Raw genomic sequence first — 68,173 nt, forward strand, 5'->3', positions numbered from 1 at the left:
AGTTCCTACTCCAAGTTCGAAGCATCAATAATGTTCAATTCACCTCTCAACCTGCAAAATACTTTCTCATCAAGAGGTTTAGTAAATATATCCGCTAATTGCTTATCGGTGCGAACATGCTTAAGATCAATGTCACCCTTAGCAACATGGTCTCGAATGAAATGATGACGAACTTCAATATGCTTAGTTCAAGAATGTTGTATAGGATTATGACCAATTTTGATAGCACTTTCATTGTCACAAAGCAGTGGAACATGTTTCACATAGATCCCATAATCTTTAAGAGTTTGGGTCATCCAAAGTAACTGAGCACAACATGAACTAGCGGCAATGTATTCCGCTTCGGCGGTGGATAAGGATACCGAGTTTTGTTTCTAGGAAGACCAAGACACAAGAGATCTACCAAGAAATTGACAAGTACCCGAAGTGGACTTTCTATCAACCTTGTCTCCGGCATAATCCGAGTCGGAATAGCCAACAAGATCAAAAGAAGACCTCTTAGGATACCAAATGCCAAAGTTTGGTGTATGAATTAAGTATCTCACTATCCTTTTCACGGCCTTAAGATGACATTCTTTAGGAGCAGCTTGATAACGTGCACACATGCACACACTTAGCATAATGTCGGGACGTGAAGCACATAGGTATAACAAAGAACCAATCATAGAGCAATAAACCTTTTGATCAACCAGTTCACCATCTTTGGTCAAATCAAGATGTCCACTAGTAGGCATGGGTGTAGGCATACCTTTGCATTCTTGCATATTGAACTTCTTGAATAAGTCCTTGGTGTACTTCGTTTGAGAGACAAATGTACCTTTCTTAGTTTGCTTGATTTGCAAACCGAGAAAGAATTTGAGTTCACTCATCATAGACATCTCAAACTTCTCTGACATTAGCTTTCCAAACTTTTCACTAAAGAGAGGGTTAGTTGAACCAAATATGATTTCATCAACATAAATTTGGCATACAAATAGTTCTGCATTAACCCTTTTAGTAAAAAGAGTAGAATCAATTTTACCAATTTCAAAACCACTTGCAATAAGGAACTTGGTCAAGCATTTATACCATGCTCTAGGAGCTTGTTTAAGGCCATAAAGAGCTTTGTGAAGTTTGTAAACATGATTTGGTTTCTTAGTATTGATAAAGCCGGGAGGTTGTTTGACATAAACTTCCTCCTCTATTTCACCATTTAGAAAAGCACTTTTAATGTCCATTTAGTACAAGGTGATATTATGGTGATTAGCATAGGCAAGTAAGATGCGAATGGACTCAAGTCTAGCAACGGGAGCATATGTCTCACCATAGTCCATACCTTCGACTTGTGTGTACCCTTGGGCGACGAGACGTGCTTTGTTGCGAACCACTTGTCCATCTTCATCTTGCTTGTTGCGAAACACCCATTTGGTACCAATGATGTTGTGGTTGTTGTCGGGCTTCTCAACCAATGTCCAAACTTGGTTTCTCTCAAAGTTGTGTAGCTCTTCATGCATAGCGTTTATCCAATCCGGATCTTCCAATGCTTCTTCAACCTTCATAGGTTCAATGCTAGAGATGAATGAATAGTTTTCACAAAAGTTAGCTAAATGAGTTTTTGAGCGAGTGCTTCTCCCGGTTTGAATATCATTGTAGATTTGCTCGACGGGATGATCTTTGGCAATTCTTGCTCGAACTCGTGAGAGCTTTTGCTTGGGTCTTCGTTGAACATCTTCTTCATCTTGTTCTTCTTCTTGGCCTTCTTCATTGTTGACGTTGTCGTTCTCTTGTCGTGGTGGAGAAGGAGGTTGTTGATGTTCGTCTTGATGCATTTCCTCGTCTTCTTCATCTTGGTGTGTCCCACTTGTGGATGCTTCCGTATCAATTCTTGGTTCACCTTGTCGTGAAGTAGAAGCTTCCACTTGGACAGACGAGGTACTCTCCTTCACCTCCGTTGGACGAATTTTGCCAATAGACAAGTCTTGGATTGCTTCTGAAGGGTCTTTGTCTCCTACATCGATTGGCAATTGCTCTACTTGCGAGCCATTAGATTCATCAAACTTCACATCTACCGTCTCTTCAACATTTCGGGTGAAATTGTTGTAGACACGGTAAGTGTGAGAGTTTGAGCCATAACCAAGTAGAAAACCTTCATGAGATTTAGGAGCAAACTTTGAACGACGATGCTTGTCAAGAATGTAGCACTTTGAGTCGAATACTCGAAAGTATCCAACTTGGGGTTTGTTACCGGTGAGGAGCTCGTATGCCGTCTTGCCGAGTAGCTTGTGAAGATACAAGCGATTTGTTGCATGACAAGCTGTCTCAACCGCTTCTGCCCAAAAGTGCTTCGGCGTCTTGTACTCATCAAGCATCGTTCTTGCCATTTCGATGAGCGTCCGGTTCTTCCTCTCAACAACTCCATTTTGTTGAGGTGTGTACGTAGCCGAGAACTCGTGTGAAATCCCTTCTTCGTCAAGAAAGGTGTCCACATTTGCGTTCTTGAACTCTGTTCCGTTGTCACTCCGAACCTTCTTGATCTTCATGTCAAACTGATTTTGGGCCTTCCTAGCAAAGTTTTTGAAGATCTTCTGGACCTGCGACTTGTCATCAAGAAAGAACACCCACGTAAATCTTGAAAAATCATCAACTATAACTAGACCAAAAGAATTTCCACCGAGACTCTTGTAGGCGTTGGGACCAAAAAGATCTGTATGAAGTAGCTCGAGTGGCCTCCTTGTGGTCATGATGTTCTTCACGGGATGCCTTCCTCCAACCTGTTTACCTGATTGACAAGCACTGCAAAGTCTATCCTTATCAAATATGACATCGTTAACTCCAAGGATATGATTTCCTTTAATAAGCTTGTCAAGGTTTCTTATGCCAACGTGACCTAGTCGTCTATGCCACAACCAACCTTTTGAGGATTTAGCAATAAAGCAAGTTTTAGGTTGTGCCTTTTTAGAGAAATCGACAATGTAAAGATCACCTCTACGTATACCGGTAAAGACCATTTTATGATTGTCTCGACGAAACACTTGGCAATCTACCTCAGTAAATAGGACATTCAAACCGGAATCAGCAAGTCTAGATACTGAAAGTAAGTTGTAGCCGAGAGATTCAACGAGCATGACATTTTGAATGGAACTATCATGTGAGATGGCCACCTTACCAAGGCCAACCACTTTACCCTTTGAATTATCACCAAAGGTGACATATTTTCGAGGGCCGTCATTTTCAGCAAGCTCATGGAACATCTCTTTATCTCCTGTCATATGATCAGTACATCCACTATCAAGAACCCATTCCTTTCCTCCTGACACATATCCCCGAAGATTTGCCATAAGACCAAAATGTCTGATTGCATCATCAAGATCGAAGTCACTATCATCATCATCATCATAGTATCCATGTTCACCATGATCTTGTGACTCATCATTTCCTAGAGAGGGTAATTCATTAGATAAATGATCATCAAAGTGGTCACCTTTATGAATTCTTATCGCTTCGGATATAATGATTCCAACATCTCCTTTAGCACGCTTGAGATTGGTAAGCTCAAATAGACAATCACCAAAACTAGGATCACTAGAGTTCATCTTACTCAAGGCAATAGATTTATGGAGAATTTCATCCAAATTTTTCAAGGAATAATCGGGAAATCGTTCCTCAAGAAATTTCCATATAGTATAGGCGCAGTTAAGAGTAGGCAAACTAGCAATCAAATTTTTGGGCAATCCTCTAACGATGAGCTCAACAGTTCTAAGATTGCGAATTATGTCAATATCTTCATCTAGGGTAGGATGCAAAGGATCAATATGAGGTGCACAAGGGCTAGCAATATACTTGTTCAAATGATATTGATTGAAAATTACAAGCATCTCATTTTCCACTCATGAAAATACTCTTCATCAAGAATAGGCACTCTATGTCTAAGACTCCCTAAAGTAGACACATCCATCTTCCTCCAATGGTGATTAAACCAAGGCAATGGAGACCAAGGCTCTGATACCACTTGTAGGACCTTGAAGTAGATGTGTCTAGAGGGGGGTGATTGGACACTTAATGCTAAAGTTGCAGTTTTTAAGCTTTTTCGGTTTAAGTGGAGTTTAGGCACAATTTCAACATTCACAATACATATCAAGCAAGCATGCAAAGAGTATATAGGCAGCGGAAAGTAAAGCATGCAACTTGCAAGAATGTAAAGGGAAGGGTTTGGAGAATTCAAACGCAATTGGAGACACGGATGTTTTTCCCGTGGTTCGGATAGGTGGTGCTATCCTACATCCACGTTGATGGAGACTTCAACCCACGAAGGGTAATGGTTGCGCGAGTCCACGGAGGGCTCCACCCACGAAGGGTCCACGAAGAAGCAACCTTGTCTATCCCACCATGGCCATCGCCCACGAAGGACTTGCCTCACTAGCGGTAGATCTTCACGAAGTAGGCGATCTCCTTGCCCTTACAAACTCCTTGGTTCAACTCCACAATCTTGTCGGAGGCTCCCAAGTGACACCTAGCCAATCTAGGAGACACCACTCTCCAAGAAGTAACAAATGGTGTGTTGATGATGAACTCCTTGCTCTTGTGCTTCAAATGATAGTCTCCCCAACACTCAACTCTCTCTCACAGGATTTGGACTTGGTGGAAAGAAGATTTGAGTGGAAAGCAACTTGGGGAAGGCTAGAGATCAAGATTCATGTGGTAGGAATGGAATATCTTGGCCTCAACACATGAGTAGGTGGTTCTCTCTCAGAATATATGAGTTGGAAGTGTAGATGTGTTCTGATGGCTCTCCCCACGAGTGAAGAGGAGGTGGAGGGGTATATATAGCCTCCACACAAAATCCAACCGTTACACACAATTTACCAATCTCGGTGGGACCGAATCAACAAACTCGGTCGGACCGAAATAGTAAACCTAGTGACCGTTAGAGATTTTCGGTGGGACTGACATGCAACTCGGTAGGACCGATATGGTTAGGGTTAGGGCATAACGTAATCTCGGTGAGACCGATTACACAAACTCGGTGAGACCGATTTGGTAATAAGCTAACCAGAGGGTTGGTCAGGCAAACTCGGTGGGACCGATTACACAAACTCGGTGAGACCGATTTTGGTAATGAGCATACACAGTGAGTTTGCATTGTAACCTCGGTAGTACCGATTGCACAAGATCGGTGAGACCGATTTTGGCAATGGACATACACAGTGAGATTACAATCCCATCTCGGTGAGACCGAGATCCCTATCGGTAGAACCGATTTGCTAGGGTTTGGCAATGGCTATGACAAGTGAAACTCGGTGGCACCGGATAGAAATAATCGGTAGGTCCGAGTTTGGCTTGGGTTTAGGTCATATGTGGAAGTGGGAAAGTAGCTGAGGATTTTGGAGCATATCATTAAGCACTTGAAGCAAGAGGCTCATTAAGCAACACCTCATCCCTCCTTGATAGTATTGGCTTTTCCTATGGACTCAATGTGATCTTGGATCACTAAAATGTAAAATGAAGAGTCTTGAGCTTTAAGCTTTAGCCAATCCTTTGTCCTTAGCATCTTGGAGAATTTCCCACAACCTTTAGTCCATGCCACTCCATTGTTGAACTTATCTGAAACATACTAGATAGAAACGTTAGTCCAACAAGAGATATGTTGTCATTAATTACCAAAACCACCTAGGGAGCACTTGTGCTTTCATCTACTACTTCGCCTCTCTTGCTGGATCGAGAAGGTGAGGACGTCCTCGAGCTGAACGTGTGCTGAACGTGGAGGTGCCGTATGTTCGGTACTTGATCGGGACGGATCGTGAAAGTGTACGACTACATCAACCGCGTTGATAAACGCTTCTGCACTTTTGGTCTATGAGGGTACGTAGACATACTCTCCCCTCTCATTGCTATGCATCACCATGATCCTGTGTGTGCGTAGGAAATTTTTTGAAATTACTACGTTCCCCAATAGGTACACCTTGGTGTGAGGGTAATCATGAGGGCGTATCTCAACCTCGAAGTGAGCCGCCAAACGAGTAGCATAAATCCCACCATATATTTTGCCCTGAGATTTATTAAGGTGCAGGCGACGAGCCACGATAGCTCCCAAGCTATACGTGTTGTCGCCCTCAATGGCACGAGTAAAACAACAAGGTCCAGTGAACTAAGTGCACCCACCTTCTCCCTAGCAAGCAAGCATTTGGTAATGAACTATGCAAAGTAACAAACAGCAGGAAAATGTAAACCACCGGCGGTGATGGCTGACACTATCCTCTCATCACCCACTGTCAAAGTGCGACAGAAATCCTCAAACTCAGCCGGCCTAGGCTCAACCAAGCTCCCATCAGAAGGGATCAAGCATACGTCACAAAACTCAGTAAGTGGCATCTGATGATTTTCAGCATTAAATCAAAGCTCACTTCAGGAGGATTATTTCTAGGCAAAAAAGTAAAGCTTTGAACAAACATATTTTTGAGGATTTGGTGTTGGTCACACTCATCTGCGATGAAGTCGGTGAGACCGGCATTGGCAATGAATTGCATGAACTCCTCATGAATTCCAGCTTCTTGCAGGAATGGGATGTGTGGCCATTCGCACGATCGTACCTCTGCCAACCTTCGAGGGTGGAGATCATTGTCAGAAGACCCCCCAATAACACCCTTGGAGTTCTTCCTTGAGCCATATTTCCTGAAGATATTCATGTCCGCGTACAATTTTTCCTATGAACAAAAATCTGAATTTTTAGCCCACAAAATTTTTCCAACAAAACTTTGTAAGATTGATAGCAACTACTCATAGGGATGCATAGAGGCCATAACAAGCATTCAAACAACTTAGAACACTAAAATTCAACATGCAAGCACATCTACAGCAGCACCAAGAGTAGCTAATTATTCAAAGTATAAAGCACTAAAACAAAAACTAATTGGACTAATGATGGAGTCACATACCAAGCAACAATCTCCCGAAACAGTTTCAGAAATGGAGCTTCGAGCAAAGAGATCGAATTTGGCAGCAAAATGAGCAAGAACTCGGGAGAGAGAGAGAGTGTGTGTGTGTGTGTCGTGGAATTGTCACGGCAGATGTCCTAGTGCGAGGACTTAGTCGTGAGGCCAACGCATCTATGTGGTAGCTTGAGAGGGGTTGATCGGAATTGAGAGACGCAACACAAGACAAGGGTTTAGACAGCTTCGGGCCCTGGGAAACATCATTCGGTAACAACCCTACATGTTGTTTGTGGCTAGGTCTCATTATCATCATGAGGGAGTCGCCGTAAACCGACTCTCCTAGTTGTGTCTAACCCTTAAGATTATTCCCCCCCCCTCTTTGGGGTGCCCTGCCCCTCCTTATATATGTTTGAAGGGGCGGGCTACATGTACAGTCCAACTCGGATTAAGACTTAAACTATTTTGACTTCTCTTCATGGGCTTCTTGACATCTTGGGCTTCTTAACGTCTCGGGCTTCATAACCCCAGGCGACCCTTTCTGCTGGGTTATGACTGTCTGTCGGGTTATGACTGTCTACCGGGTTATGATTGTCTGGCGGGTTATGACTGTCTGCCGGGTTATGATCTGACTTAACACCTATCGGGTTATCATCTGACTTAACACCTGTCGGGTTTTCATCTGACTTAACACCTGCCAGGTTATCATCTGACTTAACACCTACCGGGTTATGATCTGACTTAACACCTGTCGGGTTATCATCTGACTTAACACCTGCCGGGTTATCATTGTCGGATTACCATCCGTCTTAACCATCTGTCTTAACTGTCTATCTTAACTCTCTGTTGGTTTACCATCTGTCGGTTTACCAAGTCACAACCGGGTTATAACTTCGGCCGGGTCATACTGCGGGGTATATCCCCGACAGTAGCCCCCATCTTAATTTGGATTTATCCATGTTAAACTGATCCTGAATCATCCTTAAGTCCTTGTCATTTTCTTCTTCTAGAAAATCCGGGTCAATAGGCCAGCTTCATAATCAATTTGCTAACATTGGTTTGTCACAGAGAAAAATTGTGAAGAATAATTCATTTGATTCAGCTCCCAATGCCTAACAAAAATACTGGTCTTTAAAATACTCAGCTGATCTTCAACCGGCTTTAAGGGTGTAGAACTTGCCGGTTTATCATTGCCAAAATTGCCGGTTTATAAATATTGATGGCACCGGGTCATAACTGTTTGTTAACATCATCTTTGAAAATATACCTCTTATATGCCTATCACTTGTAGCCCCCAAGTCTTGAGAAGGTAATGTAGTAACAGCTTAAGAATTGCTTCAACTAGATGATTCCCCGCGCATTGCGGCGGGACTTTCTACATTTTATATGCATCTTTAAAGAAAATCACACATGGTAGAATGAAAAATATGAAAAAAGACATCAATTAAAGATCCAATTTGGATATAATGTTTACATTTGAAAATTTGAACAAATGCGTTGTTTACAGACAACAAAGATTTAGCATTAACATGCAAGCATTCCTTTGGGTTGGCTTGAAAGAAATTGAAATAAACAAACCTTGGGGAAATAACTGGAAACACATCAAGAATCAAGTCTTCATCATTTGGTTACCACTCCATCAAGATCGCTGATGGGTGAGCGGAGGTTGCAATATCTTTTGGTCAAACTGACGCACCATATTGAGGTCACATGTGATTGGACAACAGAAAACTTTTAAGCATGAATTATATATCAAAAATTATGTCTCATAGGTCAAGGAAAACATTCTGTAGTGTACGATAATTGCTTGACAATCTGATATCATCCTTTTTATATGTTTAGTATTATCCATATTTATTATAATGATTAATTTATTTGTATAACAAAGATTTCCTACTGTTCCATTCAAACTAAATCATGAAACTGCAACCTTCCTTGTACCAAACCATCTTGTTCTGGTATAAGACATGAGATAGATCTCACAATTTGGCAACAACCCTGTAAATGAACTTATAAACATGGATCCTCGGGAAGTTGCCATGGCAATATATGAATGTTCATTCATCTTTGAGCATAACTACCAAAGGCATGTACAAAAATAATAAACAAATATTGTGGAAACCAATAAAAATGGATCCTTCGGAAGTTCGTATGCCAAATAATATGAACGTTCATTCATCTAGAACATTACATACAGAATGTATGGCAAAAATAATAAACAAATCATGTGGGATAAACTCAGTCTAATAAAGTAGCAAGATAGTAGAGGAGGATTAGGATGGAACCATGGAGCAATTAGCGGATTAGATGGAATCAGGTGCCATGGGATACATGAGTATTTCACCTTGTCCAACACGTTGGTGGTGTCATGGGGGCGGCAGCAGGCAAGATACATTCAACGGCGATGGTCTTGAAATTCGTCACCTGCACGTCGATTTACCCGCACTAGTTGTATTATCATAGATCGATCTACACACCACTTCAGATTCTCATGAACACACTGTGTATGTTAACTACATCACACACACACGATCACCAAATTAAAATGAAATACCAAGATGGGGAGGAAGAAGACAATGAACTGATTCATATATATAGTTGATTGATCCAGCAAGATAGAATGGAATCGTCTCAATGCCCCTACAACTTACCTGTCGATGCCAATGAGCCGATCAACCCAGGTGAGCTACAAAGAAAACATATTTCTGCAGCGGCGAGGAAAGCATTAGACGTCCTCGACCTCACGCTTGTGGAAGCTGCAGTCGCAGCCGCACGCTGCATGGAGGAGCGCCTCAGCAGTGCCCGGCCTCGACCTCGTGCTTGTGGAAGATGTTGTCGCAGCCGCACGCGGCATGGTTCGGAGAGGAGGGGGGCCAACGCCATGAGCCCATGAACTCGCGGCAGCTGTATACAGCATACATATTGATGCCAAACACCATGGTAGTGCACCACCTTGCCGTCATGTTGAGGTAATATTCTAGCTGTGGTGGAGGTGTTGGGTAACGCAGTAATTTCAAAAAAATTCCTACGCACACGCAAGATCATGGTGATGCATAGCAACGAGAGGGGAGAGTATGATCTACGTACCCTTGTAGATCGACAACGGAAGCGTTGACACAACGTAGAGGAAGTAGTCGTACGTCTTCCCGATCCGACCGATCCAACCACCGTCACTCCGGCACCTCCGAGTTCTTAGCACACGTACAGCTCGATGATGATCCCCGGGCTCCGATCCAGCAAAGCGTCGGGGAAGAGTTCCGTCAGCACAACAGCATGGTGACGATGATGATGTTCTAACGGTGCAGGGCTTCGCCTAAGCACTGCAACGATATGACCGAGGTGGTATATGGTGGAGGGGGGCACCGCACACGGCTAAGGAACGATCACGAGGGTCAATTTGTGTGTCTATGGGGTGCCCCTTGCCTCAGTATATAAAGGATGGAGGAGGAGGAGGAGGCCGGCCAAGGCATGGTGCGGCCAGGATGTGGAGTCCTACTAGGACTCCAAGTCCTAGTAGGAGTCCACCAAGAGGGGAGGAAGGGAGAAGGAAGTGGAGGAGAAGGAAACGTGGCCGGCCCCCCTTTCCCTAGTCCAATTCAGACCAGAGGGGAGGGGGTGTAGTAGCCCCTTGGCCCTTTCTCCTCTTCCCACTAAAGCCCATCGAGGCCCATTGCTTCTCCCGTAACTACCCGGTACTCCGAAAAATACCCGAATCACTCGGAACCTTTCCGATGTCCGAATATAGTCGTCCAATATATCGATCTTTACGTCTCGACCATTTCGAGACTCCTCGTCATGTCCCCGATCTCATCCGGGACTCCGAACTCCTTCGGTACATCAAAACTCATAAACTCATAATATAACTGTCATCGAAACCTTAAGTGTGCGGACCCTACGGTTCGAGAACAATGTAGACATGACCGAGACATGTCTCCGGTCAATAACCACTAGCGGAACCTGGATGCTCATATTGGCTCCTACATATTCTACGAAGATCTTTATCGGTCAGACCGCATAACAACATACGTTGTTCCCTTTGTCATCGGTATGTTACTTGCCCGAGATTCGATCGTCGGTATCTCAATACCTAGTTCAATCTCGTTACCGGCAAGTCTCTTTACCCGTTCCGTAATACATCATCTCGCAACTAACTCATTAGTTGCAATGCTTGCAAGGCTTATGTGATGTGCATTACCGAGAGGGCCCAGAGATACCTCTCCGACAATCGGAGTGACAAATTCTAATCTCGAAATACGCCAACCCAACATTTACCTTTGGAGACACCTGTAGAGCACCTTTATAATCACCCATTTACGTTGTGACGTTTGGTAGCACACAAAGTGTTCCTCCGGCAAACGGGAGTTGCATAATCTCATAGTCATAGGAACATGTATAAGTCATGAAGAAAGCAATAGCAACATACTAAATGATCGGGTGCTAAGCTAATGGAATGGGTCATGTCAATCAGATCATTCACCTAATTATGTGATCCCGTTTAATCAAATAACAACTCTTTGTTCATGGTTAGGAAACATAACCATCTTTGATTAACGAGCTAGTCAAGTAGAGGCATACTAGTGACACTCTGTTTGTCTATGTATTCACACATGTATTATGTTTCCAGTTAATACAATTCTAGCATGAATAATAAACATTTATCATGAAATAAGGAAATAAATAATAACTTTATTATTGCCTCTAGGGCATATTTCCTTCAGTCTCCCACTTGCACTAGAGTCAATAATCTAGTTCACATCGCTATGTGATTAACACCAATAGTTCACATCTTTATGTGATTGGTTCACATCTCCATGTGACTAACACCCAAAGGGTTTACTAGATTCAATAATCTAGTTCACATCGCTATGTGATTAACACCCAAAGAGTGATCATGTTTTGCTTGTGAGAGAAATTTAGTCAACGGGCCTGCCAAATTCAGATCCGTATGTATTTTGCAAAATTCTATGTCTACAATGCTCTACACGAAGCTACTCTAGCTAATTGCTCCCACTTTCAATATGTATCCAGATTGAGACTTAGAATCATCTGGATCAGTGTCAAAAACTTGCATCGACGTAACCCTTTATGACGAACCTTTTTGTCATGTCCATAATCGAGAAACATATCCTTATTTCACTAAGGATAATTCTGACCGCTGTCCAGTGATCTACTCCTAGATCACTATTGTACTCCCTTGCCAAATCAGTGCAGGGTTTACAACAGATCTGGTATATAGCATGACATACTTTATAGAACCTATGGCCAAGGCATAGGGAATGACTTTCATTCTCTTTCTATCTTCTGCCGTGGTCGGGCTTTGAGTCTTACTCAACTTCACACCTTGTAATACAGGCAAGAACTCTTTCTTTAACTGCTCCATTTTGAAATACTTCAAAATCTTGTCAAGGTATGTACTCATTGAAAAAACTTATCAAGCGTCTTGATCTATCTCTATAGATCTTGAAGCTCAATATGTAAGCAGCTTCACCTGAAGTCTTTCTTTGAAAAACTCCTTTCAAACACTCCTTTATGCTTTACAGAATAATTCTACATTATTTCTGATCAACAATATGTCATTCACATATACTTATCAGAAATGTTGTAGTGCTCCCACTCACTTTCTCGTAAATACAGGCTTCACCGCAAGTCTGTATAAAACTATATGCTTTGATCAACTCATCAAAGCGTATATTCCAACTCCGAGATGCTTGCACCAGTCCACAGATGGATCGCTGGAGTTTGCACATTTTGTTAGCACTTTTCGGATTGACAAAACCTTCTGGTTGCATCATATACAACTCTTCTTTAATAAATCCATTAAGGAATGCAGTTTTGTTTATCCATTTGCCAGATTTCATAAAATGCGGCAATTACTAACATGATTCGGACAGACTCAAGCATAGATACGAGTGAGAAACTCTCATCGTAGTCAACACCTTGAACTTGTCGAAAACCTTTTGCGACAATTCTAGCTTTGTAGATAGTAACACTACTATCAGCGTCCGTCTTCCTCTTGAAGATCCATTTATTTTCTATGGCTTGCCGATCATCGGGAAAATCCATCAAAGTCCATACTTTGTTCTCATACATGGATCATATCTCAGATTTCATGGCCTCAAACCATTTCACGGAATCTGGGCTCATCATCGCTTCCTCATAGTTCGCAAGTTCGTCATGGTCTAGTAACATGACTTCCAGAACAGGATTACTGTACCACTCTGGTGCGGATCTCACTCTGGTTTACCTACGAGATTCGGTAGTAACTTGATTTGAAGTTTCATGATCAATATAATTAGCTTCCCACTTATTGGTGTAGGTGTCACAGAAACAGATTTCTTGTGATGAACTACTTTCCAATAAGGGAGCAGGTACAGTTGCCTCATCAAGTTCTACTTTTCTCCCACTCACTTCTTTCAAGAGAAACTCCTTCTCTGGAAAGGATCCATTCTCAGCAACGAATATTTTGCCTTCGGATCTGTGATAGAAGGTGTACCCAACATTTTCTTTAGGGTATCCTATGAAGATGCACTTTTCCGATTTGGGTTTGAGCTTATCAGGATGAAACTTTTTCACATAAGCATCACAACCCCAAACTTTAAGAAACGACAACTTTGGTTTCTTGCCAAACCACAGTTCATAAGGCGTCGTCTCAACGGATTTTGATGGTGCCCTATTTAACGTGAATGCAGCTGTCTCTAATGCATAACCCCAAAACGATAGTGGTAGATCGGTAAGATACATCATAGATTGCACTATATCCAATAAAGTACGGTTATGACGTTCGGACACACCATTATGCTGTGGTGTTTCAGGTGGCGTGAGTAGTGAAACTATTTCACATTGTTTTAACTCAAGACCAAACTCATAACTCAAATATTTTACCTCTACGGTCATATCGTAGAAACTTTTATTTTCTTGTCACGATGATTTTCCACTTCACTCTGAAATTCTTTGAACTGTTCAAATGTTTCAGACTTATGTTTCATCAAGTAGATATCCCCATATCTGCTCAAATCATCTTGTGAAGGTCAGAAAATAATGATACCTGCTGTAAGCCTTAATATTCATCGGACCACATACATCAGTATGTATGATTTCCAACAAATCTGTTGCTTGCTTCATTGTTCCGGAGAACGGCGTTTTAGTCATCTTGCCCATAAGGCATGGTTCACAAGCATCAAGTGATTCATAATCAAGTGATTCCAAAATCCCATCAGCATGGAGTTTCTTCATGCGCTTTACACCAATATGACCTAAACGGCAGTGCCACAAATAAGTTGCACTATCATTATTAACTTCACATCTTTTAGTTTCAATATTATGAATATGTGTATCACTAAGATCGAGATCCAATGAACTATTTTCATTGGGTGTGTAACCATATAAGGTTTTATTCATGTAAATAGAACAACAATTTATTCTTTTACTTAAATGAATAACCGTATTACAATAAACATGATCAAATCATATTCATGCTCAACGCAAACACCAAATAACACTTATTTAGGTTCAACACTAATCCCGAAAGTATAGGGAGTGTGCGATGATGATCATATCAATCTTGGAACCACTTCCAACACACATCGTCACTTCACCCTTAACTAGTCTCTGTTCATTCTGCAACTCCCGTTTCGAGTTACTACTCTTAGCAACTGAACTATTATCAAATACTGAGGGGTTGCTATAAACACTAGTAAAGTACACATCAATAACATGTATATCAAATATATTTATGTTCACTTTGCCATCCTTCTTATCTGCCAATCACTTGGGGTAGTTCCACTTCCAGTGACCAGTCCCTTTGTAGTAGAAGCACTTAGTCTCAGGCTTAGGATCAGACTTGGGCTTCTTCACTTGAGCAGCAACTTTCTTACCGTTCTTCTTGAAGTTCCCCTTCTTCCCTTTGCCCTTTTCTTGAAACTAGTGGTCTTGTCAACCATCAACACTTGATGTTTTTCTTGATTTCTACCTTCGTTGATTTCAGCATCACGAAGAGCTTGGGAGTTGTTTCTGTTATCCCTTGCATATCATAGTTCATCACGAAGTTCTACTAACTTGGTGATGGTGACTAGAGAATTCTGTTAATCACTATATTATCTGGAAGATTAACTCCCACTTGATTCAAGCGATTGTAGTACTCAGACAATCTGGGCACATGCTCACTAGTTGAGCGATTCTCCTCCATCTTTTAGCTATAGAACTTGTTGGAGACTTCATATCTCTCAACTCGGGTATTTGCTTGAAATATTAACTTCAACTCCTGGAACATCTCATATGGTCCATGAAGTTCAAAACGTCTTTGAAGTCCCGATTCTAAGCCGTTAAGCATGGTGCACTAAACTATCAAGTAGTCATCATATTGAGCTAGCCAAACGTTCATAACGTCTGCATCTGCTCCTGCAATAGGTCTGTCACCTAGCGGTGCAACAAGGACATAATTATTCTGTGCAGCAATGAGGATAAACCTCAGATCACGGATCCAATCCGCATCATTGCTACTAACATCTTTCAACACAATTTTCTCTAGGAACATATCAAAATAAACATATGAAAGCAACAACGCGAGCTATTGATCTACAACATAGATATGCTAATGCTACCAGGACTAAGTTCATGATAAATTAAAGTTCAATTAATCATATTACTTAAGAACTCCCACTTAGATAGACATCCCTCTAATCCTCTAAGTGATTACGTGATCCAAATCAACTAAACCATGTCCGATCATCACGTGAGATGGAGTAGTTTCATTGGTGAACATCACTATGTTGATCATATCTACTATATGATTCACGCTCGACCTTTCGGTCTCCGTGTTCCGAGGCCATATCTGCATATGGTTGGCTCGTCAAGTATAACCTGAGTATTCCGCGTGTGCAACTGTTTTGCACCCGTTGTATTTGAACGTAGAGCCTATCACACCCGATCATCACGTGGTGTCTCAGCACGAAGAACTTTCGCAACGGTGCATACTCAGGGAGAACACTTCTTGATAATTAGTGAGAGATCATCTTATAATGCTACCGTCAATCAAAGCAAGATAAGATGCATAAAAGATAAACATCACATGCAATCAATATAAGTGATATGATATGGCCATCATCATCTTGTGCTTGTGATCTCCATCTTCGAAGCACCATCGTGATCACCATCGTCACCGGCGCGACACCTTGATCTCCATCGTAGCATCGTTGTCGTCTCGCCAATCTTATGCTTCCACGACTATCGCTACCGCTTAGTGATAAAGTAAAGCATTACAGCGCGATTGCATTGCATACAATAAAGCGACAACCATATGGCTCCTGCCAGTTGCCTATAACTCGGTTACAAAACATGATCATCTCATACAATAAAATTTAGCATCATGTCTTGACCATATCACATCACAACATGCCCTGCAAAAACAAGTTAGACGTCCTCTACTTTGTTGTTGCAAGTTTTACGTGGCTGCTACGGGCTTAAGCAAGAACCAATCTTGCCTACGCATCAAAACCACAATGATAGTTTGTCAAGTTGGTGTTGTTTTAACCTTCGCAAGGACCGGGCGTAGCCACACTCGGTTCAACTAAAGTTGGAGAAGCTGTCGCCCGCAAGCCACCTATGTGCAAAGCACGTCGGGAGAACCGGTCTCACGTAAGCGTACGCGTAATGTCGGTCCGGGTCGCTTCGTCCAACAATACCGCCGAACCAAAGTATGACATGCTGGTAAGCAGTATGACTTATATCGCCCACAACTCACTTGTGTTCTACTCGTGCATATAAAATCAACATATAAAACCTAGGCTCGGATGGCACTGTTGGGTAACGCAGTAATTTCAAAAAAAATTCCTACGCACACGCAAGATCATGGTGATGCATAGCAACGAGAGGGGAGAGTATGATCTACGTACCCTTGTAGATCGACAACGGAAGCGTTGACACAACGTAGAGGAAGTAGTCGTACGTCTTCCCGATCCGACCGATCCAAGCACCGTCACTCCGGCACCTCCGAGTTCTTAGCACACGTACAGCTCGATGATGATCCCCGGGCTTCGATCCAGCAAAGCGTCGGGGAAGAGTTCCGTCAGCACAACGGCGTGGTGACGATGATGATGTTCTAACGGTGCAGGGCTTCGCCTAAGCACTGCAACGATATGACCGAGGTGGTATATGGTGGAGGGGGGCACCGCACACGGCTAAGGAACGATCACGAGGATCAATTTGTGTGTCTATGGGGTGCCCCTTGCCTCAGTATATAAAGGATGGAGGAGGAGGAGGCCGGCCAAGGCTTGGTGCGGCCAGGATGTGGAGTCCTACTAGGACTCCAAGTCCTAGTAGAAGTCCACTAAGAGGGGAGGAAGGGAGAAGGAAGTGGAGGAGAAGGAAAGGTGGCCGGCCCCCCTTTCCCTAGTCCAATTCGGACCAGAGGGGAGGGGGTGCAGCAGCCCCTTGGCCCTTTCTCCTCTTCCCACTAAAGCCCATCAAGGCCCATTGCTTCTCCCGTAACTACCCGGTACTCCGAAAAATACCTGAATCACTCGGAACCTTTCCGATGTCCGAATATAGTCGTCCAATATATCGATCTTTACGTCTCGACCATTTCGAGACTCCTCGTCATGTCCCCGATCTCATCCGGGACTCTGAACTCCTTCGGTACATCAAAACTCATAAACTATATAACTGTCATCGAAACCTTAAGCGTGCGGACCCTACGGTTCGAAAACAATGTAGACATGACCGAGACATGTCTCCGGTCAATAACCAATAGCGGAACCTGGATGCTCATATTGGCTCCTACATATTCTACGAAGATCTTTATCGGTCAGACCGCATAACAATATACGTTGTTCCCTTTGTCATCGGTATGTTACTTGCCCGAGATTCGATCGTCGGTATCTCAATACCTAGTTCAATTTCGTTACCGACAAGTCTCTTTACTCGTTCCGTAATACATCATCTCGCAACTAACTCATTAGTTGCAATGCTTGCAAGGCTTATGTGATGTGCATTACCGAGAGGGCCCAGAGATACCTCTCCGACAATCGGAGTGACAAATTCTAATCTCGAAATACGCCAACCCAATATTTACCTTTGGAGACACATGTAGAGCACCTTTATAATCACCCATTTACATTGTGACGTTTGGTAGCACACAAGGTGTTCCTCCGGCAAACGGGAGTTGCATAATCTCATAGTCATAGGAACATGTATAAGTCATGAAGAAAGCAATAGCAACATACTAAACGATCGGGTGCTAAGCTAATGGAATGGGTCATGTCAATCAGATCATTCACCTAATGATGTGATCTCGTTTAATCAAATAACAACTCTTTGTTCATGGTTAGGAAACATAACCATCTTTGATTAACGAGCGAGTCAAGTAGAGGCATACTAGTGACACTCTGTTTGTCTATGTATTCACACATGTATTATGTTTCCGGTTAATATAATTCTAGCATGAATAATAAACATTTATCATGAAATAAGGAAATAAATAATAACTTTATTATTTCCTCTAGGGCATATTTCCTTCAGGAGGCTATAGGAATAGAGCAGATCGGTTGCTTAAAAGGAGTAACGGCTCTATCTGTAGTACAATCGTTTCCTTAAAGGAGGAACAGCTATCTATTACTCTTCCATCTGTTTCGATGGAAGATGAAGACGAAGTAGATCGGTTTCCGGAGATTAATATAGCCACGTAATTAGTTGATGGATCGTGCAAGGAATTGAGGGGAGGATGGAAGCGGAGATTGAGAAGATGTTGGTGAAAGCCAAGGGAGGACGACTCTTGGGTTACAGAGGCCTTTCGGTTTACAGATAACCGAATCATTTTTTTAAAATAATGTGACTTGGTGAGATGCATGATCAAAATAATTAAGAGAAACTGATGATGTGGTAAGGGTGCTGAGATGGATAGGCTGCATGTCAAGAGAAATAGAATAGTGGGGATGAACTATTTAAGTATTATAGATATGAATGTCACAGCTTGAAGAAAACCAGGTTGTTCATCTCAATTAGTAATCAGAACTGAGTATTCCACATATGTAGCCCCCAAGTGTTGGGTTGTCATGCTTGCAGCAACTTGGGACTTGTAATTGCCTGATGCTTAGAAAAACTTCAACCAGTGTAGCCCCCAAGGGTCGGGTCATTATGCAAATAATGAGCAGGGACTTTGACAATATGATCATGTAGACTTTAACAACAACGTGTAGCCTCCAAGGGCCGGCTCAGTAAGATAATACTGAGCTGGGACTTTATATATACTTCATTGAAAATAACATCATATGATGTAACTCCCATCATGGGGCTTGAACCCACGTCCATAAGGTTAAGAGCTTTATGCTTTACCAACTGAGGAGTGGACCCTTCAATATAATGGATTAAGACTTGTGTACCTTGAATTGTTGACAAGAGCAATTGGTAGCCCCCAAGGGTCGGCTCATTACAATGTGATGAGTCGGGTCTTCAATAAGGTGGTCAAAAAATGACTTTGCATTAGCCCCCAAGTGTCATGGTGCATGCTGGCAGTGACAGGGACTTGCATATTTGATGTAATCTCAATTTGAATAATGTAGCCCCCAAGTGCCGGGCCGTAAGCCTACAGCGACTCGGGACTATTCCTTCTATTGTAGAATAAATCATATCCATCGATAAAATAATATCAATTGCACTAAAGCGACTTTGAAAACCACAATCATAATACTGGTTATGGATAATCATAATAAAAATCTAGCCACATTGGCTATTAAATATTTGAATAATATATCCAATGATTTATAAGCGCATGATTCCAATGGTGCCATACAAATATATACTGGCGACTTATAGTCGAAAGCCAGGCCGGGTTAATAAACATAAGTAAATTATATTCATAAAGCATTATAAACTTCATCAAAATAAACCTAAAAAATCAAGAGGGTATAAGCTTTGGTTCGAATACGACCAGAGCCCCCAAGTGATTATCCTGGTGGCCTTACGCCAATCAAGAGGTGTAGCTATGGTTCGAATACGACCAAGCCCCCAAGTGATTATCCTGGTGGCCTTACGCCGATCAAGAGGTGTAGCTATGGTTCGAATACGACCAAGCCTCCAAGTGATTTCCCTGGTGGCCTTACGCCGATCAAGAGGTGTAGCTATGGTCTAATATGACCAAGTCCCCAAGTGATTTCCCTGGTGGCCTTATGCCAATCAAGAGGTGTAGCTATGGTTCGAATACGACCAAGCCCCCAAATGATTTCCCTGGTGGCCTTACGCCGATCAAGAGGTGTAGCTATGGTTCGAATACGACCAAGCCCCCAAGTGATATTGTGAGCTGTGCTCAAGGGGCACCTATGTTTGAGCTGTGCTTTTGCAACAGACTCTCTTTGGTCCCTTTAATTTTTCCTGAGAACTCGAACTTGCGAGAGATTATTCTTTTGAACCATAAATTCTTAAACCAGATATTGAGAGCTTCAAAGCTTTGTGGGAGACAGCTTTCCCTTGAGCCGGATTTTAAACCGGGATCCTTCCTTTTAAGCCGGAAATTTTCTGACGGCCTTTAAATATTCGCCAATATGGCGGTTTAGGGTCCTGCATTAGATAACTTTGCAAGCCGAAGTAATTGCTCTTTTAAACAAAACAATATATAATATAAAAATATACCGGATGGATTTCAGCTGATATGTCAGGCCAGAAATTATCCACCGCGGAGTTGATAATCACCACGGTGAAGCTGAAATCAATCACGGCCGAGTCGGCCGTAGCAGCAGACAGATGAGTCAGCCGCGGCGTTGTAAGCTAGTGCGGACGGATGAGTCAACCGCAGGCGCGGTAAACCACGTGGACGGCGAGTCAATCACAGGCGCTGTCCCGACGAGTTGATGTAGATCAAGCTGCACAGACGGTGGCTTGCACACACCTGTTCAATAGCAAGCATGTGCGGACGCCGATGCATGATGATGCGAACACACACTCCATAGGGGAAGCATGGCACTGATATATTTTATTGAAAATTATCATCCATAGAGTTGCAGCATGATGACAGAGGTGGCGGCTTAAAACGCAGCACGGGCAGCTTAGAAGGGATCCTCCGGGTCATGTCAGACCTCTTTTTTTTCTTTTTTTCGCCCTTGACTTTTCCTTTGTTTCCTTCTTTCCAGCCAGAGAAAGCACAGAGGAAGCAGGGCTCCTTCTTTGGTGGAGTGAGCGGCGAGAGCCAGCAGGGCTGGAGATGATCGCGGGAGAGGCGGCTCGTGCCAGAAGAGGTGGCGCGGGCTGAACCGGCGCAGAGCAGAGAGGCTCGACGGTCAGGCGTCCGCTAGCAGAGTGGCGGCTCAAGCCGAGGCAGGTTGTCACGCGGCTGTGGCCGGTTCAGCGCGGCCGTGACAGTAGCAGAAGTGTAGGCGGATCCGCCGAGAAGGCACGGAGGAGCAGCAGGGGCAGAGATAGAGCCGCAGAGCTGGCGCGGGGGTCGCCAGAACCGACCAGAGCAGCGACTCGGTCCGGGCTTGCGGCTGTAGAGATGAGGGCGTGCGGACGAAAAAGCATGAATCCGGCGGGCGGTTTGCCACAATGGCGAGACGGCAGGAAAAGGCACGAACCGGCGGGCGGTTTGAGACCGACCAGAGGGGCAGAGCGGATTTTGCACAGCTGCGGCGACTTAACCGCTCAGCGGGCTTAGTGGCCAGTTTGACTCGAACGGAGCAACGACCCTTGATGGTGGAATCCGGGGGTGAGGAAGAGCAGGCCTGGCCAGCGAATCCGAGTCTGGATGTAGTCAGGGTCTGATTATGGGTCTTTGGTTGTTCGTGTTGCCCTTTGGTTTGACTGTAACTTGAAGGGTTACACATCCGATGGCGGCGGCACAATAGTGACCCTAATTTCTTTTGAACCTTCAACCTATTATATCTTAAATCTAGACTGATAAATTTGAAGCTGATGCAAATCCTTCCAAACAGGATCTTCTTCATCCAAAAAATTGCAAACTTCTCAATCCCTCGAGAGATCCCTCCAAGAACTCAACACCACCGTGCGCAGGCCCCACGGCGGGCGCCAACTGTCGTGGAATTGTCACAGCAGATGTCCTAGTGTGCGGACTTAGTCGTGAGGCCAACGCATCTATGTGGTAGCTTGAGAGGGGTTGATTGGAATCGAGAGACGCAACACAAACAAGGGTTTAGATAGCTTCGGGCCCCGGGAAACATCATCCGGTAACAAACCTACATGTTGTTTATGGCTATGTCTCATTATCATCATGAGGGAGTCGCTGTAAACCGGCTCTCCTAGTTGTGTCTAACCCTCAAGATTATCCCCCCCCCCTCTTCGGGGTGCCCTGCCCCTCCTTATATATGTTTGAAGGGGCGGGCTACATGTAGAGTCCAACTCGGATTAAGACTTAAACTATTTTGACTTCTCTTCATGGGCTTCTTAACGCCTCGGGCTTCATAACCCCAGGCGACCCTTTCTGCTGGGTTATGACTGTCTGTCGGGTTATGACTATCTGTCGGGTTATGATTGTCTGCCGGGTTATGACTGTCTGCCGGGTTATGATCTGACTTAACACATGCCGTATTATCATCTGACTTAACACCTGCCGGGTTATCATCTGACTTAACACCTGCCGGGACTTAACACCTGTCGGGTTATGATCTTACTTAACACCTGCCGGGTTATCATCTAACTTAACACCTGCCGGGTTATCATCTGCCGGATTACCATCCGTCTTAACCATCTCTCTTAACTGTATGTCTTAACTCTCTGCTGGTTTACCATCTGCCGGTTTACCAAGTCCCAGCCGGGTTATAACTCCGGCTCGGTCATACCACGGGGTATATCCCCGACAGAGAGGGAGGGTGATTTTTTTCTGGAGGTAGGTGACAATGTGGGATGAAGAGATAAGTGAGGGGGCCCACGTGGGGACCACAACCCCCAGGGCGCGCCAGGGGGTGCTGGCGCGCCCAGATGGGTTGTGCCCACCTGGTGCGCCCCCTCTGGTTATTTTTACACTAAAAATCCTTAAATATTCAGAAAAAATTCATATGAAATTTTCAGGGTATTCTGAGAACTTTTATTTTTGGGTCATTTTTTATTGCACGGGAAATTCAGAAAACAAACAAAACATGGCATTTTATTTTATTTAACTAATAAAAACAGAGAATAAAAAGTAGGGACAGAAAGTTGTGCTTACTAAATTCATCAACTTCATACCGTTCAAAAATGATTCATTAATAAGGTTGATCAACTCTTATTAACAACCACTTTCGGTTAGCATGAAACCGAAGAACTTTCATAAATCACTAAGTTACCTCAATGGGGATATGTATTTCCCCAACAATAAGCATTTCATATTTCTTTTTGACAATAGGTAGAGGTATTTGAAAACTTCCAATAGTGATTGTCGGAGATTTTTCAATATCATAGGTCATACTCATTGTTTAAGCACAAGTGGGGTTGCCACTTTTACATAAAGTATTGTTGTGCTCACACCTTTAGAGTTGCGTTAGCTCAATTGATTAGAGTAAAGCTCCCCCTAGATGTGATACCCCCCCTAAGAGGGATGAACTAACCTTGGGTTTTGTCGATGATGACTTCATGTAGGTGTTGAAGATGTAGATGCTCAATGTTGATGTAGATCATTCGGAGCAATCCATTGGAGTGAGTTGCACTTTCAATACCTACACGGGTTAGTCCCACAAGGAACAAATAAGGATATCCATAGACATAGAGTGATGTTCACATAAGATGATGTACATGAAAGCATTAGGTTACCTTGTCCCTTGTCTTACCAACAAGAGGGTTTGTGACTCCTAGAACTAGTGCAAGATGTGGAAGTTGTTTGCACATGTCCTTGCCAAAAGATATGAGTGAAGTATGTTGGCGGAGTCACCCTCAAGAACTCTCTAGTTCTTCTTCTTCGGGATCCACATCATCTTGATGGGAATCCTTGGAGTTGTAGTCGTACTTGATGTAGTAGAACTTGATGTAGTCTTCGGAACCCACTTGACCAAGGCCTTGGGAGCTTCTTCAAATGCATCAATCTCCTCTTGAAGCTTGTCCTTCCCTTTTAGCTTGTGGTCTTGTGGTGGAAGATCATCTTGAGCTTGTGTCCTTGTAAAGAAGTAGGATCATACTTCTCTTGTTGAGGAACAAACTTCGTCTTGGGGTATTGATCTTCTTCCCACTCAACTCCATTGGCATTGAACTTTCGTTCAAAACCAATTCCTTGATTCTTCTGGTGTCTTCCTTGCTTGCGTACAATTTCCTCAAATTGCTTACTCCCGGCAAGGCTCTTGTAAACACATTTCTCTATAATTACCTTCAATAAGCTATTTTCTTTCTCAAGTGTAACTTGGCTAAGAGAATCATTAGTGGAATCAAGAGAACTACTAGAAGCACCAACATTGGATTTAGCATGATTATTGTTACTACTACATGAAGAATCTTTCTTACTTTTGTTGCTAGATTTTACTTGTGGCATGTAAGTAGACAAGAGTAAATGCTTGGGAATATAAGAAGAACTTTTCTTGCGAAGATCATCATGGATTGCCTTTAAGAACCCACGCTTTTGCTCAAGGTTGAGCTTTTCAAAGCGTAACTTTTCATGATTCTTTAAAAGTTCTCTATGATCTTCCAAGGTAGTTTCATGAGCTAACTTAAGAGTGTTTAGTTCTTTAGTCAGATGCTCAATCTCCTTCTTATCATCGTCATTAGTTTTATCTTGATTAGCATGATTAATAGTAAGTTCATCATAGTTTTCATAACTAGAGTTGTCAACAAGTAAATCATCAAATCCTAGCAAATCATCTTCATCACTATTGAAATCAACATACTCGATCGGGGTGTGATACCTTTGGCCCTTTAGCCATGAAGCATCTTCCAATTCCTTCATTTGGTGAGTCAAATATGTCATGGGAGTTGGTTGACACAAGTGCTAGACCGGAAACACCTTCATCTTGAGTATATTCGGAGTCGGAGTGATAACTTCTCTCAGAGTGATTGTCGGAGTCGGAGCCAGATACCCATTCACCAACATGAGCTTGATGTCTTCATTTTTGTAGCTCCTTGATGATTTGTCCTTCCTTCCCAAATCCTTGCTTCTCCGTGATGTTCTTCGTTCATAATGGTCATCTCTACTCCTCTCTCTAGGTGGTGATTCTTCTCTTCTACTTCTCCTTTTGGGTGAATCTTGTCTTCTTTTGTAGGGAGTCGTACACTCATTGGAGTAGTGTCCAAGTCTTCCACAATTGTAGCAATTACGTTCACGACTCGAAGATATTTTGTCATTGTAGGACCTTGACCCGGAACTTCTTTCCTTGCTTATACTCTTGTAGAACTTGTTGAAGTTCTTCACCATAAGGCTCAATTGTTCATTGAAGGTTTGTTTCTCACTTGATGATGTGGGAGCATCATATGAGGCTTTGTAAGCACCACTTGACTTGTTGTGAAGCTCTTACTTCTCCTTTAGTGACATCTCATGAGAAACAATTCTTCCAATGACTTCCGTTGGCTAGAGATCTTTGTAATTGGGCATCTTTTGAACCAATGTACACACGGTATCATATTTTCCATCCAAGGCTCTTAGGATCTTCTTGATGATGAATCTATCGGTCATCTCTTCACTTCCTAAGCCGGCAATCTCATTTGTGATGAGAGCAAGCCTAGAGTACATCAGCGACACCTTCACCATCCTTCATTTTGAACTTGTCAAGTTGACTTTGAAGTACATCCAATTTGGATTCCTTGACGGAGTCGGTACCTTCGTGCATATCAATCAAAGTATCCCAAATTTCCTTTGCATTCTCAAGATGGCTGATTTTGTTGAATTCTTCGGGGCACAATCCATTGAAGAGAATATCACAAGCTTGAGCATTGTATTGCAGCATCTTCAACTCTTCCGCGGTAGCTTCACAGTTTGGTTCTCTCCCATCAAATAATTCACCTTGCAAGCCAATACACACAATAGCCCAAACAGCGGGGTTATGTCCAACAATATGCATTTTCATCTTATGCTTCCAACTAGCAAAATTAGTACCATCAAAGTAAGGACCTCTACGGTGGTAATTTCCCTCACTAGATGCCACACTCTTCTAGGTTGTGAAACCAAGGCTGTGATCACCAAACGCTATGGAAATCAAGGCAAATGGAGATCAAAGCTTTGATACCACTTGTAGGATCGAAAGTGTGTCTAGAGGGGGGTGATTAGACTACTTGACTTAATAAAAATCTAACATTTCCCAATTTTAAGTCTTGGCAGATTTTAGCAACTTAGCACTAGTCAAGCAATCAACCAACACATGCAAGTCTAAGAGTATAGCAGCGGAATGTAAAACATTGCACATGAAGGTAAAGGGAGGAGTTTGGAGGGAGCAAACGCAATGTAGACACGGAGATTTTTGGTGTGGTTCCGATAGGTGGTGTTATCGTACATCCACATTGGTGGAGACTTCAACCCACGAAGGGTAACAGTTGCGCGAGTCCACAGAGGGCTCCACCCACGAAGGGTCCACGAAGAAGCAACCTTGTCTATCCCACCATGGCCATCGCCCACGAAGGACTTGCCTCACTAGGGTATATCTTCATGAAGTAGGCGATCTCCTTGCCCATACAAACTCCTTGGTTCAACTCCACAATCTTGTCGGAGGATCCCAAGTGACACCTAACCCATCTAGGAGACACCACTCTCCAAAAGTTAATAGACGGTGTGTTGATGATGAACTCCTTGCTCTTGTGCTTCAAATGATAGTCTCCCCAACACTCAACTCTCTCTCTCTCACTGATTTGGATTTGGTGGAAAGATGATTTTAGTGGAAAGCAACTTGGAGAAGGCTAGAGTTCAAGATTCATATGGTTGGAATGGAATATCTTGGTCTCAACACATGAGTAGGTGGTTCTTTCTCAGAAAATGAATGTTGGAAGTGTAGGAATGTTCTAATAGCTCTCTCCATGAATGAAGAGGGGGTGGAGGGGTATATATAGCCTCCACACAAAATCTAACCGTTACACACAAATCACGAAACTCGGTGGGACCGAATAATGAAACTCGGTCAGACCGATTTAGTTCAAAATGTGAACGTTAGGCTTTTCGGTGGGACCGACATGTCAACTCGGTGTGACCGATTTCATTAGGGTTAGGGCATAACGTAATCTCGGTGAGACCAATTACACAAACCCGGTGGGACCGATTTTGGTAATAAGCTAACCAGAGAGTTGGTCAGGCAAACTCGGTGGGACCGATTCGCTCATCTCAGTGAGACCGAGACGTTGTGAAGGGGAAACAAAGAGTTTGCATTGTGAACTCGGTGGGACCAATCGCTCATCTCGGTTGGACCAAAACATTACGAAGGGAAACAGAGAGTTTGCAATCCCATCTCGGTGAGACCGAGATCCCTATCGGTAAGACCGAAGTGACTAGCGTTTGTGGCCATGGCTATCACTACAAGAAATATGTCAACTTGTGACCACCACTATTGGTCACTGAAAGGTCATGGTTTTTCATTTGCGACCTTTTTGTGACCAAAAACAGAAGGTCAAAAGCTGGCGGTCATAAACTGACTATAGCGACCTTTCTTCTGGAATGGTCGAAGACGTTTATGACCAAAATACGTCTACTATGGCGTTTTGGTCACTAGCAACCTCCCCAGGCCACGTAGGCATCCAGTGTGGCAATCTGACGTGGCACAAGATTCAGCCCGGTCCAATTCGATTTTCTACATGGGCCTAGCCCAACAATTCAGCCTTTTTACTATATATTTTCTCTATTAATTTTCTCTAGCTACATGGGCCTGGCCCAACAATTTATTTCATGGACCATGGCCTTTTTGTGATCTATTTCGTTTTTGGGCCTAAGCCTTTTTATTTACTTGGCCATCGCCTTTTGTTCATTGTTTGATTTGTGGCCTTTTTAGGGCCCAAATAGTATATGTTTCATTTCCGACATATCAACAATAAAGTAACCAGTATTTTCGTCCAGAGAGCCCCAATCACACAAATTTTCATAAATGGCGACCAAAATGAGTATATTATATATATTACAATCATGCCATAGTTCACATCATCCAGGAATTTAGAACAACTACAAAAGTGCTGCTATGAAATACTATAACAGCCATTCACATCATCCAGGAACATATAATTAGCTACAAAGATGAAGCGTTCCCTTTTTCCAACTTCTTGAGCCTGGAGCTCCTGTAAAAGACAAGAAACGATCATTATCATGGCTGTGAATTCAGAATGAAAGCAATATCCTCAAACATACAACAGCTAGGAAAAGAATATTGAACAAAATAATAAACAAATACACAAGCAGCTAGGGGTCGATCCTAATGCATGAGGGCACGGATAACAGTAGCAAATGTGAAATGCTTGATGATGTACATGAATTCACATTTAGAAGGAAAGAAATGTACTGTAAAACGTTCCATATCAGAAACATATTCACTCAACTAAAAGAAGGTCGAGTTTTACTTGCAAATGAAAACATGCTAGAACCTTTCTGTCAATTTATGAGAAGTAGAACCACTGTGCCACTTGGTTGTTCTTTAAATAAAAAAATGAGTTGTAACGCAGGCTAACAGAAACGCGATGAGCATCATTTGGGCAGACCATCTAGAATTTAGCATCAGGCAAGCCAAAAATTGCAGTTAGACACCCTGACACCACAAGCGATCCTAACTGTACAACAACTCAAGTCAAAGAGACACAATAATACAGCATCACCAATCATGTCAACCCTCACCAAACTGAATCCTACTGAGACGAGCCAACAAAAAAACACCAGGAAATTAAAAAAAATATGCGATACGCCGACGACAACGGCAGAATCCGATGGCCTCACCTGTTCCCCCATGGGCACGACGAGCCTGGCATCGCACTCGCGGCTGCGCGTGATGCAGTGCAGCCACCAGCGGGCGCACAGGGTGATGAAGTGCTCTTCAGGAGATGTGAGGCACCAGACAGCAATCTTGAGCATCCTTGCAAACTAGCTACTACTGCACTGCTTCATGTCCTGCAACAACAGCAGCAGCAACAAGAACAAGCTCTTCAGTTCACCAGTTGGTCCGTGAATCGGATACTTGACAGATATACTGTATATTGCTACTATTAGTTAAGACACCAAAAGAGGTGATAATTAATAAAATATATGTATGCACTATGTTAAACCATTAAATGGGTGATTAGTAAGGGATGGTAAAATATTTGCAGATTTCACATTAGTGGACCGCTTGCACGCTCACAAGAGCAACTGTATTCCTAGTGAAAATTGAACTTGGGGTTTGACAAATCAAACAACAGACAGCAATGACAACTGAAGCACTTGAGCTCTTTTATATTCTCAAAGACAGCAGAAAACACACAAATTAGTACAAATATATTGTGCTTAGCCAGTGCTAAGAATTCAAGTGTTGCACAGTAATAGACCCACCCCTCCCCTAATAAGTAATGCTTTTTAAATGGCTGATTAGTCAGAGATGGTTAAGTAATTGCGTTCCCTGCTATTGAATTGCTTGCACTGTAATGAGAGCAAAAGTATTCTACTAGTAATGTACAGTATATTAGTATATTATGCTTGTCAAGTGTTACAGGCTTCACATTTTAAGCATTTTACAGTAATTTATCGCCCTACTGTCCCTCAAATAACTAGTTAACCAGAGACGGCTAATAACCAGCAGATTTGCCATTATTGAATAGCTTGCACTGCTGTACTTACGACCAGCAGTATTTCTAGTGAAAACTAAACTTGGAACATTTGACAAATCCCAAGGCCAGAATCCAGAAATCACGATCAGAGCAAAAAAGGCCTAAAAGTGTACCCCCCCCACAGACACACACACCCCTAAAAAAATATGGAACTCAACTGTGCTAATAATCATTTGCTAGTAGGATATCAAAAAAGTATACTAATTTACTATGCTAAGCCACTTGCACAGACAAAAACCATCTAGTAATTTCGGATGAACATGCTAGCAGGATATTCAAGTGTTGAACAAAAAAGTATACTAATAATAGGATTTAGTCAATAGGACCCCAGAAACCCATAAAATCACTTCACATCCTGATTCAGCGTTTTGTGTTGAAATATTGGCCATCAAGTAATTTTGTGCAAGTCTCAAAACAAGGCAATAATGATATAATTACTGAAGCCGCTGATATGGTTAGATTATTTGCAAGTGACTTCAAACAGAACATATGGCATGCCTTAGTCATGCCCTAAGGCTAAGCAGAACATATTTAAGCACCTCCATGAATACAGCCAAGTCTCTTAACATGCTTCTACTACAGAAATCATAACAACAACAGGGTCAAGTTGAGTTAGCTGCAGACCTAGTTGAGTTGTCCCCTTCGCTTGGAGAGGACGACGATCTGGTCGTTGCCCACGTCCCCCGCCAGCGGCTGACTCTGCTTCCCCATGGTCTGGAGGGTCAGGCAGAAATCATATTGCCATAGTTTGCCACTGGTTAACCCAAATCAGCAGGTCGCCATCCTAATCCAACAGACTGAACCTCTGCTTGCTATCTCGCCTGACCGCCTACACGCGAGAAGGCAAAAAAACATTTACTCAAAGCATCTTACAATTCACAACAAATTCGAGATTGACGCAATTAATTATACATCATATAGAGATTTCATAATCAAAGTTCATGCTGCTAGGCTGCTAGCTATCAAGATGAAAACAACATGTAGCAGATACAAGCATACCAGGCAAGGTGGGCTAGGTGTTTAGTCCGATCCTATTACAGGGCTCGGAAATGACAATGCCACAACCCACAACCCTTTGCATGTACCAGACCCCATAAACCTGTCCAAATTGCTATATGCACAACCCGTTACAGTCCACAGTTACAGGATATGCTCAGAAATGAACAAATGCCAAAGCCCTTTTACTTGTACCAGACCCCAACCACATGTAGCTAGCAAATTAATCACTTCACGTGTCTGATCCTCTCAGATGCTAGACTTAAAGAACATCAACAAGGCCAACTAAAATCGGACCCTCCCAATCATGGATTTGGCTCCCAGGTAAGTAATAAATCACGCATCTGATCAGGTAAAGAGGAATCAAGAATAGGAGAACGTTACCAATCCCAGCTTCCAGAGGTGTTCTCCACCAGGTTGGGTTGGGTCATGCGCAGACGTCATAGATGATCGGCTTCTCGAACCACCAGATGACGATTTGGGTCCCCTCATTGTACACCTGCACGGAGCAAACGCCCAAGGGCGACCGGAAATCAACCGCGGACCAAACACGCAGAGAACAACAGGGAGCAAGGGACCAACCGCGGACCAAGCCGCTGGCGCCGCCGTGGCCGCAGATCCTGGGTGGTCGCTCGCGGATCCGTCGGCGTCGAAGATGGAAGGCTGGTCTTGGTGTTGGCTGATGAAGACGTCGGGGTCCTTCTTCTCCTCCAACTCCGTCCGTCACGTACCCATCCCATCAGCGCCGCGCCGCGCCGCTCCGCTCCGACCGCGAACCCTAACCCTAACAGAGAAGGATGAGGGAGTTTGTGTGCGGTCAGACACGAAGATGGAGGCGGACGACTAAGGTAGGGAAGGAAGGGGAGGGGAGGTTGGTGCACGGCGGCGACAGGCGAGGTCGGTGGTGGCGGCGGGGAGGGGATGGGGAGGGAGGTGGCGGCGGGGAGGGGATGGGAAGGGAAGGAAGCGGCGAGTGGTTGGGTAGGGTTCGTGAGGACGAGGAGTGGGTGCGGTGGGTTTTTTCTCCTTTCTTCATATGGATGGATCGATGGATGGACGTGGGATTGCTAGCAATGGATGGTAGGATGTCTGCCATGTCATCGATCCGTGTCATACATGGTTCCACCAATCAAAATCCAGCTTATGTAATTGTGTTTCTTTCTTTTGTCTCTTTTATATTTTTTAACCTCTTATTTCGGGTAAACACTCAACATATTAGCCTCATGTTGTATGTTTAAATGACCCAATATTGTGCACATATGTGTATCTTAGGATTTCAAACAATGATGATTTTGTGGTCTTCATTTGCATTGCACACAAAAAAATTCATTTTTCGAGTGCCCCAAATGACTTTTTTGTGAAGAACCTACCAAATAATTGTTGCACAATTGGACCAAATAATTTTTCTAAAATACTAGGTCATATATAATTCACAATTGACCAAATGTTTGGGTGTAAAAAGTTTTGACCCACCTCTGTTGAAAAAGACAAATTTCCACCGATTCAGCTGGAAGCGGGTCAAATTTGAACTGCGGCTGCCGCATAGTTTGCTATTTATTTTTCTCAAAAATCATTTGTAGGTACAAAAGTATCTATTTAATTAGAGAAACACCAAAAAAATTCCAAGATTCAACCACTAGCTAGGAATGGTCATGCCCGCCGTTTCGATCGCATTTTGAAACAGGCATAACAAATTCAAAAAAAATCAAAAAAAATGCAAAACCTTCGCGTTGTGTCATCATATGTGACCAAGTTACCAGAAAAAATAATAAACTTGTAATACGGTAATTATTTTAAAAAAGTGTTCTCAGAAATGACCTATCATGCGTGAAGATTCATGGCTTTCAAGCCAAATGATCACTCTTATGGCCACATTCATGGCATAGTTTGTTCAAATGATCACATATTGTGCACAAGGGTGCATCTTGGAATTCCAAACAATTATGCCTAAGGGAGTTTTCATTTTCTTTGCACGGAAAATTCATTCTCTATTTTCCGAGTGCCCGAAATGAGGTTTTTTTGTGAAGGACCTACCATATATTTGTTGCAAAATTGTACCAAATAAATTTTCTAAAATACTAGGACATATTTAATGCACAATTGACCAAATGGTTGGGTGTAAAAAGTTTTGATCCACCTCTCATGAAAAAGACAAATTCCCGCCGATTCAGTTGGAAGCGGGTCAAATTTGAACTGCAGCTGCCTCATAGTTTGCTCTTTAATTTTTCCAAAAATCATTTCTAGGTACATAAGTATCTATTTTATCAGAGAAACACCAAAAAAATTCCAAGATTCAACCACTAGCTAGGAACGGTCATTCCCGTTGTTTTGACCGCATTTTGAAACGGGCATAAAAAATTCAAAAAAAATCAAAAAATTGGGAAACCTTCGCATTCTGTCATTATATGTGGCCAAGTTCCCAGGAAAAATAATAAACTTGTAATACGGCAATTATTTTAAAAAAGTGTTCTCAGAAACGAGCTATCACGTGTGGAGATCAATGGCTTTCAAGCCAAATGATCAATCTTATGGCCAGATTCATGGCATAGTTTGCTTAAATGATCTCATATTGTGCACAAGGGTGCATATTGGAATGGCAAACAATGTTGCCTAAGGAAGTTTTCATTTTCTTTGGACGAAAAAACCATTTTCCATTTTTCGAGTGCCTAAAAGGAGGTTTTTTTGTGAAGGAACTACCAAATAATTGTTGCAAAAATGGACCAAATCAATTTTATAAAATACTACGCCATGTTTAATGCACAATTGACAAAATGTTTGGGTGTAAAAAGTTTTGATCCACCTCTGGTGAAAAAGACAAATTGTCGCCGATTCAGCTGGAAGCGGGTCAAATTTGAACTGCAGCTGCCTCATAGTTTGCTATTTATTTTTTATAAAAATCATTTCTAGGTACATAAGTATCTATTTTATCATAGAAACACCAAAAGTTTTCCAAGATTCAACCACTAGCTAGGAACGGTCAAGCCCGCCGTTTTGACCGCATTTTGAAACGGGCATAAAAAATTCAAAAAAAATAAAAAAATTGGAAAACCTTCGCATTGTGTCATTACATGTGACCAAGTTTCCATGAAAAATAATAAACTTGTAATACGGTAATTATTTTAAAAAAGTGTTCTCAGAAACGAGCTATCATGGGTGAAGATTCATGGCTTTCAAGCCAAATGATCAATCTTATGGCCACATTCATGGCATAGTTTGTTCAAATTATCTCATATTGTGCACAAGGGGGCATCTTGGAATGGCAAACAATTTTGCCTAAGGAAGTTTTTTTTCTTTGGACGAAAGAACCATTTTCCATTTTTCGAGTGCCCAAAAGAAGGTTTTTTTGTGAAGGACCTCCCAAATAATTGTTGCAAAATTGGACCAAATCATTTTTCTAAAATACTAGGCCATATTGAATGAACAATTGACAAAATGGTTGGGTGTAAAAAGTTTTTATCCACCTCTGGTGAAAAAGACAAATTCCCGCCGATTCAGTAGGAAGCGGGTCAAATTTGAACTGCAGTTGCCTCATAGTTTACTATTTATTTTTTCCAAAAATCATTTATAGTTACATAAGTACCTATTTAATCATAAATACATGGTTTGCTGGCGATACGTCGAGGTTTGCGCGGTGGCCGAGGCCCCCAACTCTAGAGCGTGTAAACTCGCATGCCCGCCGCGTGGTCACCGCGTGACCATGGCGTTGCCTTGTGTTCTAGGAAGCCTAGGCATGTCTAGTGGTTTGGGCACTCCCCAGGTAGGTGCTAGGAAGAAAATTACAACATAAGATTCTCACGAGGAGACCGATCGATGCTCAAACATGAATTAACAGTCAAGTGTTTGATTAGCGGTACGGGAAATGTACATGGCTAATGGGCGTGAGTTTTGGCTGAGGATGAACAGTTACTAAGAAGACCGTCTTCACAAATTTTCAGCTCAAAAGGAGAATCCTAGGTGGTACTTGCTTTGCAAACTACCACACTGGACATAAATACGAACGTTGAAGCTCGGCTCAAAATAATGAATGGATTGAGCTGGCATTTGGTGGAGGATGGTTATTTGGGCATAGGAAAGCACTGTAGAAAATGGATACTATTTGGACATGCCAAAGTGGTACTTCCTTCACAAACTGTTGTTCTGAACAGAATAGGAAAATGAATATTTTTGAATTATTTTTGAACTAGGCAAGGAAGGTTTTTACATATTTGACGAAGATATGACCCAAAGAATTTATGAGATTTTTTTGGGAATTTTGGGAATGACAGAAATATAGGTTGCTTCACAACCTAGGGCAAAAACTACCACATGGACATGACACATAGGCAAAACTGATGAGGTGGCGCCTAGTCATAGCAACCCACCACAATTTACAAGGCTATGACCATCTATATTGGTCGTTAACAACTAGAAATAAGGCAGCGGACTAGCGTTGTTTGCTTTATGACCATTTCCTCTAATGAAATTATGACCTTTCTGACCAAAATGGTCGTTATGGTTTAGGGTTTAGAGCCCCCCAGACAGCTTTTGACCAATTGGTCTAAAATGGTCATAAATTTATGACCAATTCTTCGAGGGTCACTGACAGAAGGTCATAAGTTGACATATTTCTTGTAGTGTATGTCAAATGAACTCGGTGGCGCCTGATAGAAAATTTCGGTGGGGCCAAGTTTGACTTTTGGTTTGGGACATATGTGGATATGAGAAAGTAGTTGAGGGTTTTTGGAGCATATCACTAAGCATTTTGAGCAAGCAGCCCATTAAGCAACACCTCATCCCCTTTTAATAGTATTGGCTTTTCCTATGGACTCAATGTGATCTTGGATCACTAAAAGTAAAAATGTAGAGTCTTGAGCTTTAGAGCTTGAGCCAATATTTTGTCCTTAGCATTTTGAGGGGTCCACATTTCCATCCATTCCATGCCAATCATTGAGCTTTCCTGAAATATTTATCTTGAGATATCATTAGCTCAATGAACTATATGTTGTTAGGAATTACCAAAACCACCCAGGTATAGTTGCACTTTCATCTGTACATGCTAGGCTCATCAAGTCAACCTAAGTGTTTCGCATGTGTAAATCTAGCTTACACCCGTTGTATGTGAACGTTAGAATCTATCACACTCGATCATCACGTGGTGCTTCGAAACAACGAACCTTCGCAACGGTGCACAATTAGGGGGAACACATTTCTTGAAATTTTAGTGAGGGATCATCTTATTTATGGTACCGTCGTCCTAAGCAAATAAGATGTAAACATGACAAACATCACATGCAAATCATAAAGTGACATGATATGGCCAATATCATCTTGCACCTTTGATCTCCATCTTCGAGGCGTGGCATGATCACCTTCGTCACCGGCATGACACCATGATCTCCATCATCGTGTCTTCATGTAGTTGTCTCGCCAACAATTACTTCTACTACTATGGCTAATGGTTAGCAATAAAGTAAAGTAATTACATGGCGTTTTTATTGACACGCAGGTCATACAATAATTTAAGACAACTCCTATGGCTCCTACCGGTTGGCATGCTCATCGACATACAAGTCGTGATTCCTATTACAAGAACATGATCAATCACATATATCATTCATCACATCCTTTTTGGCCATATCACATCACATAGCATACCCTGCAAAAACAAGTTCGACGTCCTCTAATTTTTGTTGCATGTTTTACGTGGCTGCTATGGGTTTCTAGCAAGAACGTTTCTTACCTACGCAAAAGCCACAATGGTGATATGCCAATTGCTATTTACCCTTCACAAGGACCCTTTTTATCGAATCTGATCCGAGTAAAGTGGGAGAGACAGACACCCGCTAGCCACCTTATGCATCAAGTGCATGTCAGTCGATGGAACCAACCTCACATAAGCGTACGTGTAAGGTCGGTCCGGGCCGCTTCATCCCACAATGCTGCCGAATCAAAATAAGACTACTAACGGTAAGCAAATTGAACAAATCATCACCCACAACTACTTTGTGTTCTACTCGTGCATGGAATCTACGCATAGACCTAGCTCTGATATCACTGTTGGGGAACGTAGCAATAATTCAAAAAAATCCTACATGTCACCAAGATCAATCTAGGAGATGCTAGCAACGAGAGAGGGGGAGTGCATCTTCATACCCTTGAAGATCGCTAAGCGAAAGAGTTACAAGCAACGTGAATGATGGAGTTGTACTCGCGGCGATTCAAATCCCGGAAGATCCGATCCAGCGCCGAACGGACGGCGCCTCCGCGTTCAACACATGTACAGCCCGGGGACGTCTCCTCCTTCTTGACCTAGCAAGGGGTAAGGAGAAGTTGAGGAAGAACTCCGACAGCACGACAGCGTGGTGGTGATGGAGCTCGTGGTTCTCCGGCAGAGCTTTGCTAAGCACTACGGAGGAGGAGGAGTTGGAGGAGGGGAGGGCTGAGCCAGAGAAGGGTGTGCGGCTGCCCTCTCTCCCTCACTATATATAGGGGAAAGGGGGGAGGAGGCTCCCTAGGGTTTCCCTAGGGGAGGGGCGGCGGCCACAGGGGAAACCCTAGATGGGTTTGGGCGCCCCCACCCCTAGGAAACTTGCCCCCCAAGTCGGGAGGGGTGGCTGCCCTAGGGAAGGCACCCCCACCTCTCCAGGTTACGTGAGAGGGGGTGGGAGGGGCGCACAGCCCCTTACTGGGCTGGTGTGCCCCTCCCCTTGTCCCATAAGGCCCCCCAACGCTTGTCGGGGCCTCCGAAACACCTTTCGGTCACTCTTGTCGTCACCCGGTACTCCTAGAACAATTCTTGACTCCAATACCCTTCGTCCAATATATCGATCTTCACCTGCGGACCATTCTGGAGTTCCTCATCATGTCCGGGATCTCATCTAGGACTCCGAACAACCTTCGGTAACCACATACTATTTCCCATAACAACTCTAGCATCATCGAACCTTGAGGGTGTAGACCCTATGGGTTCGGTTACCATGCAGACATGACCGAGACACATCTCTGATCAATAACCAATAGCGGGATATGGATACCCATATTGGCTCCCACGTGTTCCACGATGATCTCATCGGATGAATCACGATGTCGGGGATTCAAACAATCCCGTATACAATTCCCTTTGTCTATCAGTATGTTACTTGCCCGAGATTCGATCATCGGTATCCCCATACCTCGTTCAATCTCGTTACCGGCAAGTCTCTTTACTCGTTCCGTAACGCATGATCCCGTGGCTAACTCCTTAGTCACATTGAGCTCATTATGATGATGCATTACCGAGTGGGCCCAGAGATACCTCTCCGTCATACGGAGCGACAAATCCCAGTCTCGATTCATGCCAACCCAATAGACACTTTCAGAGATACCTGTAGTGCACCTTTATAGCCACCCAGTTACGTTGTGACGTTTGATACACCCAAAGCATTCCTACGGTATCCTGGAGTTGCAAAATCTCATGGTCTAAGGAAATGATACTTGACATTAGAAAAGCTCTAGCAAACGAACTACACGATCTTGTGCTATGCTTAGGATTGGGTCTTGTCCATCACATCATTCTCCTAATGATGTGATCCCGTTATCAACGACATCCAATGTCCATGGTCAGGAAACCATAATCATCTATTGATCAATGAGCTAGTCAACTAGAGGCTTACTAGGTACATGTTGTGGTCTATGTATTCACACATGTATTATGGTTTCCGGTTAATACAATTATAGCATGAACAATAGACAATTATCATGAACAAGGAAATATAATAATAACCATTTTATTATTGCCTCTAGGGCATATTTCCAATATCCATAAAAAGGCGAAGCAAGATATTGTTCAAGCCACACCACCATCATGCTCTCCCAACATATTTGAAGAGATATGTTTAGCAAGTAATTTACCTATTTTCAGATTTGGTCAAAACTTTATTATTGATGCATCTATTAGAAAAATCCTCATAAGTAATTTTGAAAGACCAATGAAGAAGGGTAATTTACTTGTTAGCAATAAAATCATTATAGAACATATCGGTCAACCCATTGCGCCATTTATAAAGACCGATAATGACTTATTGTTGCAGCCAAAGTTTCCCTCGTTGCTTTATTTAAAGTTCGTATCTACATGGGTAGCTTTGCTTGTTTCATACTTGGCTTACTGGTCTCGATTGAGGCATGCATGTTCTAACTATTTTTGTTTCAGAAACATAAAGCCAAGGTTAGATGCTTTTCAAAAAACCGATGCTAGTAGAATATCTTATCCAATGACATCGGTAAAAGAATGCAAAATAAAAATCATAGACGAATGGGGTGATACAAAATCTGAACCATTCGTTTGCTTAACTCCAAAGCCATTCTCAAGGCAAGATCAGCTAGAAAATAACAAAATTACCTTCAATTCAAACATGTGTGATCAAATCTTTGATTTTTTGTTGAGAAATAATTATATTAGAATTCTTGATCACCATGTCGATCCATCTATCTAGGGACGAATGTATTGTAAATTGCATGACTCGTCCTTGCATATTTTGAGTATTGCAACATGTTTCGTCATATAGTTAAATCGGCCATTGAAGGACGATTGAAATTTGTTGAGAGACCAAGAGATGACCAGTCTATTCCGATTGTCCTGATGGAAAAAGGGTTTTGCATCAGCTGCTTCAAGCCGATCCATTTAAAGAGAAGGTAAAAACTACAGGTGATGGGATTGAGCTTTCAAGTAATCAATTTGTTGAAGAGCACAATGAACATAATCTTGAGGGCGAGAATTCCATCGAAGCTACAATGAAGACGCCAAGGACTGGGGGGCAACAAGAAAATCCAACTATTGATGCAAGTCGAAACAAAGGAGAGAAAGGCCGCAATAAGCACAAGTGCAAGAAATCCAAAGTCACTTTTGCACAATTATTAGATAAATATCAAAAGAAGAGTGAAGAGAAAAGTGCTTATCGGCCAACTAATGCAAAAGCATCAAGATCACCCCCTAGGTGCAAATCCAAGGATCGGTATTGGCAAGACGAGAATTTGAATGCAACATATTCATATCCTTATTTTGGGCCGCATATGCCAATGCCGTGGATGCCTCCCTATGCTCATGTAGATCCATATCCATCATGTGACAGGTATGATACAAGGGCACATTCTCTATCTTATTTTAGACCATTTCACCAATATTATGCAGCTCTGAGACAACATCTGAACAATCACATGTTAAAGACCGTTTCAATCATAAGGAATCGGTTCGGACCCCATGGACGAAGAAAGAGGTGATCAAGCAAGTATACTGGGTCAGGAAAGATGGTCGTAAGTGTGCTACTTTAGATTTGATATCAAATAACGAAGAGCCAATTAAAGTGTTGACATTGGCTACAAAAGGCAAAGAAGTGGAGCAATCAATTGTTAAAAATAAAATTTCCAAATCTGAAGAAAAGAAGTTGAGGGTGCACAGAGACAAAAAAGAATTGCCATTGGTCAAAATAGAATCACAGCCAAAATGCCCACTCGGCTTATCATATTGGCAAAAGAAGGTATTATAAAAACTTAGTGCACAAGAACTTGAAGAAAGGAACATGGCATGGGTTCCCAAAGGAGGTACTCAAAATAAGAATTATGTGCTTCAACTATGCCATTAATGCCTATTCCATGGAATTCGTCATTAGGTATGATTGGTTACCCTCAATGGGCTTATAATGATCCATGGTTGCAATATAATTTCTTACATCATGATAGGGTATTACCAAATCACTATACATTTGATTAGCTACAAGTTTTTTACTGATCCAAAGGGCCGAAATACTTCATTTGTCATTGCATTTTTTTATTTTGGCTATATGTGCTTTGAATGAAGTTTACACGGTAATGGACGATATTTATCTATCATCCTAAGAATATGTCAATGCATGGCCGGTGTAGTATTCTAACATCGTCCTTAGTTCGATTGGAGAGCGAGATAAGGTATGTGCTCATGGAAATTTATGTGTATGCCTATATTATGATTGAATGGAGTTGAGACATCATGACCGATGTCATTGAATATATGCTGCATAGACCAATTCATAGTTGCGGAATTGGCTAGTGGGCTTATACTTTGTTTGGATATGATTTGGCTTATGCATCTTTGAGATCTATAAGAGGCCAAATCATAGCTGATTTTATTACTGAACATCGGATTAATGACATGCATAATGTTGATATTAGCCTTGTCTTTCTAGTACTATGGAGATTATGTTTTGATGGTTCAATTTGTAGCAATGGACAAAGTGTTGGTGTTGTTTATATATTTCTTTATGGTACTATTTTTGAATCCTCATGCCGCTTAGAATATTTTTATGCACGATTAATCAAAGCCGAATATGCATTGTTATTCGGATTGAATATTTTACTTGCTATAGGTGCTATACATATTGAGGCTTTCGGTGATTAGTTATGAGTAGTGCAACAAATATCTAGGGATTATCAATGTTTTGGCGAATCACTTATAGTTTATCTTGGGGTATGTCTAGATGCAAAATTTACCTTGGGTTGGTTTAAAATTGTTCATATATTTAGACATGAAAATTCGAAAGAGTTGGCACAACAAGCATCCGGCTACTATGTTAATCATGGTGTATTGCATTTCTCTCAATAGCCGATGCTTCGTCTCGCCAACATAGGTAAGGCCGAACCGAAGCCCACAGCTTCGTACACTAATGAAATTTTTATGCGGGCTAAAGTAAGGACTGGAGAAAGTTTATTGTTGATTATCTACAAAATCCTAGCAAAAGGGTGAATAATATGGTTTGTAGGATGACCTTGAGATACATATCTATGGAATTTTATCATCGAATTGTTAATGAAGTTGAGAAGGTTTCGCCCAAGTTTGCATCAAGGATTCAAAAATAATAATGGTCGATATTAATTATCGCCCTAAGCATATAAATGGCTGATGGAGTGTTGACATCGTCCTTAGAACCAACACGGTACAAGTTATTTTTTGGCACGCTAGCTTTGCCAAAAAACAGGGGGCATGCGTTGACGCTGAAAAGTGGCACGATCATAAAGAGTAGCTTGAAGCTATGTCAAGATTAATTCAGACTTATTATTGAAGTCACCATGGGATGGCTCTCTTTGAGAAGATCAAGATGGATATGAAGATGGACTAAAATGGAGCCCGGATGCAAAAGTTATGACAAGTTCAAAGATGCTCATGTTGACACCAGATTAAAGAATGGATTGAAACCCAATTAAATGGCCTAAAATGGAAAAACATTCAACATGAAAGTTATGCCTCGTCGAAACGGATGATTTTGATATAAAAATCGTCTCAATTCGAGATCGTATGCAAAACTTAGCCATTTGAATACGGCTTTGTCACGAGGCAAAATTGGCTCGCCCCATCAGACATGGTGTCTAATGGGTAGCGCGAGTGACAATCCGTTTTGCGTGAGCGATTCAGCCATGAAGATGGCCTCGAATCGAAAAACGTTCAACATGAAAGTTGTTCGTCTAGTCGAAACGATTAAATATGCTTTTGTCCGCATTTTCATCCAAGATCGTTTACTGCCACAAAAAAGACCCGCAAAGTGCAGCCAATTTAAACCGAACAGTTATGAAAAGTTCGGACAAAACCAATCCAAAGTTGACTAGGGTTCTGGGCGTGAATCCAAGCATTTTCCTTGCACAGGAAGTCCAGCCGCCTGTTATATACCTAAGGGGTGACGGCCGATTCAACAACACACAATCGAACAAATACATCTACTACTTTTTCGTGTTCATCTATCTCCTATCCTTGTTCTTCTTCTTCCTCGTTCTTCGTTCGTTTTTCTTGTTGCAGGGCAGCGAACCTCGAGGCCCTAGGGGCGGTCAGGCCGATTTTGGGCAGCCCATAGCCGCCACGTGCCCTGACGGGGTCCCTCTCGGGCGTGTGGGGTTTTGGGTACTCAAAAGCACCCACCAGATTGCTTGCGTACCACGCTTCTGAACGGGTCTCCTTCGACGTGAGCTGCGATGCATCACCCTCGGCATTGGAGATACATGGTGACGTGTTTGTGTGCGAACATAACCATCTTTTGATACTTCATAATAATTCTGAAAAATCCAATTGTTCTAGTGCAAAATAGACAGGCACCGCATCGCGCGCCATCAACGATCTAGTGTAAAAAAATGAGGCACCTGCTTGGCGAGAAGCGAGTGCCTATGACGAAAGTCTAAATTCAGGATATATGCATGGACTACTTGAGCCTTTTGCATAGTTTTTTACTGGGAGTAGTTCAACAATTTACAGTTAGCATTTTAAGAAAGAATATTTGTATGTGTGCATCTTCAGCCATGTTTCTTCTCTTTTATGTCAATGCAAGACCTTGTACGTTTTTAAATGAGGTAACTGATGCATGCTTCCTGATATCCTTAATATTTGTCATGTCTGAGTTGAAGCAATGCCTTTCACTTAGTTGTATCTGTTTGTCAATATGCTACGTGCTCGTTCAGATTCTTGCCCATCAAAGAATCATTCGAACCAAATGCTGAATCTTGATAATGCATTTTACTGCTACGGTTACTTGTTCCAGGATTTGTTCATTTACTTGTCGCAGCCAACGACTCTCTAATATATTGTGTAAGAAGGGATAGAGAGGGGATTGGCGGAGTATGATGGATGTATTATTGAGACTTGAGGGCGAGTATATATTGAGTAGAAGACTTGAAGGACAAGACGCTTCTCCTAGAGATAAGTTAGGAGACGGATTAAAAATCCTAGACTACCAAATACATGTATCCCAAATATATTTCTAACACCCCCCCCCCCCCCCCCCCGCAGTTGTAGTGGTAGCGTTGCGAACAACAGGAGCGTCGTGGATAGTCAGACTCGAGAAAATAGCAATCGATGGGCTGACATCCCCCCACAATCGTATCGGGACCATCGTGGACGGTGTCGCGTTGCGGTCGTGTTGACTGTAGAGGAATCCGACGAGTTGCTCAAGCGAGGTGATTGCCCTTTGTGTTGATGTCGAGGTAGCCAAGTGCGTAGGGTGGTGTAGCCATGGTCGAGATAGTCGTGCGAAGAACGCCGTGGTCGATGTCGAGTCGGCGTAGCCGGTGTCAAGGAAGTCGCGGTGGAGCCGCGGGCGCAAGGAGGCACGGAGTTAGTCATGGGGGCAGTGGTGTCGAAGTAGTGGTGCGCCGGGGAGAAGACATTGTTGACGAGGCGTCGCGCCGGTTTTGCCAAACCCAGGGACACATCGTACATGAAGGCATATGTCGGTGTTGCCAGCACCAGGCATGCGTCGACGGACGAAGACGAAGTTGACAAAGCGCCACTCCAGACTTGCCAGGCTTGGGGACACGTCGTGGACGAAGGCACGCATTGGTGTTGCCAGCACCGGGCATGCGTAGACGGGAACCTGCACGAGATGTACGCCATGTCACAGAAGTCGGAGGGGCCAGCAAAGAAGGACTCAACGGCGGTTGCGGTGCCAATCGGCGAGGGGCCGATGTCACCAATCGCGCTAAACTATGTCAAAGGGGCCAAAATAGTGAATTTGCCCGTCCATGGTCGGCTATACTGTTGTCACGGTGAGCTGAGTTGAGGAGCTGAGAGCATCTACAACCAAGCGCCTCCAAACCGGCCTCAAACGACCGGGAGGCCTGCCCGGTCACTGACCGGTCATGAAAATATGACCTATACGGGCGCCTCAAATGGGCTTCAAACGTCTGGGCTGACCGGCACCCCTCATATCCAGCCCAAATATATATGCGGGTGCTCGAGCGCATCCGTCACGTAGGACTAACGATGGGGTCCCATGCGGAATCGCCCAGAAACACGGCGGTCCGACGAAGGCCTCCTCCGTCGTCGCAGTGTGTCGCCGCTCCGGCTCGCCGCCTGAGGCCAAATCCGGCTATTCAAGCCGGCCGACGTCCCCAACCCTAGCCCATCCACCTCCTGCCTCTCCACGCCGCCACCTGAGCCTGTCTGCCTCCTCTCACCCGCTCTCCCATGCTCTCCGGCATTGCCATGGTCCGACGCAAGATCACGACGTATGCTATGCTAATGCCGGAGCACCGAAGGCAGACCACAGAGGAGATCCAAGCGAGGCACGCTGCCCGCATCACTGCCAGGCTGCCTCCGGACTCACCGAAGCCGGAGGTGGAGGAGCAACAGTAGCCGGAGGAGGAGGAGGAGGGAGAGCGGCTACCGAGGCCGATGGAGGTGACGAATCCGGAGGAGGAGGCGGAGGAGTGATACATCCCAAATGTATCTGTTTTTTCAAACACGTGTGCTCTTGTTTTGGACTCTAATTTGCATGATTTGAATGGAATTAACCCAGACTGGTGTTGTTTTCAGCAGAATTGACATGGTGTTATTTTTGTGCCAAAATTTATGGAGAATACTTTCAGAACATATAAAAAATATTGGCGAAGAGGACTACCAAGGGGGGCACCCAGGAGCCACAAGCCCAGGAGTGCGCCCCCCAGGCTTGTGGGGCCCTGAAGCATCCGGCAACCCTAATTCCAACTCCATAATACCTATTCGCCAAGAGAAACAATGGAGAGAAATTTTTATTGCATTTTACAGTACGGAGCCGTCGACCTCATGTTCTTCATCAGGAGGGCTGATCTAGAGTCCATTCAGGGCACCGAAGAGGGGGGATTTAACGTCGTCATCATCATCAACCATCCTCCATCAACAATTCCATGTTGCTCATCACCGAGAGTGAATAATTCCTTCATAGGCTCGCTGGATGGTAATGGGTTGAATGAGATTTGTCATGTAATAGAGTCAATTTGTTAGGGCTTTAATCCCTAGTAACCACTACGTTCTGAGATTGATATTGCTATGATTTTGATATGCTTAATAATGCTTGTCACTAGTGCCCGAGTCCCATGATTTCAGATTTGAGCCCTTTATATTTTCATGAATATATTTGAGTTCTTGATACTATCTTGCAAGTTATATGCATCTATTACGTGTTATGATCTGCATACCCCAAGGTGACAATAATTGGGATTCTTTTCCTTGATTACCATAGTTTGTGGAGTTCATGTATTCACTATGTGCTAATGCTTAGTTTCAGTTCTCTATTAAAAAGATGCCTTAATATCCCTTAGATTTCCTTATAGACCCCACTGCCACGGGAGGGTAGGACAAAAGATGTCATGCAAGTTCTTATTATAAGCACGTATGACTATATACGGAATACATGCCTACATTACATTGATGAATTGGAGCTATTGTGTATCGCTCTAGGTTGTGACTGTTACATGATGAATGTCATCCAACACAAATATCATCACTGGTCCAATGCCTATGCTTTTCATATATTGATCTTTGCCAAGTTACTACCGTTGTTGTTGCTGTTACAATCACTACAAACTGCTATTTTTACTGTTCCTGCTACTGCTGTTATTGTTACCACTGCTATCAAACTATCATACTACTATGCTACTAAACACTTTGTTGCGGATATTTAGTTCTCTAGGTGTGGCTGAATTGATAACTCAATTGTTAATACTTGCAAATATTCTTTGGCTCTCTTTGTGTTGAATCAATAAATTTGGATGAAATATTACCCTCAAAGACTGTTGTGATCCCCTATACTTGTGGCTTATGAAGACCTTTTTCTGGCGCCATTGTTGGGGAGCATAGCTCTGTTTGTTGAGTCACTTGGAATTTATATCTGTTGATCATTGTGAGGAATCTGAAAGATACTAGAACCAAGATCATACCCTCTAAGACGAGAGGAGGTAAGGAAGTGTCATCGGACTCTGCACTTGATTCACCTTCTGTTTTGAGTAGGCTTGCGACACCACCACTTGTTACTCATTCAGATATGTCACAAGTAATTGATGATACTACTTCTGCTATAAATGAAACTTGTGATGATGCTAGTATTTTGCTTCATGATACTGTGCCACTGGGTGAATTTCTTGATGAACAACTTGCTAAATCTAAAGAACTTGAAATTGCTGAAACTGATGAAAATTATGATTCTCCTATTATGCCTAGCTCTCCTACTAGAGTTGGAATACCTGAGAGTTATATTATTAACGGGGAGATAGCTAAAAAATTTCTTGCTTCTAATGATAGAGATGGTGTTAAGAAATTAATGAGTAGGCTTAAAGAAAAATCTATGACGGAGAAAATGAAATATGATACTAAATTTGCTACTTCTTTTATTTTTGTTACCGATAAGGATTATGAATTCTCTGTCGATCCTGAGTAAATTACTTTGGTTGAATCTAATCATTTTCATGGTTATGAAACTGAAACTGTTGTGACACACTTTACTAAATTAAATGATATAGTCATCCTATTTGCTCATGGTGAAAAAAAATCGCTATTACTATATTCTTAAGTTGTTTCATTTTCCATTAAAAGATGATGCTAAAAAGTGATTTAATACTCTTGCTCCTGGTTGTTTGCACAGTCCTCAAGATATATGATATATATTACTTCTCTAAAAAATATTTTTCTGCGTATAAGAAACAAGCTGCCTTATAGGAAATATTTAACTTTTTGCAAATTAAAAAGGAGAATCTCCCTCAAGCTTGGTTAAGGCTTCTCCAATTACTTAACGTTTTGCATGATCATCCTCTCAAGAAAAATTAAGTACTTGATATCTTTTATAATGGACTAATCGATGCTTCTAGGGACTAACTAGATAGTTGTGTTGTTGTTTTTCAGTGAACGAACTATTGGACAGACTGAAGAACTATTGAATAATATATTGAGAAATGATAATGATTGGACACTTCCTGAATTACCACCTAAGCGTAGGCTTGAGAGTTCAGTTTATATGGTTAATACGGTTCGGTTTATCCGGTTTTTCATAATTTTGGTTTTGGAGAAATGGAAACCAAAATAATCACACAAAATTTAGAAACCGAACCATATTCACCCAAATATATCGGTTTGGTTTGCTCGGTTAACAAAACCCGAAGTACATGCACCCATCAGTAGAAGTGTAAGAATTATTGAGTGGTGATTTGCATTGTATGGAATGCACAAAATAATCACAGGAGCTAGTAACCTTAATATTAGTCATAAACTGAGCTTGGAATCCTATAACTACTTGTTGGAAGAATACAACTATTGATTATGCTGCATGCAAACAATAGCAAAATAATCTAAGCAGATTAAATTATTCATGCTAGCATGGTGTTATTTATAGTAGTGCTACTTCGATCCAAAGATTAGAACCTCATAGCAACGGTCCAAGTACCTATGATCGACCGACTAGCCGGACAGCCGACACAACCAACAAGGATTGCCGGTGATTGCTGGCTCGCGGAAGCCGGCTGGACGATGAGTTGTTCGCCAAAGGCTGGAGAGGGGGCCGCCTGATGGTGTCACTGTTGACGGCTAGGTTTTCATACGAGGGAAGTGGGAGCATGGGGTGATTACATTAGTTATTCCTAAGTTACAACTGGGATGGGCCGATCAGCAAAACAACCCTGTATCAAACGGCCCTGTGTAACAATAACAACACACCAGATCGCAGGGGGAAAGGGGATCAAAGATGAGAATGAAGGAGGCAGGTAAGGAATACTTGGAGAGGAGGAAGGAGGTGAGATTGCAGTGGAAAGGTTCACATATAGAGTAGTTTACACACGCATGCCTCGCTCAGCCACAGGCGGGCTCTGTTAACTCTACACGCACGGGCCAGCTGGCCAGACCCACCCGTCAGGTTCCTTGTCACACTAAGCTAGAGATTAGGTATGACATTCTCCCCTCCTTAAGGTGCCTCTTCTTCCTCTTCCGACCAGAGCGCGGTGGCCGGGAATCACTTGCGGAGGACGTTGTAATCTTCCCATGTTGCTGGTGCCTTGTCTCCTGCTCCCCACTAGACCTTGATCTGCACCACCGGCTCGTCTCCGTGCTTCATCATGCGCCGAGCCCGACGACGATGCCGAGCCCTCGACGGTCTTGCGCGTCGCATCGACATCCACCTGGGTCAGATCGTTCTGCTTGGCGAGACCACACACCTCCTGTGAGATCTGTGTGTTGAACGTAGCTTGCATCTCGATCTGCTTGTCGTGGGCCGCCTTTTGCTCGTCCACCTTGGAGAGGAGGGACTCGAGCAGCTTGGTGATGTTGTTTCTCTCATCCATGGCGGGCAACACCTGTCGCGTGGTCGCCGAAGCTTTCAGGGCGTCGTCGCCTCGCTCTGGAAAGATTGAACCCCGCGACGGATTTCGGGTGTGCTTGTCAGATCAGCTCACACCGGCGCGGTGGATGTTACCGATCTACATCCAGCGCGGAGGAAAAAAAATTGGCGACGAAATTGGCTCTGATACCAATTGTAACACACCAAATCAAAGGAAAAGGGGATTGAGGATGAGAACGAAGGAGGCAGGTGAGAAATACTTGGAGAGGAGGAAGGAGGTGAGATTGCAGTGGAAAGGTTCAGGTACAAAGTAGTTTACACACGCATGCCTCACTCAACCACAGGCAGCCTCTTTTAACTCCACACACACGGGCCAGATGGCGGCCAGTTGGCCAGACCCACCCGTCAGGTTCCTTGTCACACTAAGCTAGAGATTAGGTGTGACGCCCTGTTGCGCATACGTAAACAAGGTATTACACGAGGTGTCGTAGATATCGGTTTGTTCGGTCTATACGGTTTCTGGGCAATTCAAGCCGAACAAACACCAACGAACAACCATAGAGTTTCCCACCAAACCAAAAAGTGGACCACTAAATTAACCGGCAAACCGGTTAATACGGTTCGGTTCGGTTCTGTTTGGTTTTTCGGTTTAACAGTGCCCACCCCTACCTAAGGCAACTCCAAAGAAGAGAGGTATTCTATTCCTCAGTATGCAAGAGGCAAAGAAATCTATAAAAGAAACTGGTATTAAATCTGAAGATGTTAAGAATTTACCACCTATTGAAGAAATATATGGCTCGACACCCCGACACGGGTAGTAAAGATAAATTCTCTTTATATATTTGATGAAGGTGATATTTCTTATAATAAATCTGCTAGTCAATGCCTGGATGAATTTGATAACTTACCTGGACGGGGTTGATGACTGATTATGAAGAGTCGTGGTCTAGGCTAGTGGTCCACAGTGCATCTGATGGATGCGCTGGCTTACCATCTCCTCAAGTGGGAGAGTGGACGTCATAATTTATGATAGAGGGGGGACGCGTTCGCGCGGCCCCTATCAATTCTCTAATTAAAAACTTTAATCTTAATTTGCTACGTTGAACACTTAAATTTGAATTTGCTGGTCTTTCGAAAACAATCTTGTTTGTCAGTTTCAATGCAAGGTGGGCATATGGACGTGTGCCATGTGTTCACCCGTCCTCCTATGGTGCCGCGCACATTGTTCAGATTTCCTTGCTTGCCTTGGTGTATTATTGAGCAATATGTTTAGCTGAAAAAATGATGAATTACAAAAACAAACGAGGAAACAGAACAATCTATACAAAAAAAGTTGAACAAGACTGGCAACGTTAGTGAGTTCTCTTTTTCTATCCAAAACAGCCTTAAAGATACAGAACAGAACATGAGTCAAGCAACATCAGTAAGTTCCTGGGCTGGTACAGTAGTATTATTTCTTGAAGTGATTGGGAAATTAATCACAGGCGGAAATACACACAAAGGTAATGCACTGACATATACAGAAGACAAGAAGTAATTCATAATATTTACCTGCTCAGTAGCAGCGATTTCGAGGTTGAATAGAAAACAATGCCACAAGTGAGCAATTTCTGTTTGCATATGAATTATCTCATCAAGTTGTTGCCTTCCTGGACAGACTATCCAAAGAATCTCCCTGTGCAATCGGGCCTTTTACTGGAACCTGAAAAGAAAAACATTAGTGCAAACAGAGTTCAGCTGCGCAGTCCTATTCCCCATTACTTTGCTCCTCATTCGCCAACACAAAATATCAACCTGATTTCGCCAGCTTCCTGACAACAACAAACAACACTCTGCTAAAGGCCTAAAGCCTAAAGCACCTGACCAACGGTTTCAGCTGACTGACTGAAACCGGCCTCCTACAACATGCTTCATCAACCAAACTACGCAAAAGGGCAAAGAAGACATGAGACGGACAATTCTGAATTGCTTCCTGAACAGCAAACATACTCGAGACGCTACTTGCAGAGAAAGGATATGCTACACAACAGAACCCACCACCCCAAAAGGGACAAAGAAGACATGAGACGAACAATGCTGAATTGCTTCCCCAACAGCAAACATACTCGAGATACTACTTGCAGAGAAAGGATATGCTACAACACAGAACCCACAACCCCAAAAGGGACAAAGAAGACATGAGACAAACACTGCTGAATTGCTTCATCTTCATTGCAGAAGCAACACCTTTTGTTCCTCTACCATTTGCATCTCGATAGATTGGATCTTATTTGGAATAATCCCTCGATAGATACATTGAACAAATATCTTCATCTAAATTTGGGTTTTCAGTTTCCCGCATGATATTATCAAATGAAGCCTTCAAAAAATAAAAATAAATTCCACCGAGTCCAGCGTCGAGAATGATGTAGAGCCACCATAGCAAGACACCTTGCAATCAGCCCATATTCCCCAAGCACCACTAGACCATCACGTCCCACTGCTTTTTGCAAAGATGGGAAAAGCAGAGAACAGCATAAGGCAGGGAATCAAGTGATTGATTTCAACCGGGAATAACTTAGCCGGCGGGGTAAAGACCAACTGACTTTTGGCCACTACTCTCCAGCTATAAATAGACCACACCCGCATGCGTTAGGTGCCGTGCATCCATCAGGTTCCTTGTGTTTTTTCATGCATATGCTCGTTCTTCTTTTCGCTATTGCAAAGCCAAGAGTGCAACGCAACATCGCCCCTTTACCACGAAAACCGCCATGGCTAGAGGCTACGCAGGCCGGATCCAGGCCTTCTCCAAAGCCGCTCTTCTTGGTTTGGTCCTCTTATCCATGGTGACCTGGGTACCGCATGCGTGTTCTTGCCTGAGGGCCTTCCTCTTTGTGTCACTTCCTTCTGCTGCTTCAGCGATCGCCACACCCAAGTGCCTCTTCATCTTCTCCAACATCATCGTCCTCTTCCTCGCCACCGAGTCCAGGCTCTCGCGGAACGGTGCTCGATCCCCGAGCACTGGTGAGGATGACATAGATGCTGTGGTCCGTGAGCTTGTGGCTTTTACACATGCAATCAAAGAGACCCATGCTGCAGAAGAGATCGTCAAAGCAGAACAAGAAGTTAGTGTACGCATGACCACGCAGCAGCTAGATCAATGTGAAAAGGAAGAAGAGAGCGACGTCGCACTGGTTAACAATAATGTTGGTGATGACCTGCAAGAAGAGGTGATGAAGGAAGAAGACTGTGAGGAGTCAACGGAGCTGCCTACTGAGGAGCTGAATAGGAGAGTGGAAGACTTCATTGCAAGATTCAACATGGAGAGGCAGCTCGAGGCAAGGATGGTCGTGTGTTGCTGCTGAGGAAACTGGCTTAATCATGTTTGTCTTTGTGTAATTAAGGTATTTGCCAAAGCTGGTACTAGTACCTTATCAAGTCACCTGTGTTTGTGTAATTAAGGTATTTGCCAAAGTTGGTACTGGTACCTTATCAAGTCACTTGTGTTTGTGTAATTAAGGTATTTGCCAAAGATGGTACCAGTACCTTATCAAGTCACTTGTGTTTGTGTAATTAAGGTATTTGCCAAAGCCGGCACTGGTACCTTATCAAGTCAAATGTGCAGCAAGCTGAAATAACATGCTTGTGATGTATATTCCATGTTCGCTATTATGCAAGCAACAAAATTACATCTTCCTTTTTTATTTCCGACTTTCGATGCAGATCAGTGGTTGAGATTAGAACTTGCCTCTTCAGCTAAAGGGTAAGTTATCCTTTTAGCTGAAGAAGTGAGTTATCCTTCTAGTTTTTGATAAGTAAAGCTGGACAGATTACCCCTTTCAAGTAAATTTTTTTTGGGGGGGGGGGGGGGTCTCGACTGTTACCATGATCTTTATGTATTTGTGGAAATTGCCAGATTTGTATACCTCTACGAGTATCAACAAAAGTTCTTTATGGGAGGTAGTATGTTATATATAGCTATGAAATTTCAGGAACAAACTTAAATGAACCAGATAATATGAAATTTATAAGCCGCAAAATGAATAGTGGCAAAATCACTCGTGGTACATGATTCATATGATGTATATGTGATAGATCAATACGAAGGTAGCATCGTGTAAGCAGCACGCAACGAAGATTCTCTCGTGCCTACACCTGTCGGCAACGCGTAGCAAGTTAACCTATCATGTCGTGTCCGGATCATGGTAACAGTCGAGAGGGAACATTCGGTACTGCAGAATGGAGCACTGCTCTGCCTTTACCGTGTGATAATTTGATATGGAATCCGAGTACCTGGAGCTCTCCAGGCCATGAAACATGTGCATCACTCAGTGGGTTCCCTTGGCTTGCAAGAGTGTGTGGTTTCTGGCGATGGAAGAATAGATAAGAAGACGGAAAGATAAATATTCCCTGCGTGTCCACAACTTGTTGCCCACAGAGTGCATGCTCAAATGCATAAAGGCGTATATTCTTTGCCCTCTATAATTAAAGGCTTTTAGAATATTTTGGATGTTCATGGTCAAAGAATTAGGCCTCCTGCTTTCCCAGGGAATCGTGAAGGACGACTAAATATGATTCTTTCAAAAGAATCAATAATGGAAGGTGCCTCTGTGCGTAGCGTACTAAATACTGACGAAGATATCAGGGAAATTCAGGTCTTGACGCTTAAATAGCAGAGGAAGTTTTTCTTGACAAGAATCATAATGAGAGTTTGGCAAGGCGATACCAAAGTTAGACTGGCAGGAGAATAAGATACCATCAACTTTACTCTTCAGTCCCGAATATTATATATTTGCAGTAGATTACATATACCTCAGTTGCCATCTAACATCAGATTTCAAAGCGGATCAATCTTGCTGGCAGACTGTATCCCAGTACTCCATCCGTTCACAAATATAAGATGTTTTGGGCATTTCAATATGGACTACATACAGACTAAAATGAGTGAACAAACACACTACAACTTTTTTTTTGCGGGAAAACAAACACATTAAAACGTGTCTATATATATACATCGGACTCACAAAAAAGTTAAAACATCTTATATTTGTGAACAGAGGGAGTACCAATTATGGGGACAACGATAGTGGTGCACTGCCATTGCATCTTCGGACAAACTGTGGACAGTGAATCCTCTGAAGAAGGCTCTACTCAAATCCAAACATTAAAGAAGGTTCGTTGCTTCCTCGAGATGATTTGAGCCGTCCCTTTCTACGGCTTCATATATACTAGATGCTCTATGCAGAGAAGAACGACACGGTACTAAAGCAATAATCATGCTTGGGGAGTTCGATTAGTACCGGAAGTTGTGTGGTCTGACCGCTCGGTGTAGCTAAGCTACGAACCTCGAACCTGGAATGACGCGGGGGGTGGATGGGGAGGGGAGGAGGGTAGGGCTCGGAGGTACGCACTCTCTTGGTCGGCGAGCCAGCGCAGTGCAGCTTCTCCTGCAACGGCGCCTCAGGGCCCGGGCGGCTGCGGCGGCGGCGGTCTTCCTCCTCGGCAGCGTCAGAAGATCTCCTGGTAGGTTTCGCGAAGTTTTTTTTTTTTTTTTTTGAGAAAATGTGTCGGGTGATCCCGGGGAGGGGAAGGGGACTGGGCTGATCGGGCACAGTGTTTTTAGCGGTCATTGGGCCTAGTTTGTGCCATGTTTTTCCTGAGTGGCACCCTAGAGCGGGCCCATGTACGGGTCTGCGCCGTTTTAGAAACATATTTTAATTTCACAATTTTTGTAAAAAAAATGATGTTAATCTATTTAAAAAGAACACCAATATACATATGATTTCTGATTTCTAGCGTTAAAGATCTGATGCCCTCAGGTACGTCGGATCCCGTCCACACGCATGTCAATTAATCGTTGCAGCCTGCAGCATGGCAATTTTTCTATTAAACTTTTTACACTATATGGAAAAAAGTGGAAAATGGAAAATCTTACAAAACAGCATGAAATTTATCTGTTGCATGGAAAATCTGAAGGTTGGCTGGCAATGCTAAAAATCTGATGTCATATTTTCAGCATTTGCATTTAAATATGGCAAACAACCCATTGCCGGAAACAAAGAAAACCATGCTCATGCATACATTTTTATCACATATTTTCGAAATTAATGTACACAAAAATACATATGTCCAACAGAAAAAGGTTTATGGATTAAAAAATAGTATCCAGGCACGTGTGCATGAAATTTCATATAGTATGGGAAATGTTTAAAGTATAAAATGACAAGACAAAAAACGTAAATTTGATAGAAAGTAAAAAAAGAAATATTTTTTGCAAAAAAAGGAATAAAATTAAAAGATTGAAAAAACAAAAATGTTGAAAGAAAAAATTGAATATAAAGTTAAAGGAACAAAAGAAACAAAAATGGGCCATGCCAACGGATCATGTGCGTGGTTCATCGACCATACCTCGAAACCTTATGTGGTGATTATTATTTGAACCTCATTGTGTCAAATTTCTGGGATAACTCGAGGGGGGGGGGGGGGGGGGGTCTGATGGGCCTCGCTTGTTCCGAACCAATCAGTTTACTTTTTAGTTTCCTTTTCTCTTTTTTCTATTTTACTTTATTTATTTTAATTTTTTGTTTCCACTTTTAAATTGCACTACCTTTGTACCAAAATATAAGAAAGTTTTGTAGGTTAAACTAGCTTACAAAAAGGTCTTATATTTTGGTACAGAGGGAGTATAATTAAAATTTATTTATAAAGATATTTGGAAATAATTAAAATGGCAGGATATTTTTTAAATATGTGAACATTTTTTTATCACGTGAACATTTTAAATAAGTGCATGAATATTTTTATAAATGCTTGAACAATTTACAAAATTGCATGCTCATCTTTTTAAAAGTGTTCATGCCTTTTCTTAAATGTTCATATAATTTTTAAAAATAATAGAACATTTTATAAACTGTAAATATATTTCAAAAAGTGTTCGCCTATTTTTTGAAAAAAGATCCATGTGATTTTAAATTTTATAAAATGTCTGCATGTTCTCTAAAAATATTGGGATATTTGTAACTTTGTGAAGAAAAGGAATAAAATACTTTCAAACATGAGATAAATGGCTTGAAGAAACCCAGAATGAAACCGCCGGACAAAATTGTCGTGTGTTGTGCCCATTACTAGACTGGCCCTCGGTTAGAGAGCTAGTAGATAAAGCACCCGCAACATTGGCAATAGCGATTAATAGCTCTTTTGCGGGTCTGACATACCATGTAATGTGTGTGATGTATTTTTAGTAGAAGTACCACAACGTATTTCAAAGGGCATGACTACGTATGTATCATATTTACCCTATCTATCATGGTCTATCGAGTGCAATATATGATATGTGAAAGTGAATTCCTTCCCCAGCGTTGAGTTGTGGTCTTCGAGCGTTGGGAATGCCGGGCTGTTAAGGGGGGCACCACCAGAGGGCATCACATTTTTTTGTGCGGGGAGGGTACTGCAATGCAGAGGGGCCCTATCAACGTCATTATTTTCCCTTTTCTTCTCAATTTTACTTTCTTTTCTTTTGTGGATTTTGAAATTTTAAATTATTTAAAGTTGGAAGTTCAAAATTCTAAAAATTTGAATTTTAGAAAAGATGATAACTTGGAAGAATAAAATTCTATAAGTTTGATTTTTAGAAAATTAAAACTTGAAAGAACAAAATTCTAAAAGTTTCAAATTAAGAAAGCTAAACTGTGTTTTTTTTTCTAAAAGCACATACTACAAACTTCAAATGTTCTAAAAAGAAAGTTTTCCTAACATGTTAGAAAATGAGGGCCAGCTGAGTGGCCTGCGCGCCCGCGCATTAGGACACCTCGAATAGTGGAGGAAGGTTGTATTTCCCAAAAGTTGTGGGTTTAACAGACCCCAAACTTGTACGTAGAATGACCACTGTGTTAAAGACTTAAAGTAGTTAATGATAAGTTGTTGGTGGTCATTCTTTTTACCAATAAGCTAAAACATACGAGCTAGATGCTCTTATAACCTGAGAAAGAAAAGAGAGTTTTATTTGCCATTTTATAGTTGACTAGGCAATCTCCCCGATGCATCTATACATGTCACATTGGGTGGGAGTAATAATTTAGCCGGTCACATTGGATGGGAGTAATAATTTAGCCGGAAACTAGTTGAAAAGATTAGAAATATTATCTATATAAGAGATGGACTTTTCGGAAAGGCAATATAAAAAGGCCCCTACCCGCTAGTCTCAGATATACGAATTGTGAGCGGCACCATGAATAAGCACAAAAAAATAGAGGGTAAACCATAAACCCTAAATTTCTACCATACATGATGGACCTTCTCTCTACACCAAATAAGTTCTAGCCATAAGTGGGAGGCGTGAAGGGCCAGCTTAATCCCTTTTAAGAAGTACTCCCTCCGTAAACAAATATAAGAGCGATTAGATTACTACTTTAGTGATCTAAATGCTCTTATATTTATTTACAGAGGAAGTACCATGCTATGCTTGCGCGGAAGTGTGGTGTTAGCCATTAGCGCGACCACTTGCTAAATGATGTTAAGGGCATTGGGGCACTGATCGTGCTTCGATTCACTCATACATCACAGGACTGTAATCTCTTGTAATCAAGTTTATTTTGCATTAACGTTTTTTAGTGTCCTTTTTCTGGTTTGCTTGATTTTCTTGTCATTCTTCATGTCACAATGTTTTTTTTTATCCTCTATGTTCAGAAAATTGCCGGCAGTTTGTTTCATAGATCAACATCCCGACGAGCATAACATCCACACTGGGGATGGGTGGACTACGCTAAACAAAGACAAAATATCACACAACAGCTGATGGCCACTTTATTTTCAAGTCTGGAATTGATCTTTGATAGTCTGCACAACTGCATTTCGGGCAGGATCATTTTGTGTTATGACTGATGTTGTTGAGTCCCGGTTTGAAACCAGTGTTAGTTTTTATTTTCCAGCTCTACTTGTAGCTTGTTAGGTTTCTTTCCAAGACATTATCAATGCCGGTGTTACTAAGACATTCAAGGGAAAAAAATCGCTACCCTGGAGACCAGTTTAAGTTCGTATTGATGACTCTGATCGTTCTCAGTCCAAATCAAAAGTAGGTGGTGTATTGTAAATCGCCAACAGGTCCATAAAGTAGCTGGTTGTAGCCTGATTGTAATGTTTTGACTTTTTCATATTCCCGCAAAATGATGGATTTCATGAGTTGTCCGGTGGTCTTGAAATCTCGATGTAATTTTTATTATATTTGAGATGCTTTATATTTTTCATGAACTTTGATAATAAAACTTAATAAAAAAATCACCCACAAAAAGAAAACTTGGCCGGGCGGCTAGCGGGATTGGAGCAGTGGGCCTCTCTGAGGGGGAAACTATGCATTTACACGTGTCCTATATTCCAGTTGGGCCAAATATTTGACAGATACCCAAATGAAAATCAGCCGACCATTTATTAGACACTCCCATTGTTAGGGCAGTTGTTGTGATTTTCAGTTAATTTGGATGAAATGCAAATCTCACCAATGAAAATCTTCTCTTAGTCTTCATTTTCCTTTTGCTACGTGCTGCACTATGACGGGTTTGGTTTGATTTGGCGATGTCACTAATGGCACCAAGGACAACAACAGTGACGGGACAGCATGACGAACGACACCGAGGATGCCGAAGAGGTAATCACCATGGTGGCAATGGCATCAAGGATAACAGTGGTGATGGGGGGCGACATATCGAACGATACCGAGGAAGCCGAAGAGATAGCCACCGCGGTGGCAATTCACCTGCTTGGGAGTGTATTGTGTGTGGGGAAGTAGTGCTCTAATCGACATGGCAGTGTTTCTAGCCCTCAAACATTGGGGTATTAGAGAATCTCCAATGCAGACCCGCAAAAGTCTATGGTATATGTCCGTTTTCATGTCCGGGCGTGCTCCGAAGGACACGATACCGAAGTGAGCCATTCAATGCTTTTTTGGCAAGGAAGCCATCCAATGCTAATCATAAAGTATCCGATTGGGAGGAGAAAAAAATAGGTGGGGATCATGCATGTGGTGGGCTATTTGTAGTGTGATGTGCGGTTGGGAGGAGAGAGAGAGGAGAGGGGGACCATGCATGTGAAGAGAGAGAGAGAGAAGAGAGGGGCACGCGGAGGCTTTTGGTTGATCAAGTGAATGTCCGGAGTCCGGTATAGCTCCCCTATGTTTATCTTCGCTTTGCCAGAAAATGAAAATCCGGATCACCTTGCGGACCGATGCAGAACTGCGTTATATTGCAAAAGTGAATAAAAGTGTCCGGTCAAAGATATACCGAAGGTTTACGGGTCTCCCTTGAAAATGCCCTTAGTGGCGATTGATGGCACGCTGGGCGCATCAAAGGCGCTTGGAGGGATAGCAGGGCGCGTTGGGAGGCTTATTCACATAGAACAAAATTACGTCTGAAGTGGCACTGGTGCCATGTGAAGAGAATGGTGTAGAGGAGCAATGTGAGCGCGTATATTTTGTAGGTGGCACGGTGAAGCGGCGGCGTTTTAATCCAGGACGTGTCTAGCCAGTGCACAGCCGCCTGGGACGCTTAACGAGCGGCTTGCCATTTTAGGTAATTTTTTGCCCCTTTTTTTAATTAAAATAGTCATCTAGTAGTCTCTTTTCGTACTATGTATTAAATGCTAGCATATACATCTCCTCGTGTGCATGTATATGCATGTGCAAGTTTTTTTTCGCATTTATTTTGTGATTTTGAAATTTTAAAAAGGCATAACTTTCAATCCGTGTGTCGAAATTCAGATTCGTTTTCACCGTTGAAATCCTCGTGGCGTGCTCTTCAAAAGTAGATCCCACATGAGGATGTTTCGACGAACTATTCTTCCTGCCAACTAAACAGCAATACGTGTGCAACTAGACTACATGCCGCGCCAGCTGAGCATACGTGTGTGCCAATAGTCCTTCTGCCAACTAAACATCAATGTGTGTGCAACTAGACTATGTTGCCGCGCCAACTGAGCATATGTGTGTGCCAATAGTCATGCCAACTAAACATCAATGTGTGTGCAACCAGACTACATTGCCGCGCCAACTGAACATATATGTGTGTAACCAGTCCTGCCAACTAAATAGCAATGTGTGTGCAACTAGAGTACATTGACACGTCAATTGCGCATATGCGTGTGCAACTAGTGTCCTGCCAACTAAACATCAATATGTGTGCAACTAGACTAAATTACAAGCCAACTGAGCATATGTGTGTGCAACTAGTCTTTTTGGCAACTAAACATCAATGTGTGTGCAACTAGACTACATTATAAGCCAACTAAACATCAATGTGTGTGCAACTAGACTAAATTACAAGCCATGTAGTACTAAAGTTGGTTTTAAAAAAAAGTTACACCATGTAATATTAAAGTTGCACAATGCAGTACTTTAGTTGTACCATATAGCACCAAAGTTGACATCAAAAAAATTTCGTCGAAACATACTCATGCGGGATCTAGTTTCGAAGATCTCGTCACGATGAATCCAACAATGGAAACGGATCTGAATTCCGACGTGTGGTTTAAAAGATATGACTTTTTAAAAATTGAAGAGGCCAAAATAAATGTACGTGAATCTGTTTTCCAGACTAGTCTGTACGCAATTAATGCTAACAAAAACATCCACTAGCTGACAAAAAAAGACACACATGTGAGTAACAAACCGGCCGCCCATTGCTACGAAAAAGTGCGCGTGCACTTTTAAGATTTCAGGTTTAATCCATGCAAATAAAACCAAAAAAACTTATGGAAAGGCAATGCAACTTCCAATTAGATTGGGTGCATACACGCGCGCGTGCACACACACACGGTGTAGCCCACGTCCTCAACTCTACAAGGAAACATGAGGTGGGTCTGTTAAGAAATGATCCTAACCATACATGTGATGATTCAACTCCCCCCGCAGTCGATACGTCACCTGCTCACGCATGGTAACCCCTTTGTCATGACATCGGCGAATTGCTAAGCAGTGGGGACATGCAAGACACCGAAATGTCCGAGAGCCATCTGCTCACGCACGAAGTGAATGTCGAGCTCAATATGCTTCGTGCGACAATGATGAACGGGGTTGGCGGAGAGCTAGATGGCGGAGACAATGTCACAGTAGACAACAGTAGCCTTGGCCACGCCAAGGTGCAGCTCCTGAAGAAGTTGCCGGAGCCATAAACACTTGGTGATGGCGTTAGCCACAACCCAATACTCGGCCTCATTACTGGATCAGGACATCGTGGGTTGTCGTTTGGACGAACACGATATGAGTGGCGGCCCAAGGTAGACACAGTAACAAGAGGTGGTGATCGGTGGGGGTTATGGCGATTGGGAGGAGGAGAGAGTAGGGTAGGGTGGGCTGCGGCGGCTAGGGGAAGGAGTGGCGGCAGGTGCAGCGGCGGCGACCTAGGTGGTGCGGCGGCGGCGACCTAGATGGTGTGGCGGCGACAGGAGCGGAAGACTTAAGTTTAGGATCGGGGTCGGGAAACTGATACCATATTGGAAGGCAATGCGACTCTTAATTAGATTGGGTGCATACACGCATGTATATAAGGAAACAGGATGTAGCCCACGGCCTTAATTATACAAGGAAACAGGAGGCGGGGTTTATTAGGAAAAGATCTTAATACATATATTCAACAAAACTAATTAACTCGTAAAGAACATTGATATAAAACTTATCAACTATTGTAAAGCAAATATTATGATATTATTTATTATAATAAATTATTTATGAGCACATCCGGCATCATCCTTCAAAAGCCATATGACTAGATTAGATAGGATGGTGATGGAGAACGATTCATCGCTGCCGCTGGGTCTAACGGAGAAGCTTTTGGACAGTCGGCCAGGCATTCATCAAATGAATCATAGCAGGAATCCTTTACTAAACAACATATGCATACGTCTTTGCAGCCCCGAGCACGGGCGCACAGACCACCTGGTATATTGACCCTAATTGCTTTCATGTCTTCCAAGATTCTGCCTATAGAACATAAAACAGTTTCACGTTAGTCTCTGCTTATCAACTAACAAGTAACTGATACAGCAGCAAACAAATACACAAGCACTCAGAAAAACCGTAAGAACTTCGGAAGAAATAAAAGTTATAAACAACTCAAAAAAAGTTATACGTAGCATATGCATTAACTCAACGATAATGGAAGATCAGTAATGAAAAGACTAATCATCTGAGGTATAACAGTAAGTGGATCGGTTGGTTTTCGAAACTTACATTGTGCATGGGTAGCAAAACATATGAGAAGAAGCATCGAGAGTATGATTGATGTATGGAAGCAGCTGCTATAGTTGGCCATGGAGAAAATTACTATCTAGGCTTGTCCGGTACGCGTCTATAACACAGTAACTTTGTTGTGGAGGGGAGGGGTGTTCTAATATACCCACCAATCAACTTGAGGTAAAGAGGAAAGAAGTAAAGCGTGCAATCAAAACAGATCGTTAAAATCATTGTGTATTCTATATATAGATAAATAGCATACCCGCTAACATATATTTGTGTGATATGGTTTGACATTCCTTATACAATCTCTAGTGAAATGAGAGCATCCAAAATCGGATACACCAAATCTGGCACTTCAAACGTCCATAGAAACGTGAACCAACCTGTGGTTGGATGGTTAGAGGGACTGTGGTATCCCTAGCCCACTAGAGTTGAAATCTTGATGCTCGCATTTATTCATGAATTTATTTCAGAATTTCCGGCGATGCGCATTCAGTGGGAGGAGACGTTTCCGTCGACGACGAGGTGCCTACGGTGACTTCGTAAATTTCTAGACGATATGCCGGCTCAGTCTTTCGGAGGTGCTCATAAGGGTAGGGTGTGCGTGTGTGCGTTCATAGGGGTGAGTGTATGCACGTGTATATGCGCGCTTGTGTCTGTACTGATGTTCAAAAAAATAAACATTTATTGGTAGCGAAAAATATATGTTCGAACATAAAATTTATTTTAAGTCCACAATTCAAACATTAGCTATTTGGTTTCCGTTGTGGGTCCACATATGCTCCACAAGATCACTGAATAGTTGTGCGTGTACCTAATGATCTCGAAGATTCTGATGCATCTGCAGGGAATTAATCATGCGCCTCCACTCCCTCCATGACGCGCGCAAGAACACTGGTTTCTGCATATGGAAGCGTTGACGAAACCATTCACCAGGGAAAGCTGGTTTGGGATCAAAGTAGTCCTTTTAGAGTATCTGTGCTCGAGAGACCCTATCCCGGTGCAGAACTCTTCTCCCTTTGATCGAAGCCAATTGGATGCTCATCATCATCTTGGCTTCTTCGTTAAAATCCGATGAATCGGAGAACTCCTTTTGAATTAATTCATCAAGCTATGTGGTTCCATACTCCTCATTTGACGAACCATTCGTATCCATCGCTTTTGCCTACAAAACAATCGCGGAAAAATGGTTGGACAATGTGTCAAAGACAAGGTGCAGTCCGAGAGTAGCTGGAGTGTACCACGGCGGCGTCCCGGCTGGTGAGCGTGTCCGTGCGGGTGAGAATGGAGGGGAGGAGTATTCTCGGGGTGCTACGGGCTCAGTATGGCTATGGAGCAAGGGTGGTGACCGAGCTAGGGGTGGGCCAACGAGGACGGGGGAGAAGAGAGGAGAGGAACAAGGTCGAATGGGGGGGGTGATATTTGAGGTGGGGTCAGGCTGTCTGGTCTGACGTGGTGAACGCTCCCGGGCGTGCCTGGGCCTCCCCATATCCACCCCAAATTTGGGTTGGATATGAGGGTGTCGGTTAGCCCAGACGTATAGGACCGACATAAGGCGTCCGTCCGAGTCAGGTTTTTTTTTGACCGCATCGTCCGCCTGGGCGTATAGGGGGGGTTGGAAAGCGACTAAGTTATTTTACCGGAGGCAGGATGTACCGGAGCCACATCCGCCGTTGGTCGTTTTTGTCAAGATTCGTGCAACTTTTATATTCTATTTTCGGATATAAAATACACATAGTAATACATGTACTAGTGTCAGATGAAGTCAGCTTTTTACAGAAGAAAGAGAGTTGGGTAGAAGAACTGTGCATGCATACCTGCATTCTCTCAGGCCAAACATATGACATGCATTTTATTTTCATCCCCATATTTTTAATGATTCATATCTTTTGAACCAAATGTCCAATATTGAAACTTTTTGTATATTTGAATTCATGGTGACAAGACCTTGAAAACAAGATCAATTTTGCATATATTTAAAATATATTTTGTTTTATATATTTCAATTAACTTTGAAATCATTTTCATAAAACATTAGATTTTAAAGCTATATTTCGCTCGTTTCAAGAAACTTATTTCAGAAACAATATTACACTCACTCAATTGAAAAACTAGATTTCACTTGTTTCAACAATAAACTTTACTTGTTTCAGAAAAAATTCCAAATTGTTTCACTCATTTCAAAGAATATAATTTCACTACTTCCGAAATAAGTATTTAACAAATTTAAAAAATCACGTTTCAGTGATTTGGAAAACTGATTTCACTCATTACAAAATTTATCTTAAAAACTAATTTCACTTTGTTTACCAAAAAAGTATTGAAATGCATTTCACTCAGCAGAGATATCTGTTTCAAACATTAAAAAAGTCGTTAGATTTCACTTGTTTCAACAATAAACTTTACTTGTTTCACGAAAAACTAATATTTCCAAATTGTTTCACTCATTTCAAAGAATATAATTTCACTAGTTCCAAAATAAGTATTACAAAAATTTGAAAAATCACAATTGACTGATTTGGAAAACTGATTTCACTCATTACAAAAAAACATCTCAAATACTAATTTCACTTCATATTTACCAAAAATGTATTGAAATGCATTTCACTTGGCAGAGATATCTGTTTCAAACTTTGAAATGGTCGTTTGACACCAAAAGGATATATTTCACTTTTTTCAAATAACTTATTTCACTCATTTTAGAAAATACATTACAGTCGCTCAATTGAAATACAATATTTCACTTGTTTCAAAAAACTGATTACACTCATTACAAAAGATAGATTCCACTAGTTTTAGAAAAACACATTACGGTCACCCCATTGAAGACACAGTTTCACTAGTAGAAAACGGAGCTTTAAAACTGGTTCGTAAGGGCCTTTAGTGCCGGTTCCATAACCGGCACTAAAGGGTGGGCACTAAAGGCCCCCCCTTTAGTACCGGTTTGGCACGAACCGGCGCTAAAGTGCCACCACGTGACGTGAGCTCGCGCCCTGGTATGGGGGACCTTTAGTACCGGTTGGTATTACCAACCGGTACTAAAGGGTTTTTTTTTGAAAATTTTGGAAAAAACATTTGATTTTTTTCGATTTTTAATTTTTCTGAATTTTTTGATGATTTAGTCTCTAATCACCTCTCTTAACTGCTCAAGTGTGGATCACTCATTCCAAATCGCCTAATTTCTCGGCCGGTCACCCATCCTCTCACTCCCCCAGTCTGAGCACGCTTAACTTCGGAGTTCTATTCCCCCTACATTCCAAGTCTGCACTTGTTGTTTTCCTGACAAATGTAAGCTGTCAATCCTATTAACCCTCAGCAGTTTAGCTTGAGCATTAGGTCACACGTTTCACCGTTTGAGTTTGAAACTATTATTCTAAAAAACATTAATTATTTAGTAACACTAATATTTCTTGAATAAGTTTGACCACAGTTTGACCATAGTTTGACCAGATTTGACCAAAATTCAAAAAATTGAAATAATTATTTAGTAACACTAATATTCTTGAATAATTATGTAGTAACATTAATACTTCTTGAATAAGTAGTTTGACCAGATTTAACCAAATTTTTTTTAAAAAACTGAAATTTGACCATATCTTTTTTTCTTTTTAGAATTTGAGGATTCTAAAAAATTGCAAACAAGCAGTAGGCGGTCAAACTCGGATGCGGATTTTCGTGCTGAATTTTTTGATATATTATACCTTTTTTTCCGACATCGTATGCAAAAGTTATAGCCGTTTTTACATTTTCCCTACACTTTTTGCAAAACATGTCCAAATTTAAGTTTTCAAATTTTCCTAACTAGTAGATCTAGTAATATAACTACCTCTCGAAGGATTTTATTTTTTGAATTTTTTATCATTTTATTTTGATTTTTTCTAAACTGAAATGGCGATACACGGGGGGGGGGGGGGGGGGTAGAGATTGAAAATTGCCTTATAGTCCCGGTTTGTGTCTCCAACCGGGACTATAGGTCAGACCCCTTTAGTCCCGGTTCATGCATGAACCGGTACTAAAGGTTAGCCCTTTAGTACCAGTTTTTAGCCACGAACCGGTACTAAAGGTGATCGTGAGGCCCCGGCCTGACGCCAGCCTGCCACCACCCCTTTAGTACCGGTTCATGGCACGAACCGGTACTAAAGGTTCAACACGAACCGGCATTAATGCATAGCCGTTCGAACCGGCATTAATGATACCATTAATACCGGATCAAAATCAAACCGGGACTAATGTGTCTCACATTAGGTCCTTTTTCTACTAGTGTTTCAGAAGCTGAAATATGAAACTCACAAAGAAAACTATATTCTGAAAAGTGGTTTCAATCATTTCAATAACTGATTTTCAAAAATTGTAATTTGAAATGAGTGAAATTAGTATTTTGATATGATTGAAATAGTAAAACTTAAACTAGTTTAAATATATTCAAGATTGGTCTTATTCTAAAGATCTTATGTTCAGGAATTTGAATATATGAAATTTTTGAATAATAGAACATTACTGTAAAAAATATTGGCCATCTAAAAATGTAAACAAATATAAAATGCGAGAGAGAGAGGAGAGATGTCGCATGCATGCGTACAGCCCACTGCAAATAGTACTGCCTTTCCTGCCATGGGGTCTATTGATGTGACATTGATTTGACCATATACAAATGATTACCTACTATAATACATGGGTATACATATGAATGGATCCCACTTAGAGTCAGATCACAAAACAGCTGAACGATGGATGCTATGCCGGTACATCCGCGCTCCGGTAAAAATGAGTTTGCGGGTTGGAAAGCCCGGCTGTAGATGCCGTCCCTCCCTCAGTCCCTCCCGTTGAGCCATTGCCTTGATCGAATGTCCCCCACGTGAGTGTTGGCAACGTGGGGCTGGTAGAGGGCCCACGATGCAGGGTGTCACATTTTTGCGTAGGATGGGCGTCACACGTGGTGCAAAGGGGTCACCAACGACATTATTTTCCTCTTTGTTCTTGAACTTTACTTTCTTTTCTTTTGTGGATTTTAAAATTTTCAAACTTTAGATGTTTTTTGAAAATTTGAAAGTTTGAATCTAAAAGTTTAAGTTTCTGAATATTTCAAATTTTAAAATTTTATATTTTTAAAAAGTTGAAACTTGAAAGCTTCAAACTCTAGAGCTTTAAGAATCCATAAAGTTTCAAATTAAGAAAGCTAAAGTAAGATTATTCTGAAAGTTGGTACTACAGACTCAAAGTCCTAGAAAGAAAAAAATCCTGACATGTTAGAAAATGAGCGTCGGCTCGGTGTACCGTGAGAACATGCATTAGGGCACCTCCAATAGCTGTGAAACAACGGTTTGTACAATTTGCCACATAGGATATTTCATGATGTGATAGATTATAAATGATGAAAAAGAACAAGGTGTATATACATGAATCAACAACCCTTGCACAAACTCTAATGTGGAATGAGAGAGCAAACTTATAGGGTAAACTAAATACACTATGTTCTTTTTACGAAAAAGATCTAGATCTATTATAAAATTTCATCAGAAGTACAAAGCACCCCAAACGTAATGAAAATTACATCAAGGTCTCTAGACCATTGAACGACCACTAACACCGCTAGAACGAGCCGTTGATGCACCGTTGTCGCCGCATTCCTACCGGAGCCGGCTTGACATTGTCGATGACAGTCGGGAAATCTTCAAGCACGTGCCCATAAGGATTTTTTTTACTCACATGAAATTGTTCACTAATGGTCTCTTCTTTGCAAATAACACATCCTTTATACCCACTTGTAGTCTGGCAGGACTGGTATCTATATGCGGTATAATCGCCGACCGTTTTTAAAAAACATTGCTTTTGGTTTGAAGTATCTTCGTTTGTCAGCATCTCAAATCCAAGCCCCCTTTACCCAAAGTGTTTCTAGATCCTTGATTAGTTAGTGATACATGTTAAGATCCATGCCAGGTTGCTTAGGCCTTCGATCAACATTGCCAGGAGTATGCACTTCTGCTTCATGCGAACCCACGACGGAAGGTTGTAGAAACAAACAACCACAGGACATGTGATGTGTCTACTTTTCAAGTTACCGAATGGATTTCCATCAATACTCATACCAATCATTAGATTTCTTTGGTCATCACCAAAATAGTCTTTGAACTTACTTTTGATTGCCTCCACTGGCAAGCATCGACCGGGTGTCTAAGCGCATCATCTTCATTATTTCTCCCTTCCGCGTGCCAACGCATCAACTTTGACTCAGTCTTATTACCATGCATACGCCTCAAACGGAGAGGTATCGGAAGATAGCATACAACCTTCCTGGGAACACGTCCCTTTTTATTCTTCATCATGTCCATCGTTTCCCCTTCATTTGCCTGCTCATCTCCCCCTTCAATAATGTCATC

General features: G+C 42.3%; 1 protein-coding gene and 1 non-coding gene across 2 annotated transcripts; both read left to right on the forward strand.

The window, feature by feature from the left end:
- The first annotated feature begins 49,498 nt into the window (after positions 1–49,498).
- On the forward strand, positions 49,499–49,659 carry LOC125517795 (U1 spliceosomal RNA). Its single transcript, XR_007287803.2, has one exon. It is a non-coding gene; the product is annotated as a U1 spliceosomal RNA (small nuclear RNA).
- A 1,674-nt stretch (positions 49,660–51,333) lies between these two features.
- LOC125514939 (uncharacterized) lies at positions 51,334–52,281 on the forward strand. The gene has a single exon (XM_048680312.2). It carries the CDS (start codon positions 51,349–51,351, stop codon positions 51,940–51,942), a length of 594 nt encoding a protein of 197 aa, XP_048536269.1. The 5' UTR covers positions 51,334–51,348; the 3' UTR covers positions 51,943–52,281.
- The last annotated feature ends 15,892 nt before the right edge of the window (positions 52,282–68,173 follow it).

This window comes from Triticum urartu, chromosome 6A (assembly GCF_056163025.1).
Source record: "Triticum urartu cultivar PI428250 chromosome 6A, HENAU_Tu73, whole genome shotgun sequence".
NCBI lineage: Eukaryota > Viridiplantae > Streptophyta > Magnoliopsida > Poales > Poaceae > Triticum > Triticum urartu.

Bases quoted from the DNA above. Each gene is read 5' to 3' on its own strand.
- LOC125514939 (XM_048680312.2), top strand. From the start codon at position 51,349: ATGGCTAGAGGCTACGCAGGCCGGATCCAGGCCTTCTCCAAAGCCGCT.